The sequence below is a fragment of the Schistocerca nitens genome, chromosome 11, assembly GCF_023898315.1.
Source record: "Schistocerca nitens isolate TAMUIC-IGC-003100 chromosome 11, iqSchNite1.1, whole genome shotgun sequence".
In the NCBI taxonomy this organism is placed as follows: Eukaryota; Metazoa; Arthropoda; class Insecta; order Orthoptera; family Acrididae; genus Schistocerca; species Schistocerca nitens.
In genome coordinates this window covers 206,156,432-206,228,520 of record NC_064624.1, presented here as the reverse complement: position 1 = coordinate 206,228,520, position 72,089 = coordinate 206,156,432, and the positions used below count along the sequence as shown (strand labels likewise).

The window sequence follows — 72,089 nt, the reverse complement described above, 5'->3', positions numbered from 1 at the left end:
TATGTCAGTTCAGTCGACTTACAGCTTTCTTTTATGCATTTTAGGTGCTTGCTCTGGTGCTTTGAAAACATAATGATAGTGGAAAGTTTGTCAGTTTTTGAAATCAGATCTTCAATAAAATCCTCGGTGGTCATCTGCTCGGTTTCTAATGTATCTTTATCAGAGTGCACACCACTGTCTGAACCCAATCGCATCGTCTGGATCACTGTCTTCAAAACTACTTTCTAAAAACTGTTCCAGTAGTTCTTTCCCAGACAGGTTTCACAGTGATGAAGCATGCAGTCTGTGGATTCCAAATTACGCACTGTTTTAGCAATCGGACTCTCGCAATCTTCTTTAATTGTAGTGCTTGCGAGCATCAGTTTCACATTTTGGTGTAAAGTGCAAACACAGACTGAGTGGGTCCGTGCAGCACCCCCTGTGATGCACCATTTTGGACTCAATTCGCAAAATTTGGAAAATCCAATTTCAGGCCCATGCTGAAGTTGATGTGCAGCAAACATTTCTTTCGAATTATTCAGAAGGTATTTTTGCATCAAAACTTTCCTTCCTTCTATTCTAATTGATACACAGTCCTTTTTTTACCTGGACAAATTTGGCTAAATTCTCCATTCTGAAAAAATGTTACCAATCTTTCTTTTACAGCATCTTAAATCTTCTTGTGCCACTTATTCTTTGGCAGAGCTAATACACCATTTTCGGCCTGTAACTTCCTAGCTGCTTTTACCACCCTCTCTGAAACACCCAGCCTTGCAACGACACCGCGTCAGTTGCAACTTACTCTTAGACGTCCGGTCGACTGGGCGCAGAAGAGTGGTTTTAAGTTTTCCACCGAGAAGTCCGTACGTGTTCTTTTTCACCGTTCTCGTCGGATTTTAACCTTTCCCGAGTTGAGGATGGGGGACGCTATTCTTACTTTTAAAGACACGGTGAGATTTCTGGGGCTCATTTTTTACTCGAAGCTTATGTGGTTACCTCATCTTAAAGACCTGAAACGACGGTCACTTGAGGCTCTAAGTATTTTAAAATGTCTTAGCCACAGTACACGGGGAGCCGACAGGACTTGTCTGCTCCAGTTTTACAGGGCATTCGTGCGATCTCTGCTCGATTATTGGTGCACGGTGTACGGGTCTGCGAGGCTTTCTTACTTAAAGTTGTCGGATGTTGTGCACCACGAAGGGCTTCGGTTGGCCACTGGGGCATTCCGAACTAGTCCCGTACCGAGCCTCTGTGGAGAGGCCGGTGAACCGCCACTTCATATGCGACGACGGCTACTTACAGTGCGCCAGGCGTATAAAACTTCGTCCGCACCGTACACCCCTGGGATTCGCGCACAGGATTGCCTCGGTGCGATGTCTCCGGCTGGTCTTCGTGTTTTACGTCGCGGTTGGAGCAGATCTCCACCTCGGCTCCTCTGGTGACCCAAACTTATTTTAGATTTGACTACTTTTAAGAAAGATAGCACACCAGATTTTAGATTTGAATCTCTGTTTTTTAACATTTTAGATGTGTATCACAGTTTCACCGTCGTTTACACTGACGGCTCCAAACGGGAGAATTTCCTCGGCTGTTCCGTAGTGTTCCCCGATCACGTTACTCGGCTTCACCTCCCTGACGAATATACCGTTTTCGCAGCGGAGCTCCGCGCGATCCCGAAGGCACCGGAGCAGACGAATCGTGTTCGGGGCGATCGATTTCTCTTAGTGCCTTACAATCACTGCAGAACCTGTACCCGACTGAGGAAGTGGTCCATCTGATACGTGACCAGCTGTAGTTGCTCCAACGACAGGGTAAGGAGGTGTCCTTCTGCTGGGTCGCTGGTCACGTAGGGAAACGGGGCAACGAGCGGGCCGATCTGGCTGCCGAGGAGGCCCGCAGAGAGCGGGATGTGGCCCAGTGTCCTATTCCCTCGCAGTCTGTCATCTCTGCACTCCACAGGAAGTGCACGGAGTTGTGGGAGGACGAGTGGCTGGCGGTGACGGCCAATAGACTGCGGTCGGTAAAGTCGACTACTCGGCCGTGGCGTTCCTCCTGCCGGTTGCTCGGGCGGGAAGAGCTGGCCCTCACACGTCTTCGGATCGGGCACTGTCCTCTCACACGTAGCTTTCTATTATGGCGGGAGGATCCCTCATTCTGTAATGCTTGTGGTGTGCACATCTTTGTCTGCCACATTTTAACACACTGCATTTTTACCGTGATGCGAGGGCAGAAGCACAAGTTGATGGGGATCTGCCCTGTGTTTTAGCTAACGGTGAGACGTGTGTGTCTAGGGTTTTAAAGTTTTGTGATGTGTCTGGAGTCTCACCTAAACTTTTAGGCTGGAGGTTTTAGTGTACTGCAGAGTGGCTGGCTCCTCCCTTTTTTCCTTGCGGTCAGCCAGCCACTTCCATCTGCTACATTGTTTTAGCTCCCTCTACCACTTTCTTCCTGTGTTGTCCGTGTTTTACTGCTGATGCCCTGCTTCATCCGACGCTTCAGTGTGGGTAGGCACATATTTTTCACACCTTGTTACCTGTGTTTTATGTTCTGTTTTATATTAATGTTCTGAGTTTTTTCTTGACACCCGTCTCACTATGTTACTGAACGGGCGCTGAAGATCTTGCTGTCGTGCACCCAAAAAACCCTCTACTACTACTACTACTCTGAAACACCCAATTCTTGCATTGTCTCTTTTACAGCCCAGCTTAGTGGTACTAATGTCAGTATTTGCAGTTTCTCAGGCTACCTTGACAATTGCAACTTCTCTTTCAGTTTTGTAATCAGCTGCTTATAATCTTCACAGTCACGTGTCGTGCTCGTACTAGGTGTTTGAAGACCTTTTGGGGCGAATCCTCCAGCACCGCCAATGTTATTCGCAATTTGCTCTCGAGCTTCGTGAATTTTTATTTTCCGTAACCTTTCACGTCCCTTTTTGATACACTCTAAAATTTTAGAGCGGACACCCCAGAAGCATTTAGACTTGAATCGATTGATACTTCTGGATATGCTTGATCTTCTGACTGCTTTGACGTTGACTGATTTTTCTGCTTTCTGTGCTAAAAATTGTTTTCTGCAAGTTGGACAGATCTTCTGACCGGGTTTCACATTGCTCTTAGTCACGGCTTGTAATGGTTTTGCTGTTTCCACATTGACAATCTGTAAATCCTTTTTAACAGAATGGTTCTTTGCACCAAAAGGATTAAAAGATCTCTCTAGAAAGTCATATTTGTCCACAAGTATTGCTTTGTGACGAAAGCATATTTGTGCATTTCCGGTAAGACATATGTCGCTTCATTGCTTTATTAATTCCTGTTGCTCTACTGAAAATTATTTGATTGGAATGAAGCCTTGTTGTTGTGTGTGTGTTTTCAGATGACGTGCAGAATTATCTGCAAGGCCAATTACATACGGTACTGAAACCTCGTGGATATCCATTACACTACAATTAAATTTATGCTTCCAATTGTCATTTGTTTCAATATTATATAAAGTAGAAGTTGTGTATATTTCCAACTGAAAAATATTAAACATAGATAATGGGAACTTCCTTGAGAATAAAACAGAAAAAAATTAAATAACCTGATAAACATTTCTAGAGTGTCACCCCGTACCTTAAAATAATGTTTACTTACTGAAAAAAGATGTTTATCCAGTAATGGCAACACACTTTACATCATTTAAAAAGGCACACACATCATCTGAACACTCTTCGCTGCACAACAGTATGCTTCAGACTGATTGTTGAAGCGTTTTACCAAACTCCATTGTTGACACTAAACTGGTCTGTCTGCAAAATAAAAACAACTTTTTATGATCAGACAAGGTGAGCTCAGATAACTCAGTTATTATTTGAGCAATCTGGGTGCCACTTGCAGAGCTTTGACATGCTGACAGGTTGCAGATAACTAAAGTATCAGCTTCAGAAAACTATTCTTTCAGTAGATGCGTGGCAATAAACTATAGTCAAAATATGGTACTGCAAGATTTATGAGCCACTTTGATAGCACACTGTGATGAATTTACCATAGTTTGACCTTTTGTTTTACAGCTAAGCTATTGTACCCAAATGTTGAACAGGATCACAAAGTTTCAGCATGGCAGGTCTCTTACATCCCGAGTAATGGTAAATCGAAGTTGACCATTTATTCATTTAAGTCACTACATCGAGAAATGTAATGTAATGAAAATATAGGTTTATGTGTTCTTAAATGCAAAGTCTCCGAAATAAAAACAACTTTTTCTGATCAAACGAGGTGAGCTCTTTCCAGTGGTGCCGACAAAAATCAAATTTGAGTGACCCCTTTTGAGATATGACCTTTTGAAAGTGAACCAACATTGATTGATTAAATTTTTTTAGCAAACTTTGAACTTCGATAACTCGGTTATTATTTGAGCAATCTGGATGCCACTTGCAGAGCTTTATGGCATGCAGGCAGGCTGCAGATAACCAAAGTATTAGCTTGAGAAAGTTACTCTTTCAGTAGATATAATGCAATAAAATATAGCCAAAATTTGGTACGACGAGATTTATGAGCAACTTTGATAGCACACTATGATGAATTCACTGTAGTTTGACCTTTTGTGCTACAACTAAGCTATTGTACCCAAAAAGTTGAACAGGATCACAAAGTTGATCATTTATTCATTTCAGTCGCAATGTCAAAAACCGAGCCTTTATGAAAAGGTGGCTAGTGGCCCAACTGTACTACGTATGAAGCTATAATTTGGTAGTGCTTCATGTAAGGTCTATGTGTACATCCTGTAAACATTTCATCGAAACTGGAGATGGTCGAGTGGGGACCCTTACGCCACTTGATATGGAATGACCCCCTAACTTTTTTACTGGTATATGCATACATGCTGCATTTCTTTGGACTGTAATGAAATATAAGTGGGAGTAGATGATGTCATAGTATATTAACTGCATGTCTGTCTATACTGTTCTAAATAGCTCTGTCATGAAGAATGTGTAGTACTTGTTTTTGAACATACTTTGCTGGTATAGTCCTACCGTGTCAAGGGTTTATCAACAATAACACCCAGGAATTAGTAATTCCCGGTCTGCCCCCGGTAGCCGAGTGGTCAGCGTGACGGACTGTCAATCCCGAGGGCCCGGGTTCGATTCCCGGCTGGGTCGGAGATTTTCTCCGCTCGGGGACGCGCGAGTCGCCGAAGTGGCGTCAAATTGAAAGACTTGCACCTGGCGAGTGGTCTACCCGACGGGAGGCCCTCGTCATGTGACGTTATTACAGCAATTCCCTATTTCACTGAGATCTGAGTTACATAATTCTAGACATACATTGTTAGTGTTGTAGTTTTATTTGCTTGTAATTGTATCTAAACTAATATTATTTGCACTTACAAAGAAGTTGTTTAGCGATTACTGTTTCTGGGATACCATCTGTCAGCTCTGACCGATAATGCCATCACAGTGCCGAAAACCCCTGTTTCGAGCATATCTGACATGGCAACCGAAACATAGATCGTATTGGCTGCAAATACAAATGCTATGTGAACCAAATGCAGACTAACGCCAATTAAATTAGTGGGACACCCGTGGGAAAAGGTTTTGTGTGGGGACAGACTAAAAATTCAATAATAATAAAACACCATTCGAGACCCGACACAAGCAAACAACGAAATAATGTAAACTGCCAAAAAAAAAAATAAAATCTAACAAAACTATACTAAACACACCATAAGATAATGGTATCCCAATCTCCAGTTCTGCTATATAGCTCAACCCTAGAGTGAAAGTGCAGTTGCAGTGTCGGTGGCTTTTCTGTTGCATACTGCAGTCAGTAACAGTATGCATGGTGTATGATGGGAAGTGAATGTGATGAGTAGGATAGAACAAAGAAACCCATGAGAAAATAGTTTGGAATAATCTTTGTAATTGGATCAGTGTTTATTAATGATAGTCACATGTTTGATATATTAAGAAACATTTATCCGCATACGTTCTCCCGTGATTTAAATAAAAAGTGATCCACTCACTCAGTGGTGTGCTACCATGTAATTTCACACACTTTGGCACACCGTGATGACTGTAGCACACCAAATGACACAATAACATTCCTCACACACACATCGCCACCACGTAATTAAACTGCTAGAACACACCAGCTTTTCATACACTGTATCATCTACAACGTTATTTCACTTCCAATCCGAAACACACACAACGTGACTTGATAATGTCACACAAAACCTCGAATCACGGCACAAGTACGTCAACGGTCAGAGCAGGTGGGTGGTACCTCACAACCCGTATGCCCGCTGTTTTCACTGAAATTTTTATAAACCTGCCTCGGATTCTCAGAGATGCTCGATTCCAGGTCTTCTGCTGGGTCACTTTTTCCTGCGACTGAAGTATCGTACGCAAACCCGCCCGAACAGCCGTGCGTGTTAAAGTACCGCTTCCGGGATGGGGAGGTGTACTGGCCCCGGATCGAATCTGCCTGTCGGATTAATGACGAGAAGCGGTGTGTCGGTCAGCCTGGGTCCCGGATACGGTTTTTAGGTGGTTCCCCACATCCCACTAGGTTACAACTGATGCTTCGGGCACCTGAAACTTTATTGGCTGTAAGTTACAGTGTTTGTTTACGGAGTTACACTTATTTTATGCTTTACTTCTACACACTGCTATCTGTTTTCCACAAATGATGATATGTCAGCTCCTTTTCCCCTGATACTGTAAGTTTAGTTTGTGTATTTGTCTGTAGTGACACGCACAATCGGTGCCTTTGAAACGTCCAGGAAAACAACACAGGCTCTTCTTTGCTCATCTAATGCCCCAATAATATAAGCTACAATGTTAGCTGTGACTGCTTCTAAAGCCCGTGCTGTGCCTCATTGATCACGTTACTCTTCTCTATAAAAAGCAATATTGTATTTTATTCTGTTCATCTTATATCGTACATTTTGCAGATAAGCTGATCATATTGTACACAAAGCATGTCGGCTGTTCTCTTACGATGTACATAATTACTTACTTCTCTAATGTTATTTTTTGAAGCACAGTTTTCGCTTGAGCGCAGTTACATTAAATTGTTTTCCTTATGATGTACCACCACTTAGTGTCTAAATTTCGTGGGAATTAAACATTCACACTGTTCAAATGATCATCCCATTATTCATAAATTCGTCCATTGAATAATAGCATTTTTCCACCAGAAGATTGTGTAGTTTCCTCTTCGGTGAACCTGTCTCCATGTCCAGTACATGCCTACCCTCAAGTTTGTTATACATTTTCGTTCTCATGTACTTGTGTGTGTGTGTGTGTGTGTGTGTGTGTGTGTTTGTTTTTGGAGTTTCAGATGGTTTTTTTGTGTCCCATGTTGTACGTATGTTTGAAATGATTTTCTGCAGTTAATCTTAACTGATGAATGCTGGTGATTTGACAGGTCAAGGCATGGACAGGGATTCCACTGTTGCCACCTCCGAGCAAAAGTTTCAGTGTGTGCACACATGCTATGCGCTTGAAGAAAGTGTGCATCCTAAAATTATTTCCTTCGCTCACGTGTGTAGAGTTTGACGTAGCACGACAATCGGGATGACAACTTTCAACAGATGGAATAGAAATTCACCAAATAATGTGCCACGATCACATTTAATTCTTACATTGGCAGTGACATTCACAGCAGATTGCTTTGAACACTACTGAATGCTCGTCGGCTGTCAGAAAATGCTTGACGTACATGCACAGAATGAGCCTTAAGGGGACCCCAGCCTGCCTATCTAACCCGTGTTAATTTAGGCAAGTATTTGACCCATTTCCGAAAAAACTGTTTGATGCAGGACCTTAATATTTTTACTGTATGTTACATGATGACAATTAAGTCAATTGTACTAAAATCTACTGTATCCTTTTTATAGTTTTTAAGAAATACTTTTTTAAATTTATTAACAAAAAATATTAATTTTTTTCTGCAGAAAATATTTTTTTGTGAACTTCCAATAGGGTAATATTAATGATTGTAGTACCAGAGATGGCTTTTTATGTTATGCAGAGTCTCTGAAAATTTCATTCATTTATCTATGATACTTTCTGATATAATGGGGCATATGCACTGAAGATTTTAGTTTGCGGGAAATTGACTTGAAAGAAAAACTTTTGAAATTTGTTACTTACAGTTAAACTGTCCTGCTGCACATGATGGCCCTTCTTTGGCCTCTAGCAGGTCTTCCAGCTTCTTTTTCACCTTCCTGGATCCTTGTCTTGCTTTGTCGGCCGTATTAGGTGCAGACCTGTCTGCATCGGCTATCCTCATTTTATCGCAATGCTGCAGCTCGGGCGTCATAATTTCAACAGGATTAATTCCCAGATTTTTCAGTACCCAACACTTTCCAATACCACCACAACTGAATGTAACAACAGCATCATGAACTCCTAGTTTCATTGTATGCATGCCTACAAAATACAGTTTTAGGGAGGCAGTTCCAAATTATGCTGTTGAAACTTTCATTTGGGTTCTGTCTCTGCCCATGCAGACATTTCCTTAGAAGGTCAGGATGAGCCAAGTCTCTGAAAATAGGTTTAATTGCTGTAATAACAGCAGCAGGAAGAGAATGCTGGTGAGAATAAGATTCTCCAGTTGCTTGAGCCCTATTATATTTCCACCACGAATTTTCTCCTGACGGACACAATCCGTGACATGGCTTACCAGCAGTAGAGGACTTACGGAAGAATATGGCCGAAACACCTCTCTTCATTCCCTCCAGATTTTCTTTATTTCTCCTAACTGCCTGCCCCTTGAACAAAAATAACCACGTGTTTGAAAGCGTGTTGTTTACAAACAGCAGAAACAAAAGAATACCGACTGTTGTGTTCCGAGGCACATAAACACACGTTGTAGGAAAATGCTCTTTAAATGCTCGAAAAAAATGTTTTTCAGCAAAATCCTTTTCACAGTACTTAAATAAAATCTTAATCTATTGAAATATGATGAAAACCGAAAATCGATTTTTTTCAACCTGAACCACGGTGTGGTCCCCTTAACTTGACCACCTTGTTCGCTGCTCCATCTACAGCTGGGAATTACTGTGTAAAAACAATGATCTGAAATACAAACAACACAGATATATGTAATATTTTTATGTTCTTGAAAATTGGTCTACAAGATGTTTTTATAGAGGTATTACAGCATATCTCTAATGATTCGTCTTTCAAGTAGCAGGATTCATGATGAGACATGAATCCCCCCCCCCAAAAAAAAAAAAAAAATCTAACAATGGCTTCAGAAGTTGCTGTTGTACACCATTTCCTTACTGCAGATAGTATGCACATTGCAAAAACAAGGCTGTCTAATTTAGTAGCTAAATAATTTGTGTGTTTGTCGGCTTACATTTTTGTCAAAGTTTAGTCCCAAGAATTTGATGGACTGAGCTGCTCCCATAACTTGATTTTTATGTAGGGTACCGATGTCACTGATCTGTGATTGTTTGGTTTTAAATTGTGTAGAGAGTCTTTGAGATGTCAAGTTTAAGATTGTCCTATTGAAGCTGTGCACTTAGATTGTTTAGTGTGTTTGACACTGTTCAGAATTTCTCTCCCATTTTCTTATTCAATAAGTAATGCGGTATTGTTGGCAAATGTGAGTGGTTGGACAAATAACTCAGTTCTGTTAGAGGAACAAGATTGACTCTAAGATAGAGCCCTGAGGAACTCTTTGAAATTGTATTCCACTGATTTATAATTGAAGACTTGAAATAAAAAAAAAAGGCTCTAAGTGCCAAAATCATGAATTTGAGGAAAATGAGTTTTAAGTATGCTAGATAATTATTGGTCATAATTGTACTGCCCTGTTTTTAATGTATTTTATTTGAAAGTTGAGCATAATATGGATCTAGTTTCCAAAGCAAGTTACAAACATTGTATTATAAAAGTATGGAAAAACATTCTGAAAGTAGAAATACAATGAAAAGCTCTTAAGTGCCACAGTTCAGTACTCAGCAAAAAGATTGTAAAAGTTCATTCTGATTTTATAAAACAGTGTATGGTCATTATTTGCCAGGTGCTGCATCGTTTCAATCAAATATTTCTTTTTTTTGCAGATGTGGCTTGTACATCCAGGGCAGGTAGCTCCGGTTTTTCGACGTCTCGCACTCGTTCAACTTTTGTCGAAATGGCGATGTCTTCCCGAGCTTCTCCTGGTCTTAACTGCGTGTGTCTTATGTTTGTCTAATCACAGCCACTGTACTTTAAATATTTTTCGATTGCTGTGTTTGCATTACAATATGCTGCTTTCTAGGAATATAAGAAATCAGATTACTTTATTTTACTGACGATAAGTGATATCGAGCTCTTTAAGTCTTCTGGAACAATACATTTGTTATCTCAAGAATTAACATTCTGTCCAGTTATTGTAAGTGTAAGTTAGTGTATAAAAATGGGACTTACTCCTGTGCTGTGTGAGCTTTTGCAGGAATACATTTATTACACGGACTTATGAATTCATTCCATCCCTCGATGTTTCAGTTTTTTCCTCATTGCTGCGACAGTTCTTTCTCCTTTATACATCTTTCCTGTCCACTCAAACTGTTACGAACATCCACTGCCTCTTTCATTTTATCTAGCACAGAGGAGTAAACGCATAGAGCATATAGCGTGTTGTACGTTAACAGCAGTGGCTGTTAAACCTATGCCATCTGTTGATTGCATTTGGTACTACTTTTTTAATGTGGCAGCGAGCCTTTTATATGTTATTGGGTTTGAAATGTCCCACTTCACACTAAACTTCAAAATCCCTTATTATGGCCCTTGGACTTCGTAATGATGTGGAGCGTGTCAGGTTAATAAAAGGTGTCTATACAAGATATATTACACAAAATATTACATGACTTTTTTTTGGGGGAGTTGGGGAAATTACCCACTTTTTTTTTTTTTTTTTTTTTTTTTTTTTTTTTTTTTTTTTGTCATAAGTCTACTGACTGGTTTGATGCGGCCCGCCACGAATTCCTTTCCTGTGCTAACCTCTTCGTCTCAGTTTTTGCCCTCTACAGCTCCCTCTAGTACCATGGAAGTCATTCCCTCATGTCTTAGCAGATGTCCTATCATCCTGCCCCTTCTCCTTATCAGTGTTTTCCACATATTCCTTCGATTCTGCGTAGAACCTCCCCATTCCTTACCTTATCAGTCCACCTAATTTTCAACATTCGTCTATAGCACCACATCTCAAATGCTTCGATTCTCTTCTGTTCCGGTTTTCCAACAGTCCATGTTTCACTACCATACAATGCTGTACTCCACACGTACATCCTCAGAAATTTCTTCCTCAAATTAAGGCCGGTATTTGATATTAGTAGACTTCTCTTGGCCAGAAATGTCTTTTTGCCATAGCGAGTCTGCTTTTGATGTCCTCCTTGCTCCGTCCGTCATTGGTTATTTTACTGCCTAGGTAGCAGAATTCCTTAACTTCATTGACTTCGTGACCATCAATCCTGATGTTAAGTTTCTCGCTGTTCTCATTTCTACTACTTCTCATTACCTTCATCTTTCTCCGATTTACTCTCAAACCATACTGTGTACTCATTAGACTGTTCATTCCGTTCAGCAGATCATTTCATTCTTCTTCACTTTCACTCAGGATAGCAATGTCATCAGCGAATCGTATCATTGATATCCTTTCACCTTGTATTTTAATTCCCCTCCTGAACCTTTCTTTTATTTCCATCATTGCTTCCTCGATGTACAGATTTGAAGAGTTAGGGTGAGAGGCTACAGCCTTGTCTTACACCCTTCTTAATACGAGCACTTCGTTCTTGATCGTCCACTCTTATTATTCCCTCTTTGTTGTTGTACATATTGTATATGACCCGTCTCTCCCTATAGCTTACCCCTACTTTTTTCAGAATCTCGAACAGCTTGCACCATTTTATATTGTCGAACGCTTTTTCCAGGTCGAAAAATCCTATGAAAGTGTCTTGATTTTTCATTAGCCTTGCTTCCATTATTAGCCGTAACGTCAGAATTGCCTCTCTCGTCCCTTTACTTTTCCTAAAGCCAAACTGATCGTCACCTAGCGCATTCTCAATTTTCTTTTCCATTCTTCTATATATTATTCTTGTAAGCAGCTTCGATGCGTGAGCTGTTAAGCTGATTGTGCGATAATTCTCGCACTTGTCAGCTCTTGCCGTCTTCGGAATTGTGTGGATGATGCTTTTCCGAAAGTCAGATGGTATGTCGCCAGACTTATATATTCTACACACCAACGTGAATAGTCGTTTTGTTGCCACTTCCCCCAATGATTTTAGAAATTCTGATGGAATGTTATCTATCCCTTCTGCCTTATTTGACCGTAAGTCCTCCAAAGCTCTTTTAAATTCCGATTCTAATACTGGATCACCTATCTCTTCTAAATCTACTCCTGTTTCTTCTTCTATCACATCAGACAAATCTTCACCCTCATAGAGGCTTTCAATGTATTCTTTCCACCTATCTGCTCTCTCCTCTGCATTTAACAGTGGAATTCCCGTTGCACTCTTAATGTTACCACCGTTGCTTTTAATGTCACCAAAGGTTGTTTTGACTTTCCTGTATGCTGAGTCTGTCCTTCCGACAGTCATATCTTTTTCGATGTCTTCACATTTTTCCTGCAGCCATTTCATCTTAGCTTCCCTGCACTTCCTATTTATTTCATTCCTCAGCGACTTGTATTTCTGTATTCCTGATTTTCCCGGAACATGTTTGTACTTCCTCCTTTCATCAATCAACTCAAGTATTTCTTCTGTTACCCATGGTTTCTTCGCAGCTACCTTCTTTGTACCTATGTTTTCCTTCCCAACTTCTGTGATGGCCCGTTTTAGAGATTTCCATTCCTCTTCAACTGTACTGCCTACTGCACTATTCCTTATTGCTGTATCTATAGCGTTAGAGAACTTCAAACGTATCTGGTCATTCCTTAGTACTTCCGTATCCCACTTCTTTGCGTATTGATTCTTCCTGACTAATGTCTTGAACTTCAGCCTACTCTTCATCACTACTATATTGTGATCTGAGTCTATACCTGCTCCTGGGTACGCCTTACAATCCAGTATCTGATTTCGGAATCTCTGTCTGACCATGATGTAATCTAATTGAAATCTTCCCGTATCTCCCGGCCTTTTCCAAGTATACTTCCTCCTCTTATGATTCTTGAACAGGGTATTCGCTATTACTAGCTGAAACTTGTTACAGAACTCAATTAGTCTTTCTCCTCTTTCATTCCTCATCCCAAGCCCATATTCTCCTGTAACCTTTTCTTCTACTCCTTCCCCTACAACTGCATTCCAGTCGCCCATGACTATTAGATTTTCGTCCCGCTTTACATACTGCATTACCCTTTCAATATCCTCATACACTTTCTCTATCTGTTCATCTTCAGCTTGCGACGTCGGCATGTATACCTGAACTATCGTTGTCGGTGTTGGTCTGCTGTCGATTCTGATTAGAACAACCCGGTCACTGAACTGTTCACAGTAACACACCCTCTGCCCTACCTTCCTATTCATAACAAATCCTACACCTGTTATACCATTTTCTGCTGCTGTTGATATTACCCGATACTCAACTGACCAGAAGTCCTTGTGTTCCTTCCACTTCACTTCACTGACCCCTACTATATCTAGATTGAGCCTTTGCATTTCCCTTTTCAGATTTTCTAGTTTCCCTACCACGTTCAAGCTTCTGACATTCCACGCTCCGACTCGTAGAACGTTATCCTTTCGTTGATTATTCAATCTTTTTCTCACGGTAACCTCCCCCTTGGCAGTCCCCTCCCGGAGATCCGAATGGGGGACTATTCCGGAATCTTTTGCCAATGGAGAGATCATCATGACACTTCTTCAATGTCCTGTGGATACACGTTACGTGTCTTTAATGCAGTGGTTTCCATTGCCTTCTGCATCCTCATGTCGTTGATCATTGCTGATTCTTCCGCCTTTAGGGGCAATTTCCCACCCCTAGGACAAGAGAGTGCCCTGAACCTCTATCCGCTCCTCCGCCCTCTTTGACAAGGCCGTTGGCAGAATGAGGCTGACTTCTTATGCCGGAAGTCTTCGGCCGCCAATGCTGATTATTTATCAAAATTTAGGCAGTGGCGGGGATTGAACCCGGGACCGAAGACGTTTTGATTATGAATCAAAGATGCTACCCCTAGACCACCTGTACATCCCACTTACTATATCCAAAAATTCATCTAATGAGTAGGAGGAGTTGCCATTAAGAAATTCTTTTAATTTCCTTTTAAATGCTATATGGCTATTTGTCAGACTTTTGATGCTATTAGGTAAGTGACCAAAGACTTTTGTGGCAGCATAATTTACCCCCTTCTGAGCCAAAGTTAGATTTAACCTTGAGTAGTGAAGATCATCCTTTCTGCTAGTGTTTTAGCCATGTACACTGCTATTACTTTTGAATTCATTCGGACTGTTAATAACAAATTTCATAAGTGAATATATATATAGTGAGGCTACAGTGAAGATCTCTAGGTCTTCAAATAAGTGTCTGCAGGATGATCTTGGATGAGCTCCAGCAATTATTCTGATTACGCGGTTTTGTGCAGTGAACACTATTTTAGTCAATGATCGGTTACCCCAGAATATGATGCCATACGAAAGCAGAGAATGAAAATAGGTGTGGTAAGCTAATTTACTCAGATGTATATCGCCAAAATTTGCAGTGACCCTAATAGCATAAGTAGCTGAACTCAAACGTTTCAGCAGATCCTCAGTGTGTTTTTTCCAGTTTAACCCCCCATCAATTAGATGTTATGATCGACTTTTGCTTCCTATTTTTCAAATAAGACCGGAGCCATTGTCAGCACTTTAACTTATGCCGTGCCTGTCTATTTTAAGCAGCATCGTGGAGTAATTCGCTGAATTGAATGTTTTTGTAAGATTGCAAAAGATACCGGCCAATCGACTGCTTTTGTCTAGTGATGAGGTGATTTTTTTCCAATGAATCTATTAACTGCCTTCAAGGTACTTTTCTCTTCTTTGGATACAAAATAGCTGTTAAGAATAAGGTCATGTTTTGAGGTACAATACAATGGATAAGGCTGGGATGACAAGAGATAAGATGGTAATTTTCCATGTCCTCTTTTAATACTTTTTTGTGTAGTGGTTTTACCTCTGCATATCAGTACTTACGTACATCAAAGAGTTTGCTTGTTCAGATGATTGATTATTAAATATAGTGAATGTGCTGTCTTATCATACACAGTTTTAGTTACCTGGATATTTGATTCCTTTTTTCAGCGTTTTTGTTTTTTGACAATGTCTTCAGTTGAAACTACTAAATGTCACAAGGGTGCCACTATTCTGGTCTAGGCCAAAGAAATTCTTGCTGTAATCACGTCTATTAGATTTTGCTGGGTTTATAATAAATTTATTGAAGATTGAGATATTGAAACAGGGTTAACAATAGTGTAGTTGTTTCATTTATTTTTTATGCCACAGACTTATTTTTATGCCCTAAAATCAACTTACTTGACATTCTTTTGGCAGCTGGTAGTTTTAACAACACTTTTTAATTTAACTTTGGAATGTTTCATATGGTTAATCGTCATGGCTTTTGTGTTTCAGCTCTTTATGTAGCTCTTGTTTGCATTAACTAGATATTCTTAACCGCGGAGTAATCCTGTTTAGTTTACTTTTCACTTTTCTTTGCCAGGTACTATGTGGTAGTAATTCATTGAATAACTCTAAAAAATCTTTTTAGTAATTTATCAAAGTTATTGGTGCTTGAAAACACTATTATCTGTGGGCCATTTTAGCAGCATCTATTTTATTACTGTACTATTTTGAGAGTAAGTAAACTACTGCAAAAAATTCAAGTAGTTCGGAATGAGAAATAGGTGTGCCTTTGAATATGGGTTTGGTCTGTATTAGATCATACATGCTGCACATGAAATGCCGCTGACGTATTGAATTATTCTTTAAACTTGGGAAGATATCTCTATGTGTGTCCAGTCTCGAAAAATGGATTGTATATAACATACTCTGTTCCAGCTGCACAACAATGAAATATTCATAACATTCCTTGTATCTTGTGAATGGTTTGAGATATTGAAAGGAGATTTTGATAAATTATAGCACGATAAGAGGAGAGTATTTTGTCATATGGTTAATTTGCAAAACTTGTTTAGCTACCACAATTTTAAAGTATTTACAGATTTTTCCTGTAAAACAATGATTTTTAAGGGCCATTGGTAGCAAGTGAAACGACAGTTGTAGTGGGTTTTGCAACAACATAGGTGAAGGAATTACTAGATTAATTTTATAACGAGAACGAGCTTTTCATAAATTGATCAGTCTTGTGCCAGCTGCAGATTTATTATTAAATTGTTTCAGGATTCTGTCACAATTACAGCTGCACTGAAATGTTAGTGAGATGAATATTTGTAAACTCTGAAATAAGCAAATTAAACATGACACGAATGGAAGATAGGCATTAATCAAAATAATGTAAGTGATGGGACTAGTGCAGAACTTTTTTTGGTAGGGGGTAGCCAAATTTTTTTTGGTAGGGGGTAGCCAAACGTACAACCATCAGCCAATTAATAAGATATAAGAACTCTAGCTAAGAAAGTTGAAAAAACGCCACCGTTATTTATGGTGTAAATAACTTAAAATAACCTTTATGCATCAAAACAACTACCTGATACCGTAACGAGATAAGAGAAATCAAAATAATCAAAAATATGTGTTCGTGATGATGTGTTGAATTAAACTACATAGCCCAATACAACTACTACCTGATGCCACAACAGATTATATATGTATTCTTGCCAGTATACACCTGTTCATCGCATTTTTCTATTACAGTTCAGTGCACTTAAACAACCGTACACATTTGTAAGACCCAAAATGCTGTGTCGGCAACACAACAGCTAACGGTATTGTGTAAGTCTGCAGCTGCTGTGAAACATTTTGTCAAGTTTTAGAGCATTAAATCTGTTCTTGGAGCATGTACTTACAGCCCACTCATAAACGTAAGCACGCAGTTGATTCAGAAACTGCATTTGTTCTGACAACCTACATAATTGCACTTTTTCCACATCATTGTAATTTCATTCCCCTTCAGTGGCTAGCAAGTAGGAGACTCAAATTTTCCCCTTCACGGTAGTGCAATCCGCAAGATGCGTTACAGATGTCTGAGAAGTCCTGTCGCTGAACATCGAGCCCCGTCTCGTGCGTCACGTCAAAATATTACACAGTGGGTCGTGTGAATAAACGTGAGAGTATTATCCAGAAGAGATTCTCGGGACAAAGGAACATTCTCAGAGTAAGTTTTTAATTTCGTACGAGTAAAAAGTTCGAAGCATATTTTCTGACTAGGGAGTGCTTCCTTGTTACCATCCCTCCTTTTGAGTCAGTTCTCAGCAAGGTGATTAAAATCTGACCTCTTTGGTTCTCATGTTGTTTGCATTTGTATGCCTTAAGTTTGATCTGATTATGTTTGTGAATTGAAAGTGTGTGTTGTGTTCACAAGTTGGAGGACTCGGAATTGCACTGGTTAGTATAATAAAAGATTATCCAGTTATTGATCCCAAATCTCAAATGCTTATTGCTAGGAAAAAGGAAAATCTGATAGCTTTACATAATTCAATTCAATTTTTATTATCACATAACATGCCTTATACAATCAAAGATTGTGACATAGGTGACTTGTCAGTTTTACACTATATATAACAATACTAAAAATAGACAATAAACTAATAATATACATGGTGTAACATCTTCAAAGAGGTATTTTAATTACAATTATAATGCATTGTTACCATTCATGAAATCTTCTACACTATAGTAACATTTATCTTTCAGATATTTTTCCAGGTCTCTTTTGGTACCTTTTACATTTGGGTCATCCATATCTTTCCATATTATATTTACAAATTTCATGCCCATATAGTATGGGGTTTTTTCGTATGATTTTAAACGGTGGGTAGGTAACATGTAGCTCATTCTATGTCTAGTATCATATTGATGCAAGAAGAAGTTGCCCTCAAAAAGTTGTGGGTTTCTTTTCGTGAAAGTGAGAGTTTCATAGATGTATATGCTTGGAATGCTCATTAGATCCAGTTTTACAAATAAAGGTTTGCAGTGTTGCTTTGGTTTTGCTCCCACCATTGCTCGGATGATTCTTTTTTGTAGTCTAAAAGCTCTAAGTAAATTTGTTTTTTCAGATCCCCAGAAAATTATACTATACCTAATGACTGAAACAAAATATGCATTATATACAGTTTTTCTTACAGCTAAATCAGTAATACTATACAAGATATTCAAAATATATACAAGGCTATTCAGTCGACCCAGTATGTTGTCCACATGGCGACTCCATAACAGGTTTTTATTGACTAACATGCCAAGGAATTTGACACAGTCTGCAGTCTCTAATTTTTTGTCCATATACCTTATTTCACTTATAGACTGTGCAGATTGTTTTGTGGTAAAATGAACAATTTCTGTTTTTGTAAAATTTAATGTCAAGTTATTGTTTTTGACCCATGCCTCCACTTCCCCAAGTGTTTGTTCAATATGACGAATTAGGTCTACCTCATTTTTACAACAGACTACAGCTGTTGAGTCATCTGCATAGAGGATAGTATCAGACTGGACCTGACATGGCATATCATTAATATAATATAGAAAAAGCAGTGGCCCTAATATTGAGCCTTGTGGAACACCTAATTGAGTGTTTTTCCAGCCAGAGAGAAATTTCTTGCCGTTGATGTTAATAAGTACTCTTTGTTTTCTGTTTGCCAAGTATGATGACATCCAGCTAAGAGATTTGCCTTGAAAACCATAGCGTGCCAATTTTTGGAGAAGCAGGTCATGATTTACTGTGTCGAAGGCTTTGGACAGGTCACAAAAGATGCCTGACACACACATTCTATCATCAAGACATCTGCTGACTTTTGTGACTAATTCATTTATTGCATGGATTGTGCTGCGGCCTTTTCTGAAACCATATTGATTGCCTAAGATAATGCTGTTAGATGAATTGTGATTTTCAATCTGATCACATGCAGCTCTTTCAAATATTTTTGAGAAAATTGGTAACAGTGAGATTGGCCTATAGTTGCCCAATTCATCTTGTTTACCTTTTTTATGTATGGGCCGAACTTCTGCATTTTTTATGTATGGGCCGAACTTCTGCATATTTTAATCGATCTGGGAAACATCCCTCATCAAATGATTGGTTGATTATGAAAGAGAGTGGATATGCAATACTGTGACGGACTATTTTTATTATTTCAGTGGGGACCTCATCCCACCCCGCAGATTTTGAATTTTTTAGGGACATTATGATTTTGATGACATCTGAGATGGAAACAGAAAACTTAAAACATGTGCAATTGCTATCTGTCATATTGGGCTTTGTATTTGGTGGTGAACAGTCATCAAATTTGTTACAGTTTATGAAAAAGTCATTGAATGATTCACAAATGGCACTGGGTTCTGTAACAGCTCTACCATTTATCACTATTTTAGAAGGGCATTTTCTCTCTGCCTCACTGCCGACTTCACTTCTTATAACAGACCAAACAGCTTTTGATTTGTTTTTTGCATTTGAAATGAAGTCGTTATTTGCAGTACGTTTTGCTAGTTTAACTATTTTGTCAAATGTTTTTTTGTATGTGCTTACATACTTAAGAAATTGAGGGCTTCGATTTACTTTTGCCTCCATATGCAGTTTCCTCTTAGTAGCACTAGACACTCTAATTCCTTTTGTTACCCAGGATCTACTTTTTTGGGACCTGGTCCTCACTGTTACAAAAGGGAAGCATTCATTGAATATACCCAAGAATTTAGTTAAAAAGTTATTGTAATTGTCACTTGTGGAAGTGTGTTTGCTGACTGTCCACTTGGTTTGGCTTAGTGTTTTGCAAAATACTTCCACATTTTCTTGACTGAAATTCCTACATCTTTTTGTTGTGCAGACTGAATTTTGCTTTGGTAGTGATACAAATAGTGCTTTATGGTCTGATACTCCTAAATCTAGAAGAAACTTTTCTTTTACATAATAATTATAAGTACTTACAATATTGTCAATACATGTTGCAGAGCTTGCTGTAATTCTTGTATACTGATCGAAATTGAGATTTAGCCCATTTGTGGCTACCAGGTTCTTTAAGTGTGAAGAAAATTTGTCATCAGTCCTTACATCTATGTTGAAGTCAGCACATATAACCACTTTCTTGTACAGTTTCTCACATTTTAATTTATGTAGCAATGTATCAAACTTATCTAAAAATACAGAGCTTATATGGTACCCAGGGGTGCGATATATGCTGATAATTAGTGTGTTATAGTCTTTAAGTTCTATACAACAACTTTCAAATGTGCCTTCTTCATTCAGATGGCTAAAATTCTGTCTGATATCATAGTCTATCGTGGAATGAACTAATATGCAAGAGCCTCCATACCCATTGGTCCTACAAAAGCTGGTAGCCAGTTTATAACCTGTAAGTTTATTTAGGAGACTTTAGCCAATGTTCATTAAGGCATATTACTTTAACAGATTGTTTCACACTTTCTAGCAAAATTTCTATATCATAAAGCTTTGACGACACGTGTCAAGTTTTGGAAAAGACATTACAGATAGTCGCATATTTTTTAAAAAAAGTGCGCAGCATGAAGCATGATTTAAGTATAAATGGATTTAAAGAAGACAGGGAATGTGAAATAATATTTAAAAAGTGGGAGGACTTTTTTGATGGGGGTCGACTGCAACCCTACGATATAGCGTTAGCATTCCTGACAAGTTTTTCCCCCTCACCCCTCATTTATTATTATGTGCTTAACGCAGTTTTATTATAAATTAGCAAACTATTTGTTTTTATTCTGCATAAATGAAATGACATTTGGTAAAAGTTGACGATCTGTGATGAGGGTGAAGAATCTGCATCACACCTAATCTTTGGTACAACTAGACCTGAAGAAATTGTATCTGACAAAAAACTGGTAAAGGGACTCCTTGCACTATTTGAGGGCATTGGTTGGCTTTGATGGATACACAGGGAGTGATACCACACAATAAACTCAGTTTCGGTGCGGGCAGTGGCAGGTTAGACCGAAGGTGTTTTAGTTTCCCTGTCAAAATCAAATCAAAAGTTGACTAATATATTTCAGTAAACCTAGTACAGTGGAGCATGCATGAAATTGGACAGACCCCCTCCCATGTTCTGCATAATCATGCTTCCTACATGTACTCATTTCAAAAAAAAGTTGTGACACACACAACTACTGTTTTTCTTTTTTGTTTCTTTCAGGGGATTTTGCAGTAGGGGCGTCAGCATCGACAAGTGTGCCGTACCCAGAGGGTAATTTCAAAGTTGTGGTATCCCACAATTCTGATACTATTTTCTTTGATCTGCACTCATTTTTACAAGTGTCATCAATTGTAGTTGAAGATCTGTCAGATGTAATGGGCTCTGAAGTGACAGTCACTGCTTTGTCTCCTCTTTTGGTTACAAAATGATTGTTATTAACTACAGAGACTGAGAAACCCAAAAATTTGTCAGATGTAGAACTAGAGAGACTGGTTTTGCTCTACCTGCTCGATGTTTTAAAGTGAAAACAATGAAAATTCATGTGAGAGGAAGAAAAAGAGAAATGGTGGTTTACATTTTATTATGTATCAAAGAAAAATTTTATTTTCTTCACATCTGATGTTTTTTTATGTAATATTTGTAAAATTAAAAATTAATTTTTAAGTTAAATGTTTGTTGTAGATCGTCATAAATCCGTATCCTCTTAAAGAAATGATTGAGTTCAAATTTCTTTTCAGTGAAGCAATAAGAATAACATGTTCCGTATTGAAATGTTAAAAGTTAAACGATTTGTGCTTTTATTCACTGTGATTTCTGACGATTACCTTCACCACACCTTTGAAACAATTTTTGGTAAAGTAGAACAAAAAGAGTAATATGTTCCTATCTGAAATATTAAAGGTTAAACAGTTTGTAGACTTATTTACTGTAGTATTTGGTAAATACCTTCAGCATACCCTTGAAACAATTTTTGGTAAAGTAGGACTGTAAGAATAACATGTACCTGTTGGAGATGTTACAGCTTAAACAATTTTTGATGAAAGTAAAATTATTGAGAGAAGAGGAAGAAAACACTAAATTGCATATTCTTATGTGAGAGCAGAACACTATTTTTTATTTCCATTAAAATGGTATTTTGTTGTATTTGAAGAAGTAAAAATTATTTTATTTACAAAAAACACACGGATTATTTTTATTTGTACAATGTTCGGAACAAACTCCCGCACGCTACAGTTGACATACTACACTAACAATTTCCAGTTTTCTGTTTGTATTGTGTACATGTATGATTGCTGTTTTCTCTTCTCCCTGTAATGGAAGATTGTTATCTTCACTAAGTGCCTCAGAGTTATCATCCCCAGTTTGTTTTGCTACAGTGTGCAAAACAAAACAGGCTATGATCGCTGGAGATTTTTGTTTGGGCAACACTTATTTTGTTTTGCAGACCTGGGAACGCCTTTTCAGCTGTCCAAAGCACCGTTCGATTATCACCCTTCTTGTAGAGTGAAGTCTGTTGTACGCCCTCTCATCAGATGTTTCAGGATTTTGGAATGGTGTCATAAACCACAGTGCCACACCATATCCTTTGGCCCCCAAAAGTAAACCGTTGCACATTTTCTCATCAGGAATACATCTGATTTTCTCATTGTCCTAGCATCATGTACTGTGTCAGGCCACGAAGCATCAACACTAGTGAACATTTCACTATAACCACGCGTCACCTGCACATTTACGGAAGGAAAACCATTTCGATTAAGGTACCATTGTATGTCCTATGCCACCAACGTTAAATTATCGAATTTTGTGATCCATTATCTGGAAAACTTTTTAAGACACCAACTTACAATTTTCCATAACTATTGAATGCACCTTTCTAGATACACTGAACTAGAATTATTACTAAAATTGTCTCACCATCTGTGACACGGTCGCGTATACAAACAGTGATCCAATACTGTCAAATGTTTTTTTATTCCAGTCTCTGTTCACAATATGAATTCTTTAGACGATGATGACAGCTTTCAGTCCGTAACGACCGTCCTCGGATCTTTTTTACGCCGTGTCCTAAAGTGATAAGGCCGTAATGGAATCGTCAAAACATATAAATATAATCGGCATAGTATCGTCACATATATCTAAAATAAGGTGTGGAATAGGCCGCACTGTCCACACAGTCATTATTGCAACTGGGTGTGAGCATTCCCTGTCGAACGGTAGCCGCAGATAGCGCCCCGGTATGCCACTGTGCTATCTGTCGGCAGATGACGTTCAAAGCGTTATCGGTACATCTACTATCTCCCAGGTGGCGTATGCCGTCATTGGATCAAAATCAATTTTGTATTTCAATGTGTACTATTTCTTTTTTTATTTTCAGGGCAGCGTATATGTGAAAATCGTATGTGGGTTCTCTGCTCCGTAGCAGATGCTTCAGTTGCTACGACAACAGCACTTTCCTTGTACAGTGTTCACCTTTTGGGTGCATAAGCAGCAGTCATAATAGTTCCTTTTCCTGATTTCTATGGAGATATGTGTATGTGTGAAACCTGTATATGATGAAGAATGCTCAGTTTTCAATTATCTATTCGATTCTGTCAATTCTGAGATAATTGCGTGTGGTGAACTTCAGATGGGGGTTTCTCAAAAATGGGGTGTTGAGCCAAAATATCTTAATCATTCATTTTAGGTTGTATACAAGTGACCTGCCAAATACGAGGCAACTCAGTTGGTGTTATCTGAAGCCTCACCCTCTCGGAAGTACGTGTGACTGGTCGTACTCGGTCAAATTCGAAACAAAATTATGATAAATCCGTGTCTACTGGCAGTTCGTAGTTATGAAAGCTACGTGATTTGGTTTTAATCTCTGTTACAATATTTAGTTTACTTGATCTGTATGGAGTTGATGATTCGACTGTCTGTTCTTATATCAACAGTTTCTACAAACACGAACCAGTTCTGAGAGGTTGACACCCGTGAACGTTAATAATCTGCCCACATGTCGTCTCCTCGTGTTCCCGTGAAGGAAGAACCACTGGACGCTTTCACAGCGGTCGACACGGTGAGAACGTATCCCTTTTCTTAACATTTTTTCCCATTCGTCCATTGTGTTCTGTAGATCCCATCGAGAAGGACAACTTTCAGACATGTGTAACGTATCAAAGTACGCAGCAACAAAAGAAGGAACTTGTGGAAACTTAATCTGTGCCTGTATTAACAATAAATATTGCTATAGTGGGTTGGGCCGCTTTGCATTTTTGATAGTGTGTGTACAAAGTATATAAACAATATGCATCAAAATACTCATCACAGACTTGTATATTATGTAATATAGAAGGTATCAGATAGATTACATAATGGTAAGACAGAGATTTAGGAGCCAGGTTTTAAATTGTAAGACATTTCCAGGGGCAGATGTGGACTCTAACCACAATCTATTGGTTATGAACTGTAGATTAAAACTGAAGAAACTGCAAAAAGGTGGGAATTTAAGGAGATGGGGCCTGGATAAACTGACTAAACCAGAGGTTGTACAGAGTTTCAGGGAGAGCATAAGGAAACAATTGACAGGAATGGGGGAAAGAAGTACAGTAGAAGAAGAATGGGTAGCTCTGAGGGATAAAGTAGTGAAGGCAGAAGAGGATCAAGTAGGTAAAAAGACGAGGGCTAGTAGAAATCCTTGGGTAACAGAAGAAATATTGAATTTAATTGACGAAAGGAGAAAATATAAAAATGCAGTAACTGAAGTAGGCAAAAAGGAATACAAACATCTCAAAAATGATATCGACAAGAAGTGCAAAATGGCTAAGCAGGGATGGCTAGAGGACAAATGTAAGGATGCAGAGGCTTATCTCACTAGGGGTAAGATAGATACTGCGTACAGGAAAATTAAAGAGACGTTTGGAGAAAAGAGAACCACTTGTATGAATATCAAGAGCTCAGATGCAAACCCAGTCCTAACCAAAGAAGGGAAAGCAGAAAGGTGGAAGGAGTATATAGAGGGCCTATACAAGGGTGATGTACTTGAGGACAATATTATGGAAATGGAAGAGGATGTAGATGAAGATGAAATGGGAGATATGATACTGTGTGAAGAGTTTGTTAGAGCACTGAAAGACCCGAGTCGAAACAAGGCCCCAGGAGTAGACCACATTCCATTGGAACTACTGACGGCCTTGGGAGAGCCAGTCCTGAAAAACTCTACCATCTGGTGAGCAAGATGTATGAAACAGGCGAAATACCCTCAGACTTCAAGAAGAATATAATAATTCCAATCCCAAAGAAAGCAGGTGTTGACAGATGTGAAAATTACCGAACTATCAGTTTAATAAGTCACAGCTGCAAAATACTAACGCGAATTATTTACAGACGAATGGAAAAACTGGTAGAAGCCGACCTCAGGGAAGATCTGTTTGTATTCTGTAGAAATATTGGAATACGTGAGGCAATACTGACCTTACGACTTATCTTAGAAGAAAGATTAAGAAAAGGCAAACCTACGTTTCTAGCATTTGTAGACTTAGAGAAAGCTTTTGACAACGTTAACTGGAATACTCTCTTTCAAATTCTGAAGGTGGCAGGGGTAAAATACAGGGAGCGAAAGGCTATTTACAATTTGTACAGAAACCAGATGGCAGTTATAAGAGTCGAGGGGCATGAAAGGGAAGCAGTGGTTGGGAAGGGAGTGAGACAGGGTTGCAGCCTCTCCCCGATGTTATTCAATCTGTATATTGAGCAAGCAGTAAAGGAAACAAAAGAAAAATTCGGAGTATGTATTGGAATGTAGTCGAATTAAGTCGGGTGATGCTGAGGGAATTAGATTAGGAAATGAGACACAAAACAGTAAAGGAGTTTTGCTATTTGGGGAACAAAATAACTGATGATGGTCGAAGTAGAGAGGATATAAAATGTAGACTGGGAATGGCAAGGAAAGCGTTTCTGAAGAAGAGAAATTTGTTAACATCGCGTATAGATTTAAGTGCCAGGAAGTCGTTTCTGAAAGTATTTGTATGGAGTGTAGCCATGTATGGAAGTGAAACGTGGATGATAAATAGTTTTGACAAGAAGAGAATTGAAGCTTTCGAAATGTGGTGCTACAGAAGAATGCTGAGGATTAGATGGGTAGACCACATAACTAATGAGGAGGTATTGAATAGGATTGGGGAGAAGAGGAGTTTGTTGCACAACTTGACAAAAAGAAGGGACCGGTTAGTAGGACATGTTCTGAGGCATCGAGGGATCACCAATTTAGTATTGGAGGGCAGCGTGGAGGGTAAAAATCATAGAGGGAGACCAAGAGATGAATACACTAAGCAGATTCAGAAGGATGTAGGCTGCAGTAGGTACTGGGAGATGAAGAAGCTTGCAAAGGATAGAGTAGCATGGAGAGTTGCATCAAACCAGTCTCAGGACTGAAGACCACAACAACAAACAGTTAGTTAGTTAGTTACGTGTTGCATTGATCAATCTCACGGTAACTGTGTGGAATGTGTCAATGTGTAAGAAAGGCACACATGAATTAAGGTTGGTTGGTTGTTGTTTTTTTTTTTTAAAAAAAAGCTTAAAGATTTTATTACCTACCATATTCCCTTAAATGGCACAAAATGCATATGTTATACCTATAGATTTATTTATTCCTATTCAAGAATTCATCTGTTGTATAGAAGGAGTTGTCAAGGAGATGTGATTTCAGTTTATTTTTGAAACTATTACTGCTGTGTGTCAGACATTTTACTTCGCATGGTAATTTATTAAAAATTTGTACAGCAGCATATTTTACTCCTTTCTGTGCCAAAAATAGGTTAAGTAGAGGATAGTGTAAGCCTTTCTTTCTTATAATCATGAATGTCACTGTTGTTTTTAAACTGGTCCGTGTTGTTGCGCACAAATTTCATTACTGAGTAAATGTACTGTGAGGCTGTTGTAAGATTGTCTAACATTTTAAACATGTGCCTACAAGATGTGCAACTATGAGGCCAGCACGTTATTCTAACCACTTTCTTTTGAGTTGTGGATACTTTTTGCCTGAGTGTCGAGTTACCTCGAACTATTATTTTGTGTGACATCAGAGAGTGAAAGTATGCAAAGTATGTTAGCTGGCTAATTTCGATATCTTCTAAATTAGCAATTATTCTGATTGCAAAAGTTGCTTTAGGAGATCCAAAATATGAATTTTCCAATTAAGATTCTCATCTATATGTACGCCCGAAAACTTAGTTGCTCTGCCCTGGCCAGTGACTTCTGTTGATGTGTTATATTTATTATAGTCTATTAGAAAATTGGATTACTATGTCTTTTCAAAGTTCAGAGCAAGCCCATTCGCAGAAAACGAATCCATAACTGTTCCAAAGACATTATTTGTATCATTTTCTATTGGAGTCTCTTTTACTGGATTAATAGTGATGCTTGTCTCATCAGCAAACAGTGTCATTTTAGGTTCTTGTTTGAGATAAGAAGGGAGGTCATTCACATATATCGAGAACAGAAGGGGACCCACGATTGAACCGTGTGGAACACCTAATGTAATTTCACCCCAGCTAGATGAAGTGGGAAACATCCTTAACTCACTGAAAGCATATAAAGAGACTTTTTGCTTCCTGTTCTGTAGATATGACTTAAACCACTCATATGCTGTTCCATTTATACCATAGAATTGTAATTTCTGTGACATAATGTCATGGTTCACACAGTAAAATGCTTTGGATAAGTCACAGAAAATTCCTGTTGGTGACATTTTACTATTTAAAGACTATATTATGTGCAGTGAAACTGTATATTGCTATTTCAGGAGAACAGCGTTTTTGAGGTCCAAACTGTGATTTACTAAGTATCCCATTACTGTTGAGATGGCTGACCTCTCTTGAATACATTACTTTCTTGACGATTTTTAAAAATGTTATAGGCAAGGGCACTGGCCAGTAATTATTGACATCTGTGGTGTCCCAATTTTTGTAGAGACGCCTGACAATGGCGTATTTTAACCTGTCTGGGAAAATACCTTGAGTTAGTGATGCATTACATATGTGGCTCAGAACATCACCTGTGACTGCTCCACATTATTTTAATATCTTGTTAGAGATGTCATCTACTCCAACAGAACATTTATTTATCAAAGATTTGTTTGATGAAAATTAATCTGACAAGGATTTCCCAAAACTGACTCTTCCATGTACTGCCTGGCTTTTTCTTTTGAACTATTCTCACCAATTTTTTCATGTACACTTAAGAAATGGTTGTTAACTACATTAGCTACTTGTATACTGTTGGCTAAGATGGTCTCATTCTCTTTAATAGTAATACTACCCCAGTTGTTTCTTTTCCTGTGTCTCTTCTAACAACGTTCCATATTGATTTGATTTTATTACCCGAGTTGTTAATTTCATCTGTATATTACATTTTTTTTCTGACAACTTTTCTCAGTATGTTACAATAGTTATTATAGTGTAAAATTACTTTTGAGTCTTTACTAATTCTTGCTGACTCATACAATTTTCTTTTTCTTTCTGAAGACACTGTAACACCCGTAGCAATACAAGGTTTCTTTCAAAACTGTTTGGTGTTAGATTTAGTAATTTTTCTGGGGTAACAATGTTCAAAAAGGGGTATAAATTTGTGAAGAAATATGTTGCATTTATCATTAGCTTTTGGATCATTATGTACACCTCCCCAATTAAACTATCTCTGAAGTACTCTACGGATACCGTGTTGACCGGCCTTACACTTTTACTTAATGGCTTCTGAGCTGTGCCCACTGCTAGGTTTTGTAAGTTAATCAATTGTGCATCATGGTCTGATAATCCATTTATCACAGGGAAAGCATGTACTAGTTTTACATCCTCCTGTGGTACAAATACATTATCTATTAGAGTGCTACTGTCTTGAGCTATAAGTGTAAGGAAGTTGATCATTGATTCAAAGTTATATGTCATTAATAACATTTCTAGTTCACTTTTCCTTTCAGAATTGTTTAGAAAGTTTACATTGAAATCACCACAGATTAATAACTTCTTCTTTTTGTCTGACAGACAGCGTAGTAGGGGGTGAAACTTTTTTACGAATAGCTCCCAATCTCCTAATGGGGACCTGTACCTCTTGCTAATATCAACATTATACTATCTATCTGTAGTTCACACGCACAAACATCAAAGTGCTGATCGACACAAAATTTGCTTACTTCTACAGTTTTGCACTTATACCCTTGTTTTGTGTAAGGGGCAACTCCTCCTTTACCTGTGCTACATCTGCCAGTATAATATGCTAAATTATACCCATTTATACTGACATTTTCCATCCCCACAATTACATGGTGTTCAGACAGACAAAGTATATCAATCTCATTCTTATTTTTGAGATCGTCTAAACAAACTAACAGCTCATCTACTTTATTTTTTATTCCCCTGATATTTTGATGAAGTAAATTGATACTGTCTCTATTTAGCGTTCATGAACTTCTTTTATTCTATTTTTCTTGAATGTGGCCTGTCTGGACTTCGGCTTTTGCTTTAACCTTAAAAAGCTGTCTTACTGGTACCACAAACCACAAGGATCACCCCTCGTGTGACGGTGGCCCCGCTTACATTACCTGCTAATAGAGAAGCTAATTTATCTTCCCCCTTCCTATTTAGGTGCAGGCCGTGTGTAATGTACTGCCACCTACCAATAGCCTCGACTGGAACAGTGCTCAACTATATCTTGGATTCATTGACAGGCTGTTTCCTGCTAACTCCCATAGCCTACCTGATCTTCTGTCTCAAAGTCTGTGCATAGCTGACCAAAGTTTTCTATCACATAGCTAAGACTTGCTCTTGGTTTCACAAAACTTGTGACCTGGTACCCTGCACCTAATTTCTCCTGAAGCTGCTGGCCTACACACCTCCCATGACTGCTGCCTAGGAGCAGAATTCTTCTATTCCTATCCTGATTTGAATCTGACCTGTCTTTTTATTCTTTAAGCTAATATTCTGCTTCAAACTACATTCAACTACATCTGGATGAGGCCCTTCCTCCACTACTTCAGATAGCAAGCCAAACTGATTTACTAACTGAATTTCTAAAGTTTTTTCAACAGTTTCCCTTTTTTGCCCTTTGCTTGCTGCCTTTTCCCAGCACCCTGTCTCTTCGTTGTCCCGTAGCCTACATAATTCCAAATCATATTTTCTAATTCAGCCTTAAGGACACAAATTTTTGCCTCCTGTTCAGCAATTTCTCTGTCCTTTCTACATAACCTACACTGCCACGGAAGAGCCTCATTATCTACCCCTGCTTCCTCACCGTTACATTTGCCCGATGAAACCGTAACCTACAGTCTTCACAGAACACCTCCTCCTTCAGATTTCTGCGGCAACCACCACATTTGTTACACATGGTTTGATAAAAAAAAAAAATTATGCAAAATTTACACAGAAGTGGAGAACAACGGTTTGATGCAGCTCTCCATGCTACTCTATCCTGTGCAAGCTGCTTCATCTCCCAGTACCTACTACAACCTGCATCCTTCTGAATCTGCTTAGTGTATTCATCTCTTGGTCTCCCTCTACAATTTTTACCCTCTACGCTGCCCTCCAGTACTAAACTGGTGATCCCTTGATGCCTCAGAACATGTCGAAAGCTTCTATTCTCTTCTTGTCCAAACTATTTATCGTCCATGTTTCACTTCCATACATGGCTACACAAACTTTCAAACTTACTTTCGAAAGTTTTAATCATCTACCTCAATTCTATATGACAGACACGAATTAATTTAGCTTTGAACCACTAAGACTAGTAAAGAGATTTATATATATAAAAACAAAGATGATGTGACTTACCAAACGAAAGTGCTGGCAGGTCGATAGACACACAAACAAACATACACACAAAATTCTAGCTTTCACAACCAACGGTTGCCTCGTCAGGAAAGAGGGAAGGAGAGGGAAAGACGAAAGGATGTGGGTTTTAAGGGAGAGGGTAAGGAGTCATTCCAATCCCGGGAGCGGAAAGAATTACCTTAGGGGGAAAAAAGGACGGGTATACACTCGCGCGCGCCCACACACACACACACACACACACACACACACACACACACACACACACACACACACACAAGCAGACATGACAGGTGAGGTTTGAGTGGCGGCAACTTGAAATTAGCGGAGATTGAGGCCTGGTGGGTAACGGGAAGAGAGGATATATTGAAGAGCAAGTTCCCATCTCCGGAGTTCTGACAGGTTGGTGTTAGTGGGAAGTATCCAGATAACCCGGACAGTGTAACACTGTGCCGAGATGTGCTGGCCGTGCACCGAGGCATGTTTAGCCACAGGGTGATCCGACACGGACACAGGCAGACAGTGTTTGTCGGTAATGAGGATAACCCTGAGGCTAAACATGCCTCGGTGCACGGACAGCACGTGTCGGCACTTCCTCTTCTTAAGACATGTTAAATAACATATAACCCTGTAGCATTAATGTAAACGTGACATTACTAAAACACAATACAAGATTGACTCTTCTCTACTAGCACTATTGAGGCTAACATAATTCGTCAGCTGGTTGGAAGTGACTGTACCCAAATGGAAAAACACTGCTGAGTATTGATAAGATTTCAGAGTGAAGCAAAGACTGGCAACCAGCTTTAAATCTTCAGAAATGCAAAACTGCTCACTTAATGAAAACTGCTGCCCTGTGACTACGCTATCAAAGAGGCACAGTTGGCACCAGTCAACAGCACACGTGTTTTGTAAACAGTCTCCTCGCAGGCTGATCGGATGGCCTCAGTATTCCACCAGAGAACCAATGTATGCCACCAGCTTTCCCTCTGGCTAATCGTATGTGACGGTTTTACTTCGTATCCCCACAAATTCTTATACAGATAGCTCGGTATTTGTGTGAGTTACCCGATTCCGGTCGTGACTCGTCGATGTTGTCGGCATAGAATTCTATTTTTTTTCCTTTTGTGAAGTGCAAAGTTTCACATTTGTAAATATTCGGAGAAAGTTGACAGTCTTTTCACCACCTTGTACATTTATCGAGATCAGATGGAACATTTGTGCAGGTTTTTCATACTGTACTTCATTATAGGTAACCACATCATTTGTAACGAGTCTGAGGTTGCTATTCAATTGATCCGCCGGCTCATTAATGTACAATACGAACAGGAAGGGTCCTGACACACACTTCCCCGGCGCATTAGAGGAGTTACTTCTCCTGTCGATGACTCCCCGTGTAAGATAACGTACTGCATTCTTCCTGCCGAGAAATCGTCAATCTAGTCACAAAATTAGAATGTTATACTTGTCTACGTGAAAGAAGGGTAAAGACAGTTCAGGCTGCAGTATGTTTGTTAGTAGCATTGCTGTACGTATCCACTGCTCGACTCTGTTTGGAGAAGACATTAATTTTTTCATTGCAGTTTTCAGAGTGTGATTTTTTTGTATTGCGTGGCTCTTTACAGCAAAGTAATATCTTTTGCAGGATCCTGTATGTATCAAAATTGAACCGGAACACGATCAATGTGCAGCTACACTTCCGGTCCCAGAAGCGACAAAAATTAAGGTATGCACCACATTCCTGTTACTGCTTCTGTCATGAACCCGCCCTACTGTGCAGGAAAAGTTATCTCCATATGGACACCGTTACGGTGTGGCTAATGGCTGTATAGTACTTTAGTAGAGCTGGCCACGATGTCTCCTCTGTCGATGCTGCCGAGTCTGCGTTGTCCGTGTGGCTTCTCGTTGTCTAGGCGATGATTCCTTTGCTGCTCTGGGTCCGAGAAACGGTGCGGGTTTTTTAATTATCACTGGACTATGCAGTATTCCACAGTTTCTTTGTATCAAAAACACATTTATTGCCAAAACTAGATACACAACTACACTCAACCGCGGCCAACACTCGAGTGGCCGAAAACCCGTTGCAGACCAAAGTTCACGGTCATAAGCTACAAAGAACATACAATTCCAATATCGATTATTGATCGCAACACCTAACTTAGTATTATCTTAAGCAAAAGCTTTTTTAACATGACTTTAGTGTATAATATAACAAAATGATGTCTATTTGTCAGTTCCATTACACTTCCTGGCACGGAGAGAGAAAGAATCTGAAGTGATTTTCACACCACTCTGTTCACATCATTGGTTCCTTAGTGCCTCTCCTCACATACGAAATACTTGCCCTCATTCTAAAACTGCAGTGCCAGATTTCATATGTGCGGCATCTCGACTGTGCCTTTGCCTGTCACCAAATCGTTCTCCAGTTCCTGCATTTCGTTCGTGTGGCTGTGCAACAAATTAACCTGTAAAATGTATCTTACTCAAAGACCTACACACCCGAGAGAAGAATAGCCTATTCGTCCTCTCACTTTTTGTCCACTTTTACTCACAAATAAATGTATTTTGTTGAAGGTTTTAATCTGGAGTGTGCATGTGAGTGTGTCTGTCTACCAGTCTGAAGACTTGTAGTCTGCAGCTGTCTGTGATGGTCTCTCTCCATCTCTATGGTTGTGGTCTACTTGTGCAACCTTTATCCAACACACACTCCCCACTCCCCCCCCCCCCCCCCCCTTTCCCTTTCCCTGATTAAAGTGACTGTTTGTTGATGTTTCGAGATGTGTTGTACCAGCTGATACGTTCTGTTAGTATGTGCTGTAATTCTTCCCATGCCCCCCCCCCCCCCCCCCCCAACACCTTCAACTGATACCTTCTGTTAGGATGTGCCATAATACACACATCAAAAAAAGTTTTGCATCACCCTAGTTCCCAGAACTCCTTAAGATATACGTTGGCTGTGGATATTGTATCACAGACACAGTCCCTTTGACTGTTCAGAGATGTCACCAAACCTGTCCGAAGACGTAAACAACCGTGCACGAGCAGCGCCTATTAGACTGAGGGAGTCCGACAGCCGATCAGTTCCAGTCATTCCACCAGGAAAGAGGTACACAGCAAGTGTTGTCTGTAGTTCAGCCGTGCCTAGACGGTCAATACCACAGTTCGATCGCGTCCGCCAGGAAGGGCTCTCAACAAGGGAAGTGTCCAGGTGTCTCAGAGAGAACCAAAGCGATGTTGTTCGGACATGGAGGAGATACAGAGAGACAGGAACTGTCGATGACATGCCTCGCTCAGGCCGCCCGAGGGCTACTACTGCAGTGGATGACCGCTACCTACGGATTATGGCACAGAGAAACCCTGACAGCAACGCCACTGTGTTGAATAATGCTTTTCGTGCAGCCGCAGGACGCCGTGTTACGACTCAAACTGTGCGCAATAGGCTGCACGATGCGCAACTTCACCCCCGACGTCCACGGCGAGGTCCATCTTTGCAACCACGACACCGTGCAACGCGGTACAGGTGGGCCCAACAACATGCCAAATGGACCGCTCAGGATTGGTATCACGTTCTCTCCACCGACGAGTGTCGCACATGGCTTCAGTCGGACAATCGTCGGAGACGTGTTTGGAGGCAACCCGGTCAGGCTGAACACCTTAGACGCACTGTCCAGTGAGTGCAGCAAAGTGGAGGTTTGCCGGTTGTTGGGGTGGCATTATGTGGGGCCGACGTACGCCGCTGGTGGTCACAGAAGGCACGTAATGGCTGTACGGTATCTGAATCCCATCCTCTGTCCAATAGTGCAACCGTATCGGCAGGATATTGGCGAGGCATTCGTCTTCATGGACAATTCGTGCCCCCATCGTGCACATCTTGTGAATGACTTCCTTCAGGATAACAACGTGCTCGACTAGAGTGGCCAGCATGTTCTCCAGGCACGAACCCTATCGAACACACCTAGCATAGATTGAAGAGGGCTGTTTATGGACGACGTGACCCACCAACCATTCTGAGAGATCTATGGCGAATCACCGTTGTGGAGTGGGACAATCTGGACCGACATTGCCTTGGTGAACTTGTGGATAGTATGCCACGACGAATACAGGCGTGCATCAATGCAAGAGGACATGCTGCTGCATATTAGAGGTACCGGTGTGTACAGCAATCTGGACCACCACCACTGAAGGTCTCGCTGTATGGTGGTGCAATAAAAGCAATAAAAAGGGCGGAAATAATGTTTATGTTGATCTCTGTTCCAATTTTCTGTACAGGTTCTAGAACCAAGGTGATGCAAAACTAAACTTGTTTTGATGGGTGTAATTCTGCCTCCCGGTGCACGGTAGAAGTTATTACATCCGTCAATGACTCCACGTGTAAAATAACATGCTGCATTCTTCCAGGCAAGAAATTCGTAATCTGATCGCAAAATCTGTGTCTACATGAAAGAGGGTTAAAGACATTTCAGCCTGCAGTATAGTGATAGTCTACACTTCCTCATAAGCTATACAATCTACCCATCCAATCTTCTGTTACACCGCATTTTAAAAGCTTCTGTTCTCTTCTGCTCTGAACTCTTTATCATCAATGTTTCACTGCTGTAGAAGGCTGGAATTCAGACAAAGACTTCCTAATTTTTAAATTTATATTAGACATTAATAAATTCCTCTTCTACACGAATGCATATCTCCTCAGTGTCAGACTGCATTTCACTTCGTATATCCTCTCTACCGTAGCCATTATCAGTTACTTTCCTGCCCGAGTAGGAAAGTTACTCATAAGTAATCTGAGCATCGACTTATTAAATTCGACTGCATTCCACCACCCTCGTCTTACTTTTACATTTAATCGCTTTTCGAGATACTGTCCATTGCGTTTGACTGCTCTTCCAACTCTTTAACTCTTTTGCCGTTGTAGGCAGAATTACAGTGCCAGGAAACCTTAAGCTGTTTATTTCTTCTTGGTGAAGATTGGCCGTCTTCCAGATTTCTCCTTGGTTCTCTCTCTCTCTCTCTCTCTCTCTCTCTCTCTCTCTCTCCCCCTCCCCCTCCCCCTCCCCCTCCCTCCCCCACACCTTGCTCAATGTACAGATAACACTGAAGATGGGGTACAACCGTGACTCACTCCCTTCTCAAATATAGATTCCCTTTCATGGGCTTTGGACATTATTGTTGTTGTTATCAATGTATACTGCCCATGTACCATACATATTGTAATGTTGACTCACTAAAGACATTGGTTAGATGTAAGAGATGGTTTGAAGATCCCAATCGTGCTATGTAAAGTAAATGCATAAATACCTAAATAATAAATGGTTTGTGTTGCAGGTATTTCATTTGGAAGGTTTGAAGAGGGAATGGACTGAAGACAATGTGAAGGAATGTGGCTGGGATGAAGCTCAGGTCGGTCTTCGCACAGTCGAGAGTTACCCGGATGTCGACTCTTCCCTCGGTTTAATACAGAATTTCACGGATTCTGTTACAGGTGTGTGAAAAAACAGCTCCAGAGACAGATGGGGTTAACTTACACGTGTTTGAGAAAGCAGCTGCAGAGAAAGATGTGGTTCACGGCAAAAGAGGGCCGTGTAAGCTGTGCATATCAGAGGTAGGCTAGTTGGGAATCTTGTGTTTCCAAGTATTTTCTAACTATTATTATTATTATTATTATTATGTGCAACTGAAACCATATTGGATCACAGTAAATGAAAATTGACATCAACATTGTGCACGAATTCTGTGCTTAAAATGACAGTGGCCATGAAATATTAAAAATGCTGAAATACCGAGGAGTTATCTTGTTGTTTTTGTGAGCTTCAGTTCGCCTCTGCGTAACTACTGCAACCTGCCACTTCCCTCCATTTTGAAATTAACTTTGTTTGTGTACAAAAATGTAAATAACACACAACAATAATATGGAAAGGGTAGATTCCTACTCGCCACATAAAGGTGCACTGAGTTGCAGATGGGCACAGTGAGAAACAGTGACGTAGAACCTTTTGTGAAGTGCAGAGTTTCATATTTCTAAACATTAAAGGAAATTGACAGTCTTTACACCACTTTTAAATCTTAACAAGATCAGATTGAACATTTGTGCAGCCATTTTGTACTGTACTTTGTTACGGCTAACCACACCATTTCTAATGAGTCTGAGGTTGCTATTGACACGATCTGCCAGCTCATTAGTATAGAGTAGGAACAGCGCAAATGTCTGAACACACTTCCCGGTGCACGACAGAAGTTACTTCACCCGTCGATGACCCCCCGTGTAAGATAACGTGCTGCATTCTTCCTGCCGAGAAATCGTCAATCTAGTCACAAAATTAGAATTATATACTTGTCTACGTGAAAGAAGGGTAAAGACAGTTCAGGCTGCAGTATGTTTGTTAGTAGCATTGCTATACGTATCCACTGCTCGGCTCTGTTTGGAGAAGACATTAATTTTTTCAATGCAGTTTTCAGAGTGTGATTTTTTTGTATTGCGTGGCTCTTTACAGCAAAGTAATATCTTTTGCAGGATCCTGTATGTATCAAAATTGAACCGGGACACGATCAATGTGCAGCTACACTTCCAGTCCCAGAAGCGACAAAAATTAAGGTATGCACCAAATTCCTGTTACTGCTTCCTGGCACACAGAGAGAAAGGCAAAAAGTCTTATAACTTGTTTTGTTCAGTCATCTCCTTACTGTGCTGTTAATGGAGCCAATGAACATATGTTAAAGAAAATACACAACACAGAAGGAAATTAACTTTGATATATTCCTATTTATTGCACAGAGTTTTAAACATAAAACAGTAAGCTACAGTAATTAACAATCATTCACTCGTGTCAGACTAATGTATTTCTCACAATTCTGATAGGACAAATGGGTTCAAAATTTAAACAGTCCAGTAGTGCATGACTAGGAATATGTGAGGTTGTATAGAGTAATGAAGATGTGGAAATTGCAAAAATTAAGTACAAAGAAATTACATAACCCTCCCCCCCCCCTTCTCTCTCTCTCTCTCTCTCTCTCTCTCTCTCTCTCTCTCCCCCCCCCCTCTCTCTCTCTCTCTCTCTCTCTCTCTCTCTCTCTCTCTCACACACACACACACACACACACACACACACACACACACGTGCACCAATTTACCAAGGCAATCACAAGTAATCTATCCTCACAACCATTGAGAAGAAATATTTTTGAACACAACTACAATAACCAACTATACAAATATTAAAAGATAATTATGAGAATAGTATTGACAGCAGAAAATAATATACAAATAATTGCAGTAAGATAATAGAACAGTAACAGATGTGTTTCACGAATCAGATGTCAAACTGTACCACGAATATGAGCTGCACTGCAGACAGGCAGTTGCAGTGTGTGTTTTTTGGTAGATATTTCATTAAAATGTTCTAAATATAATGACTACAGTCGCAGCAATGTATGTCTTGTTATGCATGTATTTAGCTTTTGCTCTACACAAAATAAAATGAACCCATTGATGGTGGTGAATCTCCAACAAAATATGAATGGCTGAAAAAAGAAAGTCTTATTTGTTCAAGGCAGAATACTCCTCAAAAGCTTTATTGCGTATCAGTGATGTAGCTCGCTTCTCGAGGTTTTGGAGCTGCCTTCCTTCTGTGTGACAAGAAACTTGCATTCCTGGCATACTGTAAACTATCTGTACTTTTCATATACCTTGCTGTTTCTGTTTTCCTCCTCCTATATCATCAGCTAATCTAAAGCTGTTATTTCTCATTCCTTCTCCGACAAGTCAACTTTTTCGTGTCACTGTTCATTCTGTGCTGATGACGCATGTTGGACAGGAATATGATGTAGAAATTTTGTAACACAATATTTATAAGACAGACATTTCTTAAATTCTGTGTAAGTAGAGGGAAACATTCCACGTGGGAAAAATATATCTAAAAACAAAGATGCTGTAACTTACAAAACGAAAGCGTTGGTATGTTGATAGAGACAATAAAAAAACACACAAACACAAATTTCAAGCTTTCTCAACCCAAGGATGCTTCATCAGGAAAGAGGGATGGAGAGGGAAAGACGAAAGGATGTAGGTTTTAAGAGAGAGGGTAAGGAGTCATTCCAGTCCCGGGAGCGGAAAGACTTATCTTAGGGGGAAAAAACGACAGGTATACGCGCGCGCGCGCAGATATATATCCATCCGCACATATACAGACACAGGCAGACATATGTAAATGCAACTATATGGAACTAAATCTATGTGTCTACTCTGATCCCTGTGAGAGCTTAGAGCTTTAAGCATATGAATTTCAGTGCAAATGAATGAATGTTAATGTTATAACTCATGTCTCATGTTTTAATCAATGGTATTTGCGGATCCTATTCCCAATTTAGTATATTTTTGGGGTTCAGTATTTTGATTTAATTTACATAATGCCCACGTGATGTCATATCCATATCCCAATTTATTACATTTTGGCACCCAATGTAGGACGTAATTTAATGTACACAGTAAATTCTTTTATTTTTTGTGTTTACTGGATATCTTGTTGTTTTGTGTGACCTGATACTTTGTTGTTTTGTGTGACCTTCGCTAAGCTAAGGAAATACTGTTTTTCAGTTTTAGATATATGTGTCTGTATATGTGCGGATGGATATGTGTATGTGCGCGAGTGTATACCTGTCCCTTTTTCCCCCTAAGGTGAGTCTTTCTGCTCCCGGGATTGGAACGACTACTTACCCTCTCCCTTAAAACCCACATCCTTTCGTCTTTCCCTCTCCTACCCTCTTTCCTGATGAAGCAACTGCGGGTTGCGAAAGCTTGAAATTTGTGTTCGTGTGTTATCATTGTTACTGTTTTCGAGGTGCTCAGTCCAAAGACCTGTTGTGCAGCTCTCCGTGACACTCTGCCGCCCTGTGCGAGCACCTTCACCTCTACAGCTGTGCTCTGTCTCTGCAGTCTTCACACCACACACTTGCCCCTGCCCTTTCCATCAGCAACGCGACTTATTTGTCGACGTCTCGTTACGTGTCGGCATCGACTGACACTTTTTGTCGGGATGTGCCCCGATTGTTCCCCCCATCCCACCTCGTTAGTTAATTCATCTACCCGTCCAATCTTCTGAATTCTTCTATGGGACATTTGAACAACTTCTATTCTAGTCTGGATTTTTTGTTGCCAGCGCTTCACTTCTGGACGAGGCTTCAATTCAGACAAATACCTTCGGAAAAGACTTCCTAACATTTAAATTTGAAACAATGGAAAATCCGGGATGGAATGTAACAATACCAGAACAGGAAAGTAGCTACTCACCATATAGTGGAGATGCTGAGTCGCGATAGGCACAATAAAAAGATTCACACAATTAAAGCTTTCGGCCATTAAGGCCTTTGTCAGCAGGAAACACACACACACACACACACACACACACACACACACACAAATATGCAACTTGCACACACATAAAGCTTTCGCCCATTAAGGCCTTTGTCTGCAGGACACACACACACACACACACACACACACACACACACACACACACACACACAAATATGCAACTTGCACACACATCTGCATCAGATCTGCATCACAGGCTGTTAAGCAGTCAGTAAGATGAGCCTGTGCCATACGGATCCTTCCCACCAACACCAGCTGAATTGCGCAGGTGGGAACTTCTGCAATACATCCTACATTCCCGTAACCCTCCCGGCCTCGACCTTCGTCAGCCACTGTCCTCACCCATCCGGCCCCCTCCCTGTTCCCATTCCAGCACTACACAGCTGTCATTTCACGGTCACACCCAGTCTATTAATTTCTTTTATTTCTCTCCTTTTCGCTACTTATCCCTCCCACGTCCGCACCTCCTGCCCTCCGTCTTAACTGCAACACTCGACTGTCCGACACTCCCGCCGTACTGTCCCTCCCCCTCCCCGCCCCAGCCTCCTCCTTACCCCCAGCCAGTCGCCACTCCCATCCTGCACTGGTGCTGCTGTTCGCAGTCTGGTCTCAGCTCAGCTCTCTGAGACTGCTGAGGTGTGTGTGTGTGTGTGTGTGTGTGTGTGTGTGTGTGTGTGTGTGTGTGTGTGTGTGTGTGTGTGTGTACTGCTGACAAAGGCCTTAATGGCCGAAAGCTTTAATTGTGTGAATCTTTTTATTGTGCCTGTCGCGACTCAGCATCTCCGCCACATGGTGAGTAGCAACTTTCCTTCTCTGGTATTGTAACATTTAAATTTATATTAGACATTAACAAATTTGTCTTTTACAGAAATGTGTACTTGTATACCCTGTCCACTGTGGCTGTGGTCATTTATTTTGCTGTCCAAATAGCTACATTCCACTGCCCTTGTTTTATTTTCTGATCATCATCGTATCATCTCTTATCGAGACAGTCTCCATTTCATTCGACTTCTCTTCCGAGTCCTGTGCTATTTTAGACTGAATTATAACACCGGCAGGCTTCCGAGCTTTGATATTTTGTCGTGAGCGTTAATCCTCTTTCCGAACGTGTCCTTGTTTTTTTCCACAGTTTCCTCAATCTACAGATATCGTGGGAGACGGATTACAACCCTACCTCACTCCCTTCTCAGTCATCGCTTCCCTCTCGTGGACTTTGAAGATCACTGTTATTGTTACCACTGTGTGCTGCCCGTGCACTGTACATATTGGAATGTCGACTCACAAAAGATATCGGTAGATGTAAGACAGATCCTAATCTCGCTGTGTAAAGTAAATGCATAAATACGTAAATAATAAATTGTTTGTGTTGCAGCCATTTGATTTGGAAGCTCTGAAGCAGGAATGGAGCGAAGATGATGTGGAGGAAGATTTCTGGGACGTGGCTCAGGTGGGGCTTCACGCTATTGAGAGGTACACAGGTGCCTAGTCGCCCCTCGGTTTAATCCAGAATTTCATGGAATCTGTTACAGGTACCTGAGAAAGCAGCTGTACAGAGGGATGGGGTTATGTTAAAGGTGTGTGAGAAAGCGGCTGTAGAGAAAGACGGGGTTCGTGCCGAAACACCCAAAGCAGCACAGTCATCCGAGCAGTGCGTACAGGAGGTAGGGTAACAGGGAACCTTGTGTTTCCATGTATTTCTTGCCATTATTATTATTATTATTACTATTACTATTATTACTGCTACTACAGTACTACTATTGTTATTAGGTACAACTGGAACCTTATTAGATCACAGTAAATGGAAATTAACGTCAGCCTTCTGCAGAAAGTTCGTGCCAAAAATGACAGCAGCCATGAAATATAAAAATGCTTAAACACACAGTGGCTATCTTTTTGTTCTTGTGGTTTTCAGCCCAATGCCGGTTAGATGCAGCTCTCTCTACTAGTGTGTCTTCTGTAAGCCTCTCACCTGTGCATTAATGCCATGACTTACATCCATTTGAACATGCTTCCTACTCAAACCGTGATCTCCAATTACAATCTCCTTCCCCCCTCTCCCCCCTGTTTGCCTCCATTCTGAAATTATTGACTTTGTTAATATACAAACACTGGAAAGTCCAGGTTGGAATATAAACATTATAAGGAAAGGGGAGATTGCTACTCACCGTAAAGATGACATGTCGTGTTTTTTGTGTCATCGTTGCCACTGCAGAGTCTCGTGTCGTGGGTAGCAAGGAGAGGATGTTGTTCGGTGGCCAATATTCTCTTCCTACAACACAGGGTTCTTTATTCGTAATAATACTGGGTGTATACGACATGAAAAATCCGGCAAAAACCCGGGAATTTTTTCATTGAGGAGAATACCCGGAAAAACTTGGGAATTTTTCAGAATTCCGGGAATTTTTCATTGTTTTAGCTTTCAGTTAAATTTTTGTAGTTTTGACTGGGAAGAATTGATTCTCTACCAAAGAATGTTACTGTCACCTGATACTGGAGAAAGATACTGCAACAATAAAATATAAATGAAAGGAAAAAAAAATAAAACTTTAGTGGCAAAGGAAATGTGCCATTTATTTCGTAACAATAAACTGCTTTCTATGGGTGTGACAACACAACTGTTTACATTAGCAGTGGGTACTAAAAGAAATCCGATAAAATTTTGGGTGTACGATAAATCGCATAAATCTAAGGGCTGTCAATTCGACTAAATACCTAGGAATTACAATTACGAACAACTTAAATTGGAAAGGCCACATAGATAATATTGTGGGGACGGCGAAACAAAGACTGCGTTTTGTTGGCAGAACACTTACGAGATGCGACAAACCCACTAAAGAGACAGCCTACATTGCAGTTTTCCGCCCTCTGCTGGAGTATTGCTGTGCGGTGTGGCATCCTTACCAGGTAGGATTGACGGAGGACATCGAAAAAGTGCAAAGAAGGGCAGCTCGTTTCGTGTTATCGCGCAATAGGGGTGAGAGTGTCACTGATAAGATACGCGAGTTGGGGTGGCAGTCACTGAAACAAAGGTGGTTTTCTTTGTGGTGAGATCTATTTACGAAATTTCAATCACCAGCTTTCTCTTCCGAATGCGAAAATATTTTGTTGACGCCCACCTATGTAGGGAGAAATTATCGTCATAATAAAATAAGAGAAATCAGAGCTCAAACGGAAGGATTTAGGTGTTCCTTTTTCCCACGTGACATTTGAGAGTGGAATGATGGAGAAGTAGTATGAAAATGGTTCAATGAACCCTCAGCCAGGCACTTAAGTGTGAATTGCAGAGTAACCATGTAGATGTAGATGTAGATGTAGCAGCAAGCAGCAAAACATCTAGGGCAAGGTTTCAGTAAATTCACGTGGCCGTGTACACACTCATTGCTGTGGCTGCTCGGGGTGGTCGCGACCGAGGGGCGACTCGACCCGACAAATTGGGGCCTCGTCAGACTGTGGCACCCGAATCGTATTGCTCTAAGATTTGCTATACTTGAGGAAGTGTTGGATCAGAATACTTTAAGATCTGTTCCTGTATTCTGCTATCTGGGACACTGAAGGTTATCGCATCTCTAATCGTTAAATCACTGTAAAAGTTGCCGCAACTACACTTAAATTTATGCTCCCTAGTCGTGGCCATTAGTTCTCTGTACCATTGGCTGTATGTCTGTTCCGATTTTTTCTGCAGACGAAAAAACTGATATCTGCTTGCAGCTACTTGGAATTACTGATCATTGCACACGGTTAATGTACCAATTACCTCATCGTAACTGGAGTCCGTTGGGAGACGCAGTTGGCAATAGTTTTTGTATTAACCTGAACACTCAAAATCCCCCAATCGAAAGAAAGTATTGTATCCGTACAGTACCTCGAACACAATGGATTTCACAATGTGCTTGGAACTGTGTTAGGTATTTGAGCCGTTCCTCTTCTGTGTCATTAACTTTCCGGTACATCGGTACGCTGGTCAACGGCACTTGTCGCGCCGATTTGAGGAAGTGGGGAAAAGGAGAAGAGTGGGGGAAGGGAAAGGACGGGCAGGTGAATTGGCAGAGGGTGGCTCACAGTGACGGTTACAGGACGAGAATAGGGAGTATGTGACTGTCTACCGTCTCTTCCTTCGTCGTCATTGTTACTGTGCGGCACCGTTACACCGACTGGAAAGGCGCATCGATCTTAGAGCACGAGATACGATGACCTTAAGCCACTGACAACACACGACGGTCACGGTAGCACCTGATTCCAGAATAGCTGCAGTAGTTAGGATCTACCAACTACCCCCTCTTGGCCAGGTCCCCAAAACTTGTAACGAGATCCCTTCGAAGCAAATTGTCATAACGGTCGTCTATAAAGGCTTCGTACAACGACAAGAAATGTTACAGTTTATGGAATAACAACAGATACGACCAAACTGTCTCGTTTCTTCTGTTTTATTCAACGTAACTCTGATCACAGTTTTATTTCGCATTCACCACTCACTCACACTCTGATGTGGAGTATATGCGAGTGCCTGAACCCTAACTCCCAAGTTCCAACAGTTTTCGTTGCTCGACACCAACAGTCAATGATAATGATACAGTATTTTGTAATTGACTCTTCTAGGTTAGCCACCGCCCTCCACGAATGTTTGTTAGGCGTAAGACAATTACGCACTTTTCTCTCCGATCCGCAATTATTAAGAGTTCGCGTAAAAGTTAACGTTCTTCTCCTTTTCATAAATTGGAGCCCGCTCTCCGCGATATAATAAAAAAAAGGTCTCAATACCGGCGTCCCACGTGAGATGCGTACAGACTTATCCCGGAATTGACCGCCCTGTAGGTGTACTCAATTTAATGACCACACTTCGCTATCCGCGATTTCGTGTAACTAAATGTCCTTTTGTTACTCTGATTGTATACTGTAGTTATTTAATACTTGCCCCTATATTTTTCACGATGCACAATTAGCACTTCTTTACTTGTTTATTTCTAAGCGTAAACAAAAAAAAATGACACCATATCATCGGCTTCGTCGACATAAAGCAAAACACCTCTCCTTATAGGATCGGCTACTTTACTCATTAATTTACTACATATTATTTCCAATAACACTAAACAGGCATCGCCGTTATATTTTAATTGTATTCAAAATCATATTGTTATTATTATTATTATATTATGAACGACCAAATCGTAACAAATCGCGTGGCGTGCATTTTTAACGATAGCTTTACACTCGCCCAGCCTTTATTCGTGCAATATTATATATAAATATACAGACAGGACTGAAAGATCAATCTCTCTACCGTAACCGATAGAGGCAAATACGCTATTCGAGTTCCGTTACATCTATCTTGACTCGTACTGTTACTCCGGTCAGAGGGGGCGGAAACTGTGGGGTAACCCGGATCATCTGGATCCTCCCCTCCACAGCCGGGCTTTTCTGAAGTGCACAGATGGGAGTTATCCTCAAAACAAATACTCCACTCCCGAAACCGTCCCAGCCTCGACCTACAGTGACCTGCTGTCCCCACTGCCTCCACCAGACAGTTTTCGTCCCCTCTGACGTATCGTCTCCACCCTACTCTCGTCCTCTCACTCTCGTCGCTTGTCACCCTCTGCCGGCACCCTGCCCGTCTTTGCCCGCTGCTCTCCTTTTTCGCTCCTTCCCCCCCACCTCCTTGCCCCACAACCTCCTGACACTCTGCTCGTCGGCATTCTAGTCTTCGTACACTGTGCCGGACAGCATTCCTCTCCCCACCACCTGTACACCACCATTTCTTCCAATTCCCCATCCCATCCCGCTACATTGCTGCTCCCATCCCAAGTGATAGGTGGATTTTGGCCCGTGGTGCCGGAGTCGGCGGTTGGTGTGCGCGAGGTGTGCTCGTGTCTGTCAGTGAGTGTGTGTCTTTCCTTTTCTGAAGAAGGTTTGGCAGAGAGCTAAATGTCTAACTGTCTTTTTGTTGTGCTCGTGTGCAATTGACGCGTCATCATTACGGTGAGTAGCGATGTATCTTTTGTCGATATACAAAAATGTAAACAATACGTAATGATACGTAACAACAGTACGGAAAGGATGGATTGCTACTTGCCCCGTAAGTGAGGTGTTAAGTTGCAGACAGACACAGTGAAGGAGAATGTTAGAAATATTTCAGCTTTTGAACCGAATCCTCCTCTAGAAGTAGAAAATTGACACACATTCGCCCAAGAGCAACTCGCACACACATGACCACTGTGTCTCTGTCTCTAGGTACTAAGGCTACACATTCTCTGTGTTGTTGTTGTCTTCAGTCCTGAGACTGGTTTGATGCAGCTCTCCATGCTACTCTATCCTGTGCAAGCTCCTTTATCTCCCAGTACCTACTGCAGCCTACATCCTTCTGAATCTGCTCTGTGTATTCATCTCTTGGTCTCCCTCTACGATTTTTACCCTCCCCACTGCCCTCCAATAATAAATTTGTGATCCCTTGATGCCTCAAAACATGTCCTACCAACCGATCCCTTCTTCTAGTCAAGTTGTGCCACAAACTCCTCTTCTCCCCAATCCTATTCAATACCTCCTCATTAGTTATGTGATCTACCCATCTAATCTTCAGCATTCTTATATACTACCACATTTCAAAAGCTTCAATTCTCTTCTTGTCCAAACTATTTATTGTCCACGTTTCAATTCCATACGTGGCTACACTCCATACTTTCAGAAACGACTTCCTGACACTTAAATTTATACTCGATGTTAAAAAATTTCTCTTCTTGAGAAACGCTTTCCTTGCCATTGCCAGTCTACATTTTATATCCTCTCTACTTCGACCATCATCAGTTATTTTGCTCCCCAAATAGCAAAATTTCTTTACAACTTTGTGTCTCATTTCCTAATCTAATTCCCTCAGCATCACCCGACTTAATTCGACTACATTCCATAATCCTCTATGTACTGAATAGTAATCTATCATCCCCATATTCTTGTCGTTGCATCCTGGACTGTCCGTAACACACCAACAGGTTGTGATACATATAAATTCATACATTCTCTCGCTCTCTTTCTTTCTATCTGTTTCTTACGCACAAAGTTACAGACTGGCCTTCGTCATACTTACAGGGTTTTCTAACACTAGATGACACAATTCTTAAGGAAACTCGAAAATTTTCACATTTCTTTTTGTATCAGTAGGGAGCCAGAGATTGTGACAATAACCACATGTAGAAGTACCAGAATGTTTTGTCACTGATTATCACATTTTGATAGTGCAAGGCACTGTTGATGTAATTTGTTTGTTTTACAGCCGAGTGTCAGCTAATAACGTTATAAATCTGTTCCAGGGACTGGAGAGTGCAAACACAACAGTGGACACTGTAAGGTAAGAGGAACATTATTTACAACACATACACAATTCTCTTCACAGGAAAAATTTTAGTCCAAACAAAAAATAGATTCTTCATCTTTGTGCAGTATTCCTTTTCATCACAAAAAAATCACATCGGACAAAATACTTATCACTCCACTAAAAGAGCCACCTGCTCCCTTTGGCGCACAGTAGACGGTGTATAACTGCTACTGGGTTGTCGTGTGACCCTCCGGAGCTGACAAGTCGTGGCAGGCGAAGTGTTCTGCGTGTGACCGTCAGCTGTACAGAATCGGTGCAGTCAGACGAGTCGACGTGGTCGTGTGGCGGAACGACAGAAAGGGACTGCGCTGTCACCCTGCTTTTTATGCCCCAGAATTAATGTTTTCTAACCGTCCGTGACATTTTTTTTATCGCTTCTATCAAAGTTCCTATGTTCGCAATGTCACTTTGCACCTGATTTCGCATTTACACATTTACAATTTTCCTGCGACTTACGCTTCACGAACCGATGTTTGCGGAGGAAAAAACTGACACAAATGATGCCGGTACGGTGCGGGTCTTCGAGTAATGTACGCAAATGTTGTGCGGTAAGTTTGTTGACACCGGAGCACTCTGTCCGGCAGATGTGAATTGGTAAAAGTGAGAACAGTTGGTGCTGCTCCCGAGCTGCACTCGGTGTCGTGGCGGTGGGAGTGTGAGCTAGGTTCACTCGAGTAAGGGTGTCGCGACTGATCACAATTGTTTTCATACAGTCTCTACTGCACACGCACAGCTTCGTCACTGTTGCGATTTGCATAAACTTGAAGGCTTATTTTGTGTGTTTCAGTGTTCGACCACTTGTAACGCTAGCTCACACCTTTGCTCTCTCTCTCAGCACTGCTTAAATGTTTTTGGTTTCAACTAACCTCCTCTTTGGTTTAAATTGTGAAACACAGCACCAGGTACATATTTTTTCAGACTTGCCAAGATGCATTTCAAGAATTTATTCTCCTTGTTGAATGCAGATATTTACGTAAGTAGTTCTTGTGGTGGTTTACACGTGTGTGTGTGTGTGTGTGTGTGTGTGTGTGTGTGTGTGTGTGTGAAAGATGGCTACTGTTAAAGAGACATAGAACTACACATTTGCAAATATCACAAAAAAATACTTTTGTAAATACTAGTACTCAACAATGAGAGTAAATTCTCTAAATGTGTCATGCCGAGCTTGAAAAAATATGAAACCTCTGTAATGTTTCATTATGTAAATAATGAATGATTTCCAAAAATAACTGTTTTGATGCATGAAGCTAAGTCAAATGTTCCTAGATATCAGACAGTGATCTATTCCAGTTACATCAGCAGCTGAACAATACAAAATTCAGATAATGGAAAATCCAGGATGGAGTAGTGATAATATTATGAAAAGGAGTTCAGTTCACTGAGTCGCCGTTTCGCCTCTTTTTGCAAATGGTGTGACGGATCGATAGCGACGATGCACGGTGAGGCTTTTTGTGTGGTTCAGGCCGGAGGTGGTTGTGTGGTGTTTTTGGGGTGTCTATGCGACAATAAGAAGAGGTTGTAGCAGTGGTTTTTATTACTTATTGAAAAAATGTTTGTTTAGGGTGTGTAATTTAAATGTTCTTTGCAAACTAAATGATAAGGCTGATATCGTGTTACTGAAAATTAAAATTTTACTTAACATTATAGAAACATTAGTTTTCTTAATGTGACTACTATTTATCTGACCCTTAGACAAGGGTGACTCTGGAGTTTAACTCGCCCCTTTTTATCGTAAACTAGCTGTACGTGGCTGTGTCTGAGGTCTCCTTAAATGGAAAAGAAACAAAAGAGGAATTGCACATTTTTGGAGTACATCCTAATCTCCTCCCCTCTCCCCTCTCTCTCTCCATCCCCTCCTTCCTGTTTTCTCTGTCACCCCTCTTCCCATCTCCTCTTCACACTCCTCTCTCACCCCGAGTCTCGTTTATTGTTACTGCAAATTCAGATTCTGTAGTAGTATTCTAATCATAAACCAATAAGCCATAAACGCAACTTTCCTCTTTGCTAACAATCTGAGAAACTGTGAATGTCCGTTAAGTGCAAATCTCTGAAAGATTTTGACCAAATGCTGTCACGTTTTGACACGACATTCTATTAGAATGGATGTGAGTTAATATGCCTGTTGTTTTTTTATACAGGACGTACATAAAGTCTGGGGACACTTTAAATTATTTATTGCAGAAGAACCAATCATTGTACAGATATCATACATATGTCATTTTGAAGAGAAACCCTGAAAGTTTCTTTTTCATCTATACCGCCACACCGTAGTTTGGTAATTTCCCGACAGTCAGCGCCAGTCGCAAATGTGGCGAGTTCAAGTGCAGAGTGAGCTTTGTGTGTGTCGGAGTTCGACAAAAACACCAGATCTCAGTTCGTGTGACTTTTGTACCACCTCTACCACGTGATGTAGCAGAGCTCCGGGAGAGAATACTGGAAGCTGCAGAGTGAAAATCTCATTCTGGAAATATCACCCAGGCTGTGGCTAAGCCGTGTCTCCGCAATATCCTTTCTTTCGGGACTGCAAGTTCTGCAAGGTTCACAGGAGAGCTTCTGTAAAGTTTGGAAGGTAGGAGACGAGGTACTTGCAGAAGTAAAGCTGTGAGGACGGGGCGTGAGTCGTGCTCGGGTAGCTCAGTGGTAGAGTACTTGCCCGCAAAAGGCAAAGGTCCCGAGTTCGAGTCTCGGTCCGGCACACAGTTTTAATCTGCCAGGAAGTCTCATATGAGCACACACTCCGCTGCAGAGTGAATATCTCATTCTGGAACACGGAAAGCGACTGCCATAGTCAACAAAGGACAGGTATGGCGAGAATTTGATTACCGTATTGACGTCTCACTCGTGGTTCCCATATCGAAAGTTTGGGGGGGGGGGGGGGGGACTTTCAGAGTTTCTCTTCAAAATGCAATATGTATGACATCTGTACAGTGTTTAATTCTTGTGCAATAAATAATTGGAAGTGTTCCCAGACTTTATGTACACCCTGTATATGCGATTATAATTTTTTATAAATTTAATAGTAGGGAAACATAGTCATATATATATAGACACACACACCCACCCACCCACCCACACACACACACACACACACACACACACACACACACACACACACACAGTTGTGTCAAAATTTCAATGTATTCAGTCAAGAACTTTCAGAGGTACACAATTTTGAACAAACAAATAGTTACATTTTTATTTGTATAGATTTGTAATTTTTGAACACCACAGTCGCCATATTTTCACAAAGCTGAAGGCAAAACATTGTGAAACTTGAAGATTCTCTTCTGCTCAGTTTCGTTTTCACCGATACCTGCAACTTAATCCCTTGTTATTCAATGTTTACGCTAGAACAACTGGAAGTCACGCACGGTAGGTAGGTGCAGTGTAGTGGCCTCCGGGAATATTTACTGCTGGCTTCTGATTGAGAAAAAAGTTTTACTATTTATAGACAATTGGGTTGAAAAGGGACCTAATTTGTTGGAACTGGATCGTGTGCAGGCTCAAACTGGCATTGTGTGTGCATGCATGTATGGATGCTTTCACACTCCAGCACTACTCCACAAAATGATAAACTTCTCACCTTTTAACACAAGTTCTTCATTTGAAATTCTTACTGTTGCCTAAGAACATTAACTTTTTTTTTTTTTTTTTTTTTTTTTTTTTTTTTTTTTTTTGTACACAAACTTAACACTTACCCTTTAAATAAACTTCTAGGTTTAAAATTTCTGTGCACGAGAGATGCAGTCAAAAAATAACTCTTTGTACCACAGAGTTTATACGCCGTTTCTCGCAGTCGGGTTTCTTTTTTATTGCTGCTGAAGGTTAAGTGGGAACTGCTATATAAATCACTTTTCTATTTAACATTTTCGTAATGACACAAACAGACACGTGCTAGCTGCACAGATAATTGTCAGTTACCCAACACAGTTGAGGTAATGCAATGACCCTCGTGGGAACATTTTTAAAAAAGAAAACAACTTTCATTACCACTCAGACTGTTTAGAGACAAGCAAATTTCTTAATGCTGCACAGGAAGCAGTAACAGCAAAAACGATTACGATACTTTAGCAGAGGTAGCACAAATTAACGGACTACCTGTTATGCGAGGTGGACTGGACTAATCGTCTGTTTAACGACAGAACAGCTAGTTCGCCGGAGCGTAGTTATTCTCGATTCTACCCATTTGGGCAAGTGTCAAAGGAAAACCGTGGGAAACATTGAAAGAGATTTACCGACCTTATGCTTGTCCTCTTCAGTTACTAATTTTAGTGAGTAAATGAAATCTTTTGAACATTTCCTAATGCCACAAACAAAAAGGGCCCACCGCACAGCTGATCGGCAGTTACCCGACACGGTTGAGCTGTTAGAATGGCCTGAGCCAACTCATTCAGTGTTACTCTGAACTCAAACGGGAAGATTACGAATATTCGGCAACCGATCGCATTTCCGTTGGCCCACTGCATCAAAAATGGCTCTGAGCACTATGGGAGTTAACATCTGAGGTCGTCAGTCCCCTAAAACTTAGAACCTAACTAATGTAAGGACATCACACACATCCGTGCCCGAAACAGGATTCGAACCTGCGACCGTAGCGGTAGCGCGGTTCCAGTCTACCGTATCTCCGTATCTTCCTTCATCGTCGGCGTTGTCGTTGTTGCTGTGAGGCACCGTTATACCGAGTGGAAAGGCGCGTCAATCTTAGAGCGTGAGATATGGTAACCTTAAGTCATTGACAACACACAACGGTCACGGTAGCACCTGATTCCAGAATAGCTGCAGTGGTTAGGATCTACGAAATACCCCCTCTTGACCAGGTTCCCAAAACTTAACTCGTAACGAGATCCCTTCGAAGCAAATTGTCATAACGATTGTCTATAAATGCAACGATAAGAAATGTTACAGTTTATGGAATAATAACAGATGCAACCAAACTGTCTTGTTTCTTCTGTTTTATTTAAGGTAACTTTGTTCACAGTTTTATTTCGCATTCACCACTCACTCACAAGCTGATGTGGAGTATATGCGAGTGCGTGAACCCTAACTCCCAAGTTCCATCAAAACCCTTTGACGAACACTTTTGGTTGCTCAACACCAACAGTCAATGATAATGATACAGTTTTTCTCCTTTTCATAAATTGGAGCCAGCTCTCCGCGATATAATTAAAAAAAAAATCTCAATACCGGCGTCCCTCGTGAGGTGTGAATAGATTTATACCGGAATTGACCGCCCCGTAGGTGTACTCAAATTAATGACCACACTTCGCTATCCGCAATTTCGTGTAACTAAATGCCCTTTTGTTACTCTGATTGTATACTGTAGTTATTTAATACTCGCCCCTATATTTTTTCACTACGCACAATTAGCGCTTCTTTACTTGTTTATTTCTAAGAGTAAACGAAAAAAAAATGACGACCTATCATCGGCTTCGTAGATATAAAGCAAAACGCCTCAGTATGCCCAATTTTACCTCTTCTTATAGGATCGGCTACCTTACTCATTAATTTACTACGTATTATTTCCAGTAACACTAAACAGGTGTTTCTGTTATATTTTAATTGTATTCAAAAACATGTTATTATTATTATGACCGACCAAATCGTAACAAATTGCGCGGCGTGCGTTTTTAACGATAGCTTTACACTAGCCCAGCCTATATTCAGGCAATATTATATATAAATATACAGACAGGACCGAAAGATCGATCTCTTTACAGTAACCGATAGAGGCAAATATGCTATTCAAGTTCTGTTACAACTATCTTGACTCGTATTGCTACACCAGACTGAAGCGCCTAGAACCGATCGGCCACTCCGGCCGGCCCCATTGCATCAGCTAATCCTAGTGTCGTAGAAAACGCGTGGGAATACTTGGAACGATGGGTGGAACATAGCAATAAACATCCTCAAAATTTGATAGCTGCGTGGGATTTGGCGGTCAGTGAGTATTTTTAGCCAGTGGTCAGTAAGTATTTTTAGTCGGTTACGGCATACCTTGAAGGCACTCTCTTCTCCGCCAAGTTGAGGCCGTTATCGAGGCTCTCGGTGGTGCTACACAGTACTAGCGGTAAGTCCATCAGGCAGTGGCTGTTTGTGCAATGCACCACATACAGTATTACAAAAATAAATAGATTGTGAACTAAATATTTTGTGTTTCACTACGTTGTCACGAAAAGCGTGACTGAATATTGTTGCGTACTGCCTTTATCTAATGCACTGAGATCGAGTATGTCGTTTACATGTTCACGATTTCTGCTAAGTGTTTGTATTACTGCATCGATATGTCCTAGATCTTTTATGCCCCTGTACCACCACGTCGTTGTCGATTTCACAGTCCAGCTGATCCCCCTCTGCGTTGCAAATGTTTTGAGTGAAATGCGCAGTCGATGTGCTGCTGTTTTCACGTCAAATCTACCAACATTGTGAGTTATTTAGTTCTCGGCGATTTGTAAAATACCCGGATTCGTGTCTCGTCGCTGTGCAGCCTGTGAAAAGGATTGTGGGAGACTCCCAGATAAATTCCAAAGCACAGTGCAGTTTTAATACCGATATATTTCCAGGACTCTGGTGTCCGAGCCCGGTGAACTGTACCGGTTACGTCACGTGTACACAAAAGTTGACATCAAACAACACAGAGTTCACGCCACAAAAGTCAGCAAACGAGTGAGCCTACAGTACGTGCGATCGCAGCCGTAGCCAAAAAACGAACGAGTGCGCCCCCCCCCCCCCCCCCCCAAGAGGCGCCTGCGCGACCTCTATTAATACTTTTGTTAACAATTACATACATTGAAAATTACAGTTTTATATAAAATCACAATTAGAAGTTAAACAGAATATGAGGTGCTGAACAAGGTGAACCTATTTTCAACTTAGTTACGAGTTAATATAACATTATCCGACCAATTATGTTACATTTCTAAATTAGTTTATAACAAATCAACTAGTGCCCGAATTTTAGTGGTAACATATACCGGAGATTCGATTAACGTGCTTTATTTGTATGTTCTATTTAACTTGCTGTAGTAATTTTATAATTATAGGTTTACTGGTACATCCTGATCGTGTGCTCGATTTCTTTCGATTAGTTACAGTATTAATTTCACATTTATATTGTGTTTCTCACATAAGAACAATGTTAAATGCTTTTGGCACATTCAAAATGCACACGGTGGCTTTTACACGTACGGTTTCAGCAAAGCATCGTTTTCGAATTATATGTACGCTGAAATAGAATATTGTGTCTGGCCAATTCTCCCTTCCACAAATGCTGTATTACACATTAGACATTTACATTTATCATGACAGCGTTGTTTTATATATCACGGTGGTTATTTATGTATGTAATTTGGAAACAGGTCACTTTACATTTTGTTCTTTATGTCGAAATGACTGCATTTGAAACAGTTATTTAGTTATTCACATTGGACAATTACGACTGGTGTTTATCTTTAAAGCTCGTTTAGCATTTGAGAAATCTTTCACGCAGGAGGATCGTACAAACATACCGCCATTTCAGTCTCGTACAGATTCCTGTATGGAGGACGTAGTGATAGACATCCCTGGCGTTGTGAAGCAGCTGAATGGGTTGAAAATAAATAAATCGCCAGGTCCTGATGGGGTTCCAATTCGGTTTTACGGAGAGTACTCTACTGCATTGGTTCCTTACTTAGCTTGCATTTATCGCGAATCTCTTGCCCGACGTAAAGTCCCGAGCGACTGGGAGAAAGCGCAGGTGACGCCTGTATATAAGAAGGGTAGGACGGATCCTCAAAAATTACAGACCAATATCCTTAACATCGGTCTGTTGCAGGATTCTCTAACATATTCTCAGTTCGAATATAATGAATTTCCTCGAGACAGAGAAGTTGCTGTCTGTGCATCAGCACGGCTTTACAAAGCATCGCTCCTGCAAAATGCAACTCGCCCTTTTTTCACATGACATGTTGTGAACCACGGATGAAGGGTATCAGACAGATGCCATATTCCTCGACTTCCGGATAGCGTATTTGGGCGTAACAGTGCAGAGCGAAATGAAGTGGGACGAGCATGTAATGGCAGTTGTGGGGAAGGCAGATAGTCGTGTTCCGACCTATTCTCGAGTACTGCTCGAGCGTTTGGGATCCCTATCGGGTCGGATTGAGGGAGGACATAGAAGCAATTCAGAGGCGGGCTGCTAGATTTGCTACTGGTAGGTTTGATCATCACGCGAGTGTTACGGAAATGCTTCGGGAACTCGGGTGGGAGTCTCTAGAGGAAAGGAGGCGTTCTTTTCGTGAATCGCTACTGAGGAAATTTAGAGAACCAGCATTTGAGGCTGACCGCAGTACAATTTTACTGCCGCCAACTTACATTTCGCGGAAAGACCACAAAGATAAGAGATATTAGGGCTCGTACAGAGGCATATAGGCAGTCGTTTTTCCCTCGTTCTGTTTGGGAGTGGAACAGGGAGAGAAGATGCTAGTTGTGATACGAGGTACCCTCCGCCACACACCGTATGGTGGATTGCGGAGTATGTATGCAGATGTAGATGTAGATGTAGATGGGTTGTGATAGGTAGCAGCGAGATACAGTAATATTTCAAGTGACACAATGAACTGCTACAAATCGGTTACTTCGGGATCAGCTTCGAGCCGGACACCCTGTCGTAGCTCGCATTCTGCGACTTCAGTGGCGTCGAGCGAGAGCTCCCTGGAGGTCAGGGTGTACGTCCGTCGTGTTTTCTGACGACAGCTGAATCTGCCTCGGTGCCGGTCGAAGGCCCGCGTCCGGCCTGTCCGCGTACTAGACGCGCCGGACCTACACCCGGAGTTACGGCCCGGGGTGCGATTTCGTACGACAGCAGCAGCACCCCGGCTGCAGATTTGTACGTCAGTCTGGTGATTCGACCTGTCGTTGTGCCATTTGTGAACAGTATTCCAGGGAGTGTTTCCGAATGCTCGCCAACATACGAAGGCTTTTGACTGTGTTGACCACAAAATACTACTGCAGAAGTTGGACCATTATGGAGTAAGGGGAGTAACTTACAGTTGTTTTGCCTCTTACTTTAAGAACAGAAAGCAGAAGGCAATTCTCCGCAATATTGAGAGTGGTAGTGACGTTCGGTCCCAATGGGGCACTGTTAAGTGGGGCATTCCCCGAGGGTCGGTGCTGGGGCCACTGCTGTTTCTTATTTATATAAATGATATGCCTTCTAGTATTACAGGTGATTCAAAAATATTTCTGATTGCTGATTACACCAGCTTGGTACTGAAGGATCTTGTGTGTAATATTGAAACAGTATTGAATAATGCAGTTCATGAAATAAGTTCGTGGCTTGTGGAAAATAATTTGATGCTAAATCACAGTAAGACTGACTTTTTACAGTTTCTAACACACAATTTAACAAGAACTCATGTTTTGATCAGACAGAATGGGCATATTATATGCGAGACGGAACAGTTCAAGTTCCTAGGTCTTCGGATAGATAGTAAGCTGTTGTGGAAAGTCCATGTTCAGGATCTTGTTCAGAAACTAAATGCTGCTTTATTTACCATTAGAACAGTATCTGAAATAAGTGACAGTTCAACACGAAAAGTAGTCTACTTCACATATTTTTGTACACTTATGTCGTACGGTATAATTTTTTGGAGTAATTCTTCTGATTCAAAAAGAGTATTTTTGACTCAAAAACAGGCTGTTCGAGCTACGTGTGGTGTAAGTTCGAGGACCTCTTGTCGACCCCTATTCGATAGTCTGGGAATTCTGACATTGCCCTCACAGTATTTATTTTCTTTAATGTCATTTGTTGTTAGCAATATTAGCTTATTCCCAAGAGTTAGCAGCTTTCGCTCAGTTAATACTAGGCAGAAATCAAATCTGCATGTGGAATGCACTTCCTTGACTCTTGTGCAGAAAGGAGTGCAGTATTCTGCTGCATCCATTTTCAATAAGCTACCACAAGAACTAAAAAGTCTTAGCAGTAGCCCAAACACTTTTAAGTCTAAACTGAAGAGTTTCCTCACGGCTCACTCCTTCTATTCTGTCGAGGAGTTCCTGGAAGAGCTGAAAAATTAAGCAAATTCCAGTGTTACATTGTTGATTTTCTTTATTTAAACTTACGAATTGTCGCCTGAATATGTTTCTTGTATTTCATTTTATCTGTTTCTACTATCGTGTTATAATTTCATGTATTGACTCGTTCCATGACCATCGAGGCTTCTCCTTAATTTGGTCCCACGGAACAATAAATAAATAAATAAAATACTGCTGTCGTAATCGTACACACTCTGTGGGGTCTCGACATTTCCGTCGGCCTGCTCATTCGCGAGATCTGTCTGCGGTTGAACACGTATCGGACTTCGTCGGGTGACAACTCCGCTGTCATCCGTAGACAGCATTAACTGTCCCCTATTGACCGACCGAGTGCAACAGGCGTGCAATTCGATCCCACAAACTGACATCTGTACAACAAAATGCGTGTACGTTTGCATTCTCACACTTAACATTCTCACAGTTGCACTGGTTATTAATGTACCGGCATTTTACATTTCCAGTGGCTTTTCTCGTGCTTACATTAGCATGTGATCTTAATCGCTTAAATGTGTTACCTAGACAAATTTATTCCTAAAATTTCATTACTCTACATTAATTATCTTTTGGTGTTGTAATCCCCCTCCCCCCTGTCAGTGTATCTACAGTTGAGGTGAACTGACAGTCTCTCTACGACTCGTCGACGGTCCACAAGTCTTGCTGTGTTTTGTTACTATCTTGTAGTTTTGCCGTCTTCCTGTACACAGCAGTGTCTTCTGCAAAAAGCCTTCTGGAGCCTCCGACAGGCCGGTAACAATTTGTAAATAGTAGTATGCTCTACAACACTGTTGACGTACTCGAAAAATTACTTTACATCTCTTTCCACTGAGAACGTTGTATCGAGTTCTGTCTGTTGGGAGGTTTTGAATTCGGTCGTAAATCTGGTCCAGTACTCGCTAAGCTTGTATTTTGTTCGCTGAACAACAGGAACACTACCGAATGTCTCCCAGGTGTCTAGCGGCACGGGCACACGGCACTCTGGATCATGTGGACAGACGGAGCTAGCCGAGTTTTGCGAGATCTCTGTTTGCGGAAACTGTGTCGATTTTTATAGAAATTTGCATTCTGTGAAGATAAACATAGCCAACGCCTTGCAGACAAACGACAAATACGCGGAGCGAAATGTAATGTGAGGATGGCCGTGCGAGAGGCGTTCAATGAATTCGAAAGTAACGTTCTGTGTACTGACTTGGCAGAAAATCCTAAGAAATTTTGGTCTTGTGTCAAAGCGGTAGGTGGTTCAAAACAAAATGTCCAGACACTCTGTGACCAAAATGGTACTGAAACAGACTAAAGGCCGAAATACTAAATGTCTTTTTCCAAAGCTGTTTCACAGAGGAAGACTGCACTGTAGTTCCTTCTCTAGATTGTCGAACAGATGACAAAATGGGAGATATCGAAATAGACGACAGAGGGATAGAGAAACAATTAAAATCGCTCAAAAGAGTAAAGGCCGTTGGACCTGATGGGATACCAGTTCGATTTTACACAGAGTACTTGAAGGAACTTGCCCCCCTTCTTGCAGCAGTGTACCGTAGGTGTCTAGAAGAGCGTAGCGTTCCAAAGGATTGGAAAAGGGCACAGGTCATCCCCGTTTTCAAGAAGGGGCGTCGAACAGATGTGCAGAACTATAGACCTATATCTCTAACGTCGATCAGTTGTAGAATTTTGGAACACGTATTATGTTCGAGTATAATGACTTTTCTGGAGACTAGAAATCTAGTCTGTAGGAATCAGCATGGGTTTCGAAAAAGACGGTCGTGTGAAACCCAGCTCGCGCTATTCGTCCACGAGACTCAGAGGGCCACACACACGGGTTCCCAGGTAGATGCCGTGTTTCTTGACTTCCGCAAGGCGTTCGATACAGTTTCCCACAGTCGTTTAATGAACAAAGTAAGAGCATATGGACTATCAGACCAATTGTGTGATTGGATGGAAGAGTTCCTAGATAAAAGAACGCAACATGTCATTCTCAGTGGAGAGAAGTCTTCCGAAGTGAGAGTGATTTCAGGTGTGCCGCAGGGGAGTGTCGTAGGACCGTCGCTATTCACAATATACATAAATGACCTTGTGGATGACATCGCAAGTTCACTGAGGCTTTTTGTGGATGATGCTGTGGTATATCGAGAGGTTGTAACAATGGAAAATTGTACTGAAATGCAGGAGGATCTGCAGTGAATTGACGCATGGTGCAGGGAATGGCAATTGAATCTCAATGTAGACAAGTGTAATGTGCTGCGAATACATAGAAAGAAAGATCCCTTATCATTTAGCTACAATATAGCAGGTCAGCAACTGGAAGCAGTTAATTCCATAAATTATCTGGGAATATGCATTAGGAGTGATTTAAAATGGAATGATCATATAAAGTTGATCGGCGGTAAAGCAGATGCCAGACTGAGATTCATTTGAAGAATCCTAAGGAAATGCAATCCGAAAACAAAGGAGGTAGGTTACAATACGCTTGTTCGCCCACTGCTTGAATACTGCTCAGCAGTGTGGGGTCCGTACCAGATAGGGTCGATAGAAGAGAGAGAGAAGATCCAACGGAGAGAGCGCGCTTCGTTACAGGATCATTTAGTAATTGCGAAAGCATTACGGAGAGGATAGATAAACTCCAGTGGAAGATTCTGCAGGAGAGACGCTCAGTAGCTCGCTACGAGCTATCGTTGAAGTTTCGAGAACGTACCTTCACCGAGGAGTCGAGCAGTATATTGCTCCCTCCTACGTATATCTCGCGAAGAGACCATGAGGATAAAATCAGAGAGATCAGAGCCCACACAGAGGCATACCGACAATCCTTCTTTCCACGAACAATACGAGACTGGAATAGAAGGGAGAACTGATAGAGTTACCAAGGTACCCTCCGCCACACACTGTCAGGTGGCTTGCGGAGTATGGATGTAGATGTAGATTTTGTAATGGGTGACAATAAATCACATTCTACTCCAGACTGACGTCTGCGACATACGACTGTAATTATGTGTGTCTTTATTGGAATACTCTTTGAAAATTGAAATTGGCAGCACTTCTGCCCAGATGTTTATCTCTGTTGCTGTCACCGGTCATTAATCCGAAGACTATTTTGATGCAGCTCTCCGAGTTAATCTATTCTGTGCAAGTTCCTTCGTTTTTGCACGACTACTGCAACTTTAATTTCCGTAATGTTCTTGTGGCAAGCTTCTCACTATATACACGGCTCTTTCTTGGATCTTCTCTGCCTCTCCTGTTAATCTGACTTGGTCAAGGATGCTGCATTTGTCCCGTGGACTGCTCCCTCCGTTGCCAAACTGACAATTCCGTAGGTGCCTCAGGATGGTCCTGTCGAAAAGTAATAGTTTTTGTAACCGCACCAAACCGTTTTTAGATGACAGCTTCTAGCATATCCTGCTTCATCAGAAAATCACTAAAAATTGATCCTTTCATGAAAAATTAATTCGGAGGGCAATTTACCTGGCCAGACGACGCAAAAAACATCGCCACCTGCCGGCAGTGAAGTGGACGATGTCAGATTAATCGTGAAAGACTTCTCGTAACTGTATTGTGTGCTTACTTAATGCTGGCTCGACAGGTCTCGGGTACTTAATTTGTTTCATCAGGACACACTTCCTTCCCAACTTTTATTTTATTATTTGGAGACACAAACCAAAGTTGTAAATGTCAGGCACTGCTGTAGATACATTACCCACTAATATACAAAGTCCGACTCATGTATTGACTGCAACAGTCACTTACTGGTAGTCTCACCCACCCGCCTGTTTATAAAAAATCTAACTATCAGCTCATTATGGTGTATTGTTGTTTAGATTGCTTACCACTGCTTCTGTAATTTTACATCAGTTTTGTATTATTTGCTATATGGTAAAATACTCAGTTTTTTTTTTTTTTAAAAAAAGAGTCACCGTTTCTTGTGACAGAATAGTATTGCTTATAATGAATTTTAAATTTGTTGCGTCACTTAACATTTTCTGGAATATTACAACTTTACCGAGCGAGGTGGTGCAGTGGTTAGCGCACTGGACTCGCATTCGGGAGGACGACGGTTCAATCCTGCGTCCGGCCATCTCGATTTAGGTTTTCCGTGATTTCCCTAAATCACTCCAGGCAAATGCTCGGATGGTTCCTTTGAAAGGCCACGGCCGACTTCCTGACCCTGTGAAACCGATGTCCTCGCTGTCTGGTCTCCTCCCCCAAACAACCCAACCCAACCCATTACAACTTATTTCATTACTGTCCAGCTTGTACAGTTACCCACATGATTTTGGTTATTTAACATTGATTGGAACGTGAAAGTAATTTTGTATTTAATACTAGAGCTAGAGTTTATGCTAAATTTGAAATTTAGTTAGAAATTTAGTTAAAGTAAACAATGGACTGCCCCACGCATCCGTATTTTTACTAGACATTATTATTTTAGTCGATTGTTGTTGTTGTTGTTGTTGTTGTTGTTGTTGTTGTTGTTGTGGTCTTCAGTCCTGAGACTGGTTTGATGCAGCTCTCCATGCTACTCTATCCTGTGCAAGCTTCTTCATCTCCCAGTACCTACTGCAACCTACATCCTTCTGAATCTGCTTGGTGTATTCATCTCTTGGTCTCCCTGTACGATTTTTACTCTCCACGCTGCCCTCCAATGCTAAATTTTTGATCCCTTGATGCCTCAGAACATGTCCTACCAACCGATCCCTTCTTCTAGTCAAGTTGTGCCACAAACTCCTCTTCTCCCCAATCCTATTCAATACTTCCTCATTAGTTATGTGATCTACCCACCTAATCTGCAGCATTCTTCTGTAGCACCACATTTCGAAAGCTTCATTCTCTTCTTGTCCAAACTATTTATCATCCACGTTTCACTTCCATAGATGGCTACACTCCATACAAATACTTTCAGAAACGGCTTCCTGACACTTAAATCTATACTCGATGTTAACAAATTTCTCTTCTTCAGAAATGCTTTCCTTGCCATTGCCAGTCTACATTTTATATCCCCTCTACTTCGACCATCATCAGTTATTTTGCTCCCCAAATAGCAAAAATTCCTTTAGTACTTTAAGTGTCTCATTTCCTAATCTAATTCCTTCAGCATCACCCGAATTAATTCAACTACATTCCATTACCCTCGTTTTGCTTTTGTTGATGTTCATCTTATATCCTCCTTTCAAGACACTGTCCATTCCGTTCTTCCAAGTTCTTTGCTGTCTCTGAGAGAATTACAATGTCGTCAGCAAACCTCACAGTTTTTACTACTTCTCGATGGATTTTAATACCTACTGCGAACTTTTCTTTTGTTTCCTTCACTGCTTGCTCAATATACAGATTGAATAACATCGGGCAAAGGCTACAACCCTGTCTCACTCCCTTCCCAACCACTGCTTCCCTTTCGTCTCCCTCGACTCTTATAACTGCCATCTGGTTTCTGTACAAATTGTAAATAGCCTTTCGGTCCCTGTATTTTACCCCTGCCACCTTCAGAATTTGAAAGAGAGTATTTCAGTCAACATTGTCAAATGCTTTCTCTAATTCTACAAACTATCTATGTAAAATTGAAAGACAATGCAAAGGATGAGGAATTTTAATTCATGAATATGAAATACTGCATATGTATCAGATTGTATATTAGCTTTGCATATCCTGTTGCATTACTACTACTACTTCACATTGCAAGTTACATTACAAGCAGAAATATGAAATATGCACATGTTACCAGATTTTCTAATGGACTTTCTCCGTAATTTTGCAGGTCTATCGTGCAAGGCCAGGATAGGCCTCCTCCTATGAACAAATGTACCTCGGTACGGACCAGAACTGACGGGACTGCAGGCACACGAGGGATCAGTGGCGGCCAGCAGGTACGCGAGAGGAACAAAAGGAACACGCGCGTACTGTCGGTAAAGGTAGTGTTCGCACAGAAGCGGGGTCGAGTCGATACCCCCGAGGAGACCCGTCCCGCACCGAGTGCCGCAGTAAGTGACGGGACGCGCGGGGAGGCGTCCGAAACCTGTCGCGGCCGCTGTCCGGTCGACGGTGGCCGCGAGGTACCGTCCAGGTCGGAGAGAGACGCGGTTCCGCCTGCCGGACGCGAGACGTACACGTGCACCGACGGGGAGGTCCCGAGTACGCCACCTACGCCCACGCGGAGGCACCGGTGGACCTGCGAGACGTGCCACGCGCCCTGCCGCAGCTTACACGAACTCAGGGTGCACTGCTGGAAACACGAGGGGAAGCAGGTCTACGGCTGCGACCACTGCACCAGGAAGTTCGCACGCCGCAACAGCCTGAAGCGGCACTCGCTGCAGCACATGCTGCTGTGGCCCTACGAGTGCGGCGTGTGCTACAGGCGGTTCGTCAACAACACCCACCTGGCACACCACTCGCTCGCACACGAGGGCAGCCGCCCCTACCAGTGCGACTCCTGCGGCAGGACGTTCTCGCGGAGCAGAGACTGCAAAATTCACTACCGCGCGTGCGTCGGGGAGCGGATCTACTGTTGCGACGTCTGCGGCAAGAAGTTTGCCAGCGAGAGCGGCCTCCGGCACCACGGGCGCCTCCACTCGCTACGGCAGTGTTGAGACCGCCTCTCCGGTCTCTCTGCACGGTCGGGAAGGCGACCGTCGGGGGGAGTCTGGCATTCCGCCGACGGTGCGAAAATGCGCGCTCGTAAACCTGCCGTGTGTGTTCGCACTGTAACGTTCCCTTTCGTATAGCCGTTGTTGTAATAAAAATTCTGTAGTAGAGTCAGATTGTACCGAACTAATGAATTACTTCGCCAGAAATAATCAGTTTTTGAAAATATCATGCGATCGGTTATATAAAATAATTTCGCCGAGCGGCAGCAGGCGAACACGCCGTATAAAAAGTATTACAGTTTGCGAGCTTTAAGAGCTAGTGACTCCTTCTGCAGAGGGGTTGAAGGGGAACCGAGAGGGGTGAAGGAAAGGGACCTGTGAGGTTTAGGAAAGGGGCAGTGCTTGGAAAAGTTGCCCGGACCGACGGATTCTGAACAGATGGGATGAGAAGGAAAGACTGATTGTTGGGGACTGACAGTACTAAAAAAGATGTAGGAGCAACCTGTCGGTTAATATAGGTGGTACAGACAAATAAACGAGTGGGCTAGCACGTAATGTAGAAAACAGACAACAGAGACAGACGAGGGGGTTACATAAAGGAGGAACGGTGGCCACACGGGCTAATATATCGACGGAAATAATCAATTTTTGAAAATACAGTGTAATTGGATAGGTGAAATACTCATCGAGCAGTGGCGAGAAACTAAAATTAAATTGAGGTCCGCCAGAACAGGCCACAAAGGCACCGACCGACCGCCGTGTCGTCCTCGGCCCGCAGGTGTATTCGGATGCAGGTACGGAGGGGCACGTGGTCAGCACACGACTCTCCCCGGCCGTATGTCAGTTTACGAGACTGGTGTCGCTATTTGTAGCTCCACAGTTTGTCTCACGAGTGCCGAGTGCACTCCGCTTGCCGACAGCCCTCTGCAGACCGGACGGTCCCCCGTCCGAATGCTATTCCGGCCCGCCGATCTGTCTGGAAGCGGTATTACTATTGCAGTGATGCCGTTGGCTGTGGCAGGAAACACACGTATAAAAACTATTACAGTTTGCAAGCTTTTGGAGCCAGTGGCTCCTTCTTCTGGCAGAAGGGTTTAAGGTGAAGAAAGAGCCTTTCCTTCTCATCCTGTTCGCCAAGTCTCCCCTGACACGGGGTTCTGGCCAACTATTCTGAATTCTGCCCCTTTTCCTAAACCCTCACCAGTCCTATTCCTCGACTCCTCTTCCCCCTCAACCAGAACAAGGAGCCACTGGCTCTGAAAGCTCGCAAACTGAAATGCCTTTTAAATGCGTGTTCTGTTGCGACTTGGCGAGTAGATTTTTTATCTATCCAATTACAAGTTAATGAATCATAATTCGTGTGAAATACAAAGCTTATTTGCAAGTTTAACTTTTTTTAGAACTAGAGATGTCACACTGTGATCAAAACCACTTAGCTTTGTATGTTCAGGTGTGTAATAATGTTGACGATCACATCTGCTCGTTGTTAAAAAGTAAAGTCCTAAGTTCTTTCTGTTTGGAGCATTTAAGTTTGCACTAAGTATGCACCCGGAAGACACAAACAGCACTTTAAAATTCACTTCCACACAGACTGACTGACATACTGTGTCTGTCCCGTAATGATACGAACTGAACTGCCGGTCTGCATTGTACTTTATTGGCCGTCAGTCTGCAGCTCGTGCTGTAGCGGTAGAGGTGCCACCTCTAAACCGTGGGGTCCAGGGTTCGATTCCCTGCCGGGTCAGAGATTTTCTTTGCGCAGAGTCTGGGTGTATCTGACGTCTTAATCATTTCCTCTCGCATTCCTCAGAGATGCACAATTTGCCGTCATGGCGTAAAGTAGAACAACTCGCACCGGGCAGTCGAACGACCCCAGACGAGATCTCGAGGCTGGCAGTGTTGTGCTGTCATTTTATTTCAGTTCATCTGGTCGGTGGACACAGCGTACCAGTTTGACAGGCAGACGTGCGTTATTACCGGCAAATCTGGGAAAAACCCAGTGATTTTGTCATCCAGGAAATACCAGGGAATTTTTTGTTGTTTTAGTTCCCAGTCAAATTTTTGTAATGTTGACTGGTAGGTAATGTTACATAAATGAGAGAATAACACAAAAGGAAAACTTCAAATGCAAAGAAAATGCGCCATTCACAACAGCAAAACACAGTGCGTACACAAGTGTCTGCGGACAGCAAAGTATGTCAAAGACTGTGTGCAGTACTTCGTAACAACAGACTGCTTACAATGAGCGTGACGTCACGACTGCTTACATTTTGAACAGGTCACTTTTAAGATGTTGCAAATCGTTTTTTGAGGAGTGTTACTTTGAAAGTAAATTTCTGTTTACACGAGATGAATTACGTCACATGTGAGAATGTGGGATGAATTTCTTAAATCGTGGAGTGTTTGATTCTCATTCAAAACGTAACACTTCGAAGACCGGCCACTTAGAAATTTCGAGCCCGGAAGACCAGCTATTTGTGCCGTTATTTAAAAGATTGCTGCCGCATTTGTGTTTGATATATCTTAAAGGGTGACACGTGCTAAGAAAGACCAAGTTTCGAGATTAGTTTTCCATTTTTATTTTAGTTCTTCCATAGGTTACAAATTATGCAATACTGATAGCAAAAAGTATAATTATCCTACAAAAAACAGCGCAAAGTGAGTTCTCGAGCAGCTTCACCCGTAATTGGCTTTTCTATGGAAGAGACGCTACCGTGGTCTTGCAGTAGCGTTCTCGCTTCCCAAGCACAGAGTCCTGGGTTCGATTCCTGGCGGGGTCAGGGATTTTCACCTGCCTCGAGATGACTGGGTGTTGTTGTATCATCATCATCATCATCATCATCATCATCATCATCAATCATCCCCGTTACGGTCGGAGGAAGGCAATGGCAAACCACCCCCACTAGGACCTTGCCTAGTACAGTGGTGCGGGTCTCCTGCATCGTTCCCCTACGCTCCGTCACGGAGTATGGGACTTCATCATCATCATCATCATCATGGAAAAGTCAAAGTGCTCGAAAGAACTTATATTCAGCCAGGTAACACACACAATTTTTGGTGCACAGTAGTGAAATTTATAATTGTGCTTGTCAGAAAAATTCAGCTGCTGCAGTTCAAGCTGTACTCCAAGGCTCCTGCCTAACTACACTCTCGGAAAAAAAAACAGCAAAAAATTAAGTGTTGCCGCACATTAAAGATTTTTCCAAAATGGGATATTTTTGCTGCTTCTCATTTCTCAAAGTGTGAAAAACCTTCACCATTAAAAGGATTGGCAAGTTTTACAGTTCCAATGGAAAGTACATTGTCACTTACTTTGGAAAAAGGTACTTTCACCGGGGGTATAGTGTACTTTTGCCCAAGAAAAAGTGTGTCTATATCTGGGATCTGCGTGAATAATCCGTGATTTTTTTTTTTCCCCCTGTCCATGTATACACCCTGTATTAATAATAACATTTTAATGATTTCCAGTTACAAGTAGTAGTTATAAAGTCATCTAAATGCTGCATGACAAAATATAATTGCAATTTATGGCAAAATATAACTGTAATTTATGTACTAGAGTTTAATAAATTTCCATGCCTTCAAATTGTAAGTGTAAATAATTAATTTTACAAAAGTTAATTTTAAACATAAATTATAATTTCACTTCTCTCCAAGTATAATGATTTCTTATGATGGTTCACATTATTTTATATAAATTACTTTGTTTCACTTTGTACTGAAGATAATGTGATAGCTGTTTACATAATAAGCAATTATACATGTCCTTTTACAAAATTTGGTTGGTTATAGATTCAATTAAAGAATTTCTGTGTGGAGCTATAAATATCAATAATAATAATAATAATAATTAGTGAAAAATTGAAAATGTAGAAATACAACTAATGTGTACTGGAAGTGAATGAGATCGTGATGCGTACTCAACTGATGTATCGTATACTACAATACCTGTCTCAATCTGTTACGTTGCAATACGAGTGAGCACTCGGACGGAGCTCACGTTATTGAGTGCAGTGTTACAGAATAATCGGTGATCGGTTTGTTCCCATATTAGGATTCATTTGATTTTACAGATTTTTTCTAGAAGTTTTGAGAATAAAGTTTTCCAATGAACCAGAATGGTTGAAGTGACGTTTCCAGAGCGAACTGTGAAGAGTAGTCTCGGATAACACAAAACGAAACGGTTGCCATCTGTGCGGGTGACACCACCACCGTAGGGCGCAATCGGAAGCCGTCTAACGCGAACTCACGACTACAGGTAGAATTCGGAACTGCCGAGCCTCGGTCGGAACGGTGGTGTATTGAGGGAAAAGTCAAGAATTGTGAAGTAGTTCTCTTAACCTGTAGACTGAAGCAACTACAGAAACACCGCCACTGCAGACATATGACATTACACACATACCAAATACATTTCTGTGAGAAAGTCAGTTACATAGGTGTCCGGCTGCACCAGAAATATATTGCCGAGAAAGCACGTGCGATGCTCCGACAACTATACCTGATACTTAAGAGGCAAAGCACACCGAATAAGAGGGTGTCGGAGTCCGTGTACGTTACACCAATTAGATCGCTGATGACATGTGCAGCTCCAGTCTGGAAAGACACAGCTCCAACACGCCTACAGTTCGTACAGAACGAAGTGCCAGGTATCGTAAGCCACGCTCCACGATACGAGCACACCGTGGACCTCCACGACGAATACCACCTCGAGACTGTCACCGAGGTATTCGAGAAACACGCCACGTGACTGTATTGGAACTTAGAGACACTCGAACGACGCATCCGTCCGAAAGCGGGGAAACCTCAGTCGCTGCTGTAGGTGGAAATGTAAGCGCCCAAAGGAGCTCCTTACTAGGGATGTTTAACGACCTACGCCAAGCTAAAGAAACACAAACGGTGCAAATACTGGCGAACCCCTGAACTCGGCAAAGTTGACTGGAACTACTGGATGAAAGAACACAGCCGGACAACCGGCAACAGTAGGAAAGCAAATTTGCACTCTAAAAATAAAGAAAACCCACACAGCCTTCACACTGTTTACGACCTATCGACCACTCGAATGACGACTGTGGCACGTTCGTTACAGCTACTGCCCGGAGGCAACGGAGCCGAGACGTCGGAGCCCCTCCGAGTCCACACAATCACAGTGGCCGCCATGCTTCATGTGAGCATTTCCGAGAGGCAACAATACCTTGCATGTCGCATAATACTTGGCAGCCAGTTGGGACCAGTGCTGGGATTCGATAGGCGTACACGACGGCCCGACACGAAAACTAACTTGCTCCATATGAAAGTTAGCCTTTTGTATATGTGGATCCATAGCTGCAGTGAATTTCATGATGGAAATCATTTTTCTGTGTAGGCTGCCGTTTTATTTTCAAAATAAACACTTTATTTCATACTGTAGGAATTAATCTTGTCCGTTTGTGCATTATCTATCAACTTATTTATTTTTTGAGTCATCAGTCTTCTGATTAGTTTGAAGTGACACACAATGAATTCCTTTCCTGTGCTAACCTCTTCATCTCAGAGTAGCACTTGCAACCTACGTCCTCAACTATTTGCAGGATGTATTCCAGTCTCTGTCTTCCTCTACAGCTCCCTGTAGTACCACGGAAGTCATTCCCTGATGTCTTAATGGATGTCCTACCATTCTGTCCCCTTCTCCTTATCAGTGTTTTCCACACATTCCTTTCCTCTCCGATTCTGCCCAGAATCTCCTCATTCCTTACTTTTATCAGTCCACCTAATTTTCAACATTCTGCTGTAACTCTACATCTCAAATGCTTCAATTCTATTTTGCTCCAGTTTTCCCACCATCTGTGTTTCGCTGCCATACAATGCTGTACTCCAGATGTACATTCTCAGAAATTTCTTCCTCAAATCAAGGCCGATATTTGATATTAGTAGACTTCTACTGTCAAGGAATGCCCTTTTTGCCATCGCTAGTCTGATTTTGATGTCCTCCTTCCTCCGTCCGTCATTGGTTATTGTACTGCCTACGTAGCAGAATTCCTTGGCATCATCTACTTTGTGACCATCAATCCTGATGTTAAGTTTCTCGCTGTTCTCATTTCTACTACTTCTCATTAACTTCGTCTTTCTTCGATTTACTCTCAAAATCATTTTCTGTACTTACTAGACTGTTCATTCCATTGAGCAGATTGCATAATTCTTCTTCACTTTCACTCAGGATAGCAATGACATCAGCAAATCTTATCACCGATACCCTTTCACCTCGAATTTTAATTCCACTCTCGAACCTTTCTTTTATTTCCACCATTGATTCTTCGTTGTATAGATTGAACACTAGGGCTAAGAGACTACATCCCTGTCTTACAGCCTTTTTAATCCGAGCACGTCGTTCTCGGTCTTCCACTCTTATTGTTCCCTCTCGACGCTTGTACGTGTTGTATATTACCCACCTACCCCCTACTTTCCTCAGAATCTTGAAAAGCATGGCTGCACTTTTCCCATTTTTACATACACAGTTCATAAATGGGATAGCGTGCCAGTAGATAATCTGGGTGTGTAAAACTCTTTATTAGGGATTGTATCACATGCTATTCTGTGCACACCAATGTGATAAGGACTATATCGTGCTGTTAACAAATAATTTGTTCTGTGATACTGCTCGACAATGCCCGAGGAGTTAAAATCGGCTAATTGCTAAACTATGTAATGCAGTGTTTCCTCTCAAAATAGAGCAAAAGCCTACACAGGAAAATGACTTCACTCGAGAAATTCCAAAGTCGCTATTCACGGTTCGTCCGCAACTGTTCTTCATTGTCAGTGATAAAACCCATAACAGGTGTAAAAATTATTTATTTCTGAATAGTTGGAAGGAAGAAAAAAAGGGGGGGGGCTTTGGGTGTGTTGTACAGGTCTGATGGGTTTCTATGAAGCAATGTGTTCGAAAGACCGCTGATCTGTCTACTTGTGGATCCGCGTGTGGTACGTCTCCGACCCTGGACCGTTGCCCTCCTCTGCAAGAAGCTTTCTGGCAGGCCGAGTACTGAAGAGGATATTCTCTTGTGTGGAATGTACCGGGGATATGCACTGTTTTAACCTTAGTTTTGCATCCTTTTGGTCTCACATTTTAATATGCTCCTGAAGATGGAACATATGACTTAAAACTGGATAGTGCTTTTCTTTCTAGAAATAAATAATTTTTACAACTGTAGCAGATTTTAACATTGAGTCTAAAGTTAGCCAATATCTTTAATCACAACTGAAAATAGCAGTCTGATACAAAAATTCACTTTCAAAAATATTTGTCTCTAATCACAAAATGGAACGCAGCGTAACAGTTAGTACCGTACCGTCGACAAGAATAAAAAAATAAATACGGAAATAAAAATGCACATTTAAACAGGAAATGGAATATGGCAAAGCACAACAAAAAATACAGTGCAAACAGTATTTAGTTAAGTCCATACACTACTGAGAGAGTATCCAGTACACAACACTCATCTGCCAGGAAGTTTCACGATATTCATCATTGGCTGCGTAGCAGCCACTAAGTTTGTAAATGGAATATGACAAAGTACGTGTCACTTTTAGAGGGAGCACCACTCTATCTTCCGTAATATTGTCGGTACTCCAACCCGGTTTCTCCGTTGTCACATTTAATCGAGTATGAAGTTGCTGTATTGGCAAGTGTTTGGAAGTTGTGACATCCTTTTTTATGCAAATAGTTTGACAATTTATGCAGAAGATGCGATTCTCTCACTGTGACATTTGTTCGAATAAGGTAATTACTACGGATTGCAGTGTTACCGGAGCAGTCAGATGTTGTGGTAGGCAGTGACCGGGTGCGACAGACCCGAGGACGAGGTTCGGAAGACGACATCGTAAGCTGTGGGACGACCTATCTTGATGATCGGGTTACATGAAACAGTTGTAAAGTGGAATTACTAC

At 41.2% G+C, this 72,089-nt stretch overlaps 1 protein-coding gene across 2 annotated transcripts; it reads left to right on the top strand.

Annotated features, from left to right (window-relative positions):
• The first annotated feature begins 23,946 nt into the window (after positions 1 to 23,946).
• On the top strand, positions 23,947 to 67,695 carry LOC126213038 (zinc finger and SCAN domain-containing protein 22-like). Of its 2 annotated transcripts, XM_049940608.1 has the most exons (9): positions 23,947 to 24,072; positions 32,460 to 32,540; positions 36,137 to 36,211; positions 36,294 to 36,413; positions 37,323 to 37,403; positions 41,551 to 41,625; positions 41,708 to 41,839; positions 47,474 to 47,511; positions 63,344 to 67,695. In XM_049940608.1, exons 1-9 carry the CDS (start codon positions 24,010 to 24,012, stop codon positions 64,170 to 64,172), a joined length of 1,494 nt encoding a protein of 497 aa, XP_049796565.1. In that variant the 5' UTR covers positions 23,947 to 24,009; the 3' UTR covers positions 64,173 to 67,695. The 2 variants fall into 2 exon arrangements, with proteins under 2 accessions (XP_049796565.1, XP_049796566.1); XM_049940609.1 differs by lacking the exons at positions 36,137 to 36,211; positions 36,294 to 36,413; positions 37,323 to 37,403.
• Positions 67,696 to 72,089: the final 4,394 nt, after the last annotated feature.

Excerpts from the sequence above, each read along its gene's own strand:
- LOC126213038 (XM_049940608.1), top strand. The coding sequence starts at position 24,010 with ATGTCGTCTCCTCGTGTTCCCGTGAAGGAAGAACCACTGGACGCTTTC. Across the intron at positions 24,073-32,459 it reads CTTTCACAGCGGTCGACACG|GATCCTGTATGTATCAAAAT; the intron begins GTGAGAACGTAT and ends TATCTTTTGCAG. Across the intron at positions 41,840-47,473 it reads CCGAGCAGTGCGTACAGGAG|GGACTGGAGAGTGCAAACAC; the intron begins GTAGGGTAACAG and ends AATCTGTTCCAG.